At 39.1% G+C, this 72,089-nt stretch overlaps 1 pseudogene; it reads right to left on the bottom strand.

Annotated features, from left to right (window-relative positions):
- Positions 1 to 17,084: 17,084 nt before the first annotated feature.
- Zfp207-ps1 (zinc finger protein 207, pseudogene 1) lies at positions 17,085 to 60,125 on the bottom strand (annotated as a pseudogene).
- Positions 60,126 to 72,089: the final 11,964 nt, after the last annotated feature.

Raw genomic sequence — 72,089 nt, 5'->3', positions numbered from 1 at the left:
TCCAGATTGACCAAAAAAAAAAAACATACATAGTACCAAAATGCATTCTTTTTAGAGTTTATAGCAAGCAATCATTCTTACTCCTTCAGATATAAAAGGACTCTCTCCATGTTGGCAATTGATAACTCTTCTCGAGACACAGAAGAGACAGCACTCATGGAACTCCCATGGTGAAAACAGGCAGCTGTGAAATGGAAAGGCCAGGCTTCCTAAATCACGGCTTAAAAGCATCTATTCTCCTCTGAAAAGCATCATCTGTGTACTGAGTAGGCAAAATCATATCAGATGTGATATCTGTGTGGGAATTTGGTTTTTGTAACACCTATCATGACCTTCACCAGTCCTCCCCCAAATGGAAACATGACAGAAAATTCACTATATCCCTTTATTTTTAGAATTTCATACATGGATATAATAAAATATCATCATAGCTACTGTCATATTTTCCTCTCGAGCACCTACATAGTCCTCCATGAAAGCCCCACCCAACTTTACATTTTCCTCCTTTTTATATGTAACTTCACTAAATCTAGTTACTGCAACCTGTACAGGCATGGGAATGTGGCTATCCACTGGAGCCTATACCAGTTGCTATAAGAATGATTCTCCTCTAACAGGTATGTACTGTCAATAGCACTTCAGATCTGGAGATATGGACCTTAGTATGAATGTAAAAGTTTGTAAATCTTTCATCATTCACAGACATTGCTTGTGATGATACAACTTAATTAAACCAACCAGGGTGTGAAGGTTGAGGAAGACTGTAGAAATTTTATATTTGTACTAGTATGTCTTGTTTAAGAGTTTCAAATATTTTCACCCTGGGTTATTAAATTTCAATCAGTGCAAAAATACTATGTAGCTTTTCTCAGGATGAATTTCAGCACCTGGTCCATCGACTGCATCAAAGTACTATCCTTAGACTTGAGGGTTTAAATTCCAACTCTGTTGGGAAACTACAAATTGTCTTATATTTTATGGTGCTGTATATCAGGGAGCAAATTCTACCATATATCAACAAATATAAATGAGAAATAAGTTACTAAAATAACAGGAATCTTGTGCTTTAGGAAAATAGATAATGAAAAATTGATCTGGAGAATGAGCAGTAAAGGGAACTATATTATCACAAGGGTCTTCTTTTTTTTCCTTTTTTCTTTATTGGATATTTCTTTATTTTCATTTGAAGTGTTATTCCCATTCCCAGTTTCCTGTCCATAAGTCCCCTATACCTTTCCCCTCCCCTTCTTCTTAAGGGCATTCCCCTCCCCATCCAGCCCCCCATTATCACTCCTCCTGACAATCCCCTACACTGGGGAATCCAACCTTGGCAGGACCAAGGGCTTCTCCTTCCATTGGTGCCCAGCAAGGCCATCCTCTGCTACATATGCAGTTGGAGCCATGGGTCAGTCCATGTATAGTCTTTGGCTAGTGGTTTAGTGAGGGTCTTTCTTCTTAAATTCCAATGAGCTCATATGATAAACACACTCCTATACCTAGCCATGAGCAACTCCTTCCTACTCAGAGTTCTCTGGAACTGTATATATTTTCATGCTCACAACTCTGAAACAGATACTGTATCATTATTTACCATCAGCAAATAGACAAAAGCACAGTAAAACTAAGCTCCTCCCACAAAGTTCTATGACATTTATGTGATAGAATCTCAACCCAAAACTTCGTTTTTCTCCAAACCCACACATATAACTTCATACCCTCGGTATGCCTAGATGATTTTGAGAAATATTATCCAATGTGGTTTTTTTCTATTGCTTTCCATATTACCTTTCCTCTTTTGATCTAATTATATTTTAGTCACTTGATACAAGATAACCGTTGGACCTACTGTTAGAAAATCCATAAAACCAAACTGTTAAATTTATTTTTATTAGGAAAAAAAGAACAGCATTGAGCTAAATGTGAGGTCTGACAATACATAGAGTCTCTGCCTGTGGCCTTCTTACCTTTATTCTATTGCAGAGCAAGTACACAAGCCCTGGATTGGAAGCATGAGCACATGAGACATAATCAAGTTTAGCCAGTCCTCACATGTCCCCAAGATTCACGAGAATCATGAGGATTTCTCAAGTTCCTTATCATACTGCTAAGACTTGTACATAATATCAACAAGTGGGGGGAGGGGACTCTAAGGAATTCCATAAGGAATATCTAATTCCAAAATAAAATATGACACATACAGTGGGCACACAAAAAAAAAAAAGATGTAGAAACTTCAACAGAAACCATCACAGAGAGATATCAACTATTAACTGATCTTCCTTCTGTGTAATTCCTTCCATTGCCTCCATTTTTTAAAACAGTTCTGGGGAGGAAACCAAAAATGAAAAGCTTTGTTTCCTAAATTTCGCACAGATCTAACTTGAAAAATGAAAACATGGGTGACATTGCAATTTCTGTTATTCAGCAATATGAAAAAGTTTAAATAGCTTCCATCTTTAAATAGTTTTCATCTGCACCTGGAGCTGACCCTGTGCCACAGCTCTCAGTACCCAAATCCCACTAAGAGAGAGCTGGTCTTCCAGGAGTGTTGATTCACAGACTTACAGGAGGGTCAAGCCACTGCCAGAGACAGCAAGACAAGCTAATACCAGACATAACCAGATGACAAGACGCAAGTGCGAGAACCTAAAAAACAGAAACCAAGACTTCTTAGCATCTTCAGAACCCAGTTCTCCCACCACATACCCCAACACACTGGAAAAGCAAGATTCTAATTCTAAGGACATAAATAACTCCCTTAAAGAAATACAGGAAAACGCAGATAAACAGGTAGAAGCCCTTAAGGATGAAACACAAAAATCCCTTAAAGAATTAAAGGAAAACACAACCAAACACATGAAGGTATTGAATAAAACCATCCGGGATCTAAAAAATGGAAATAAAAACAATAAAGAAATCACGAAGGGAGACAATCTTGGAGATAGAAAACCTAAGAAAGAAATCAGGAGTCATGATGTGAGCATCACCAACAGAATACAAGAGATAGAAGAGAGAATCTCAGGGGCAGAAGATACCATAGAAAACATTGACATGCCCATCAAAGATAATGTAAAATGCAAAAGGCTCCTAGCCCAAAACATCCAGGAAATCCAGGACACAATGAGAAGATCAAACCTAAGGATAATAGGTATAAAAGAGAGCAAAGATTCCCAAATTAAAGAGCCAGTAAATGTCTTCAACAAAATTACAGAAGAAAATGTCCCTAACCTAAAGAAAGAGATGCCCATGAACACACAAGAAGGCTATGGAACTCCAAATAGATTGGACCAGAAAAGAAATTCCTCCCATCACATAATAGTCAAAACACCACATGCACTAAACAAAGAAAGAATATTAAGAATAGTAAGGGAAAAAGGTCAAGTAACATATAAAGGCAGACAAATCAGAGTTACACCAGATTTCTTACCAGAGACTATGAAAGCCAGAAGATCCTGGGCAGATGTCCTACAGATCCTAAGAGAACACAAATGCCAGCCCAGTCTACTATACCCAGCAAAACTCTCAATTAACATAGATGGAGAATCAAAGACATTCCATGACAAAACCGAATGTACACACTATCTTCTACAAATACAGCTATACAAAGAGCAATAAATGGAAAACTCCAACACAAGGAGGAAAACTACACCCTAGAAAAAGCAAGAAAGTAATCTTTTTCAACTAACCCAAAAGAAGATAGCCACACAACATAATTCCACCCCTAAAACCGAAAATAATAGGAAACAACAATCACTATTCCTTAATATCTCTCAACATCAATGGACTCAATTCCCCAATAAAAAGACATAGAAAGAACGGACTGGATATGTAAACAGGACCAAGCATTTTGATGAATACAGGAAACCACCTCAGTGAGAAAGACAGACACTTCCTCAAAGTAAAAGGCTGGGAAAGTTTTTCCAAGCAAATTTTTCACAAGAAACAAGCTGGAGTAGCCATTCTAATATTTAATAAAATCAATTTCCACCCAAAATATATAAGAAAAAGGTAACGCAAGACCCTTCATATTTGTCAAAGGAACATTCCACCAAGATTGAACTTTCAATCTAAATATCTATGCTCCAAATGCAAGGGCACACACAGTCATAAAAGAAACTTTACTAAAGCTCAAAGCATACATACCGCCTCACACAATAATAGTGGGAGACTTCAACACCCCACTCTCAGAAATGGACAGATCATGGAAACAGAAACTATACAGACACACAGTAAAACTAACAGAAGTTATGAAGCAAATGGATTAAACAGCTATCTGTAGAACATTTTATCCTAAAGAAAAGAATATAACTTCTTCTCAGCACCTCATGGTACCTTCTCCAAAATTGACCATATAATTGGTCACAAAAAAAGGCCTCAACAAACATAAGAAGATTGAAATAATCCCATGCATCCTATCAGATCACCATGGACTAAGACTTGTCTTCAATAACAAAAACGGCAGAAAGCCCACAAACACATGGAAGCTGAACAATGCTCTAATCGATAATAACTTGATCGAGAAAGAAATAAAGAAAGAAATTAAAGACATTTTAGAATTTTAAGAAAATGAAGGCACAACATACCCAAACTTATGGGACACAATGAAAGCAGTCCAAAGAGGAAAACCCATGTCTCTGAGTGCCTCCCAAAAGAAACTGGAGAGAGCATCCACTAGCAGCTTCACAGCACACCTGAAAGCTCTAGAACAAAAAGAAGCAAATTCACCCAAGAGGAGTAGACAGCAGGAAATAATCAAATGCAAGGCTGAAATCATCCAAGTAGAAACAGAAAGAACTATACAAAGAATTAACAAAACCAGCAGCTGGTTATTTGAGAAAATCAACAAGATAGATAAACCCTTAGCCAAACTAACCAGAGGGCACAGAGACAGTATCTAAATTAACAAAATCAGAGAGGAAATGGGAGACATAACAACAGAAACTGAGGAAATTCAAAAAATCATCAGATCCTACTACAAAAGCATATACTCAACAAATCTGGAAAATCTGGACGAAATGGGCAATTTTTCAGACAGATATCAAGTACCAAAGTTAAATCAGGATCAGATAAACCATGTAAATAGTCCATAACTCCTAAAGAAATAGAAGCAGTCGTTCAAAATCTCCCAACCATAAAAAAGCCCAGGACCAGATGGATTTAGTGCTGAATTCTATCAGACCTTCATAGAAGACTGAATATCAACACTCTCCAAATTATTACTTCATAGAGTTAGGAAGGGCAATTTGCAAATTCATTTGGAATAACAAAAAAACAGAATAGAGAAGACTACCTTCAACAATAAAAGAACTTCTAAGGAAATCACCATCCCTAATCCCCAGCTAAATTACAGAGCAATAGTGGTTAAAAACAAAAACAACAAAAAAAAAAAAAAAAACACTTCATGTTATTGGTACAGAGACAGGCAGATAAATCAATGGAATAGAATTGAAGACCCAGAAATGAACCTACACACCTATGGTCACTTGATCTTTGACAGAGGAGCTAAAACCATCCAGTGGAAAAAAGATAGCATTTTTAACAAATTGTTTTGGTTTAACTGGAGATAGCCTGTAGAAGAATGCAAATCGACCCATTCTTTATGCTTTGTACAAAGCTCAAGTACAAGTGGATCAAAGACCTCCACATGAAACCAGATACACTGAAACTAATAGAAGAGAAAGTGGGGAAGAACCTCGAACACATGGGCACTGGAGAAAATTTCCTGAACAGAACACCAATGGCTTATACTCTAAGATCAAGAATCGATAAATGGGACCTCATAAAGTTGCAAAGCTTCTGTAAGGCAAAGAACACTGTCAATAGGGAAAGTGGCAACCAACAGATGGGTGAAAGATCTTTACCAACCCTATATCAGATAGAGGGATAATATTCAATATGTACAAAGAAATCAATAAGTTAGACTACAGATAATCAAATAACCCTTTTTAAAAAATGGTGTACGGAGATAAACAAAGAATTCTCAACTGAGAAATATCGAATGGCTTAGAAGCACCTAAAGAAATGTTCAACATCCTTAGTCATCAGGGAAGTGCAAACTCAGGTAACAACAGATGCTGATGAGAATGCGGAGAAAGAGGAACACTCCTCTATTGTCAGTGGGATTGCAAGCTGGTGTAACCACTCTGGAAATCAGTCTGGTGTTTCCTCAGAAAATTGGACATAGTTCTACCTGAGAACCCAACTATACAACTCCTGGGCATATATCCAAAAGATCCTCCAACATATAACAAGGACATGTTCCACTATATTCATAGCAGCCTCATTTATAATAGCCAAAAGCTGGAAAGAATCCAGATGTCCTTTAACAGAGGAATGGATACAGAAAATGTGGTACATCTACACAATGGAATACTACTCACCTATTAAAAACAATGACTTCATGAAATTCATAGGCAAATGGAATGAACTAGAAAATATCATCCTGAGTGAGGTAACCCAATTACAAAAGAACACACATTGTAGGCACTCACTGATAAACATATTAGCCCTATGGCTCTGAATACCCAAGATACAATCCACAAGCCACATGATGCTTCAGTACTTCTTAGAAGGAAGAACAAAAATACTCACAGGAGGAAATAGGAGACAAAGTTTGGAGCAGAGACTGCCCCACCTATGAGATTCATCTCATATTCAAACACCAAATCCAGACAATAGTGCAGATGCCAAGAAGTGCATGCTTACAGGAGGCTGATGTAGATGTCTCCTGAGAGGATCTGCCATAGCCTAACAAATACATAGGCAGATGCTCACAGCCAGTCATTGAACTGAGAACGGGGTCCCCAATGGAGGAGTTAGAGAAAGAACTAAAGGAGCTGAAGGGTTTTGCAGCCCCATTAGAAGAACAACACTATCAACAAACCAGACCTGCTTCCCCCAGAGCTTCCAGGGACTAAACCAACAACCAAAGAGTACACATGGAAGGATCCATGGTTCCAGGTGCATATGTAGCAGAGAATGGCCTTGTAGGGCATCAGTGGGAGGAGAGGCCCTTGCTCCTGTCAAGGCTTAATGCCCCAGTATAGGAGAATGTCAGAGCAGGGAGGTGGGAGGGAGTGGGTAGGTAGGTGAGGGAGCACCCTCATAGAAGCAGTGAGAGGAGGGGATAGAATAGCAAGTTTCTGGAAGGGGGAAACTGGGAAAGGGGATAACATTTAAAATGTAAATTTAGAAAATCCAGTAAAAGAAATAATAGAAAAATAGTTTAAAATAGTCAAGTAGGGAATTAGGATGGAACTTACCTGCTATCCTAGAACTAGAGTAGGCGGGAGGAAAAATACGGTGCATTTAAGACCGAACTCATAACCAAATCTCATTTTAAAAAATGGAGATTAGATTGAGATAGGAAAAAATATAACCACAGATAGCAAGACTGTCCTGCTGAAGACACTACATAACTGGGTTACAAAACATTAAGAAATCAAGTTAGAACTAACCTGGAAGCTTCCTGCCTGCTGAAGAGCTCTGGAAGTGCCAGAAACTGTTATGGGTGCCGCTGTGGTGAGAAGAGGTGGGCGTGGTCATCCGCAATCTTACCCAGCTGTAAAACTTGAGTCACCTAGTACTGGTAAACCTGCTAGGCTACACGTCCCCACCAGAGTGATTGTAGCATAACTGCTAGGGGGCCAACCAACTGCTTTATAAATGTACTTGAAGCCCCTCCTACAGAAATAAATTCCTGCCTGATACTGTTAACCTGGTCCAAAGCCTGTGGCTGTGGAGGTCCTAGTTCCTACAGGGAAGAATGATATAGTTGTTTTCTAAATAACATAATAAAAAACTGTCTGCTAAATATTTATGTGGATGATCATATTGCTGATTTTGGTATTGGTCAGCAGCTTGTGTTTGTAATGGGTGGAGACCTATAGAGACTCAAATGATCAAAAAATTGAGAATGGGTGATTGTTGAGTTCTCAGACCTAAACAGGATGTTTATATTGTTCCCTCTATTTTGCAAAAAGAAAGATCTGAAAGAACATAAAAGCCAGAGGATGGGGAGGAATGCCAGGGAATTGTTGCCTTCTACACATGACCTAGTGGCTACACCCATGCACTTACTGCAGCTATGATTACCTGCAGAAGAGCTGCACAAGACTAAGGCCCTGAACTTTGCACCCTAGGAGTAGAATGTGTGCAAGGCCTTCACTTCTAGCTGAGGAGCAATTGGCAGTTAATGGTTTCTTAGGAAGGGAGGATCACTCTTCGATGTCGCAGCCACTGGTTAGTTGTCTGCGTTGTAGTGAGGATTTTTGTCTCTTTAAAATCCAGTTATATCATGTGACTCTGCTTTTGTTTTATTCCCAGGTGTGGAATGTGGGGGCTGCTTCAGATTGACCACAGCAGCTGACTATGATTTGTCTCATGCTCTGGCAGAGGCATGATTCTGCCAGCTAAAGTGAGTTTATGTTTGGAATTGTGGACTCTTGAGAGGGGATAAAAAGGCCAGAGCCCAGAGAGGCTGCAGTGGCTCCTGCTGCTGCCCCTGCTGCTTGTTCTGCTCTTTGCTGGTTGCTGCTTGTTCTGCTCTTTGCTGGTTGCTGGTTGCTGGTTGCTGGTTGCTGCTTGCTGCTTGCTGCTTGCTGCTTGCTGCTTGCTGCTTGTTCTGCTCTTTGCTGGTTGCTGGTTGCTGGTTGCTGCTTGTTCTGCTCTTTGCTGGTTGCTGGTTGCTGGTTGCTGCTTGTTCTGCTCTTTGCTGGTTGCTGGTTGCTGGTTGCTGGTTGCTGGTTGCTGAGGATATCCTGAGGGCAACTGTGGACTTGACCATAGGAACTTGACTTCCCTAATAAGCAGGTAGTCTAACCAGATCTAGGATACCTTTCCCCTCTAACTTTCTTTCTTGCCTACAGTGTTGGGGAGTTGGAAAGAATTGGGGTAGAGAAGAATGGTAGAGATATAAGAACCCAATAAAGTAGCCAGAAAGTATGATTACACCATGTTCCAGCAAGTGATACCCATCTAGGCTTATGGAATGCTAATTAAACTCAGTGAACCACACAAAAAAATAATAATGCAAGAAGTGGAGCTTTTGGGGGAGAAGGGGTTCAACATGATATATATATGGAGTTGGCAAAAATAAAAAAATACTAACAAGAAAAATATAATTATAATATTTACTTGTAAAACTATACAATTTTATGTACTTCTAGCACAGGAAACATCAACCAATCAAACTGCAGAGTTATGGAGTCCAGTTCCAGCAGACACATCTACAAAGCAATTACAGAACCTACCGTTAATCCCAAAGATGTGAGGAGAAAGACCGCTCACCCAAACCATCATGGCCAAATTAATTAAACAAGCAATTAATTAAAATAAACTTTTTTTAATTCATATATACAGGCTGCCTTGCCCTAAGGCAGGGTACAAAAGGTCAACTTTGGACATGGGAAGATATGGGTTTTGTTTGTTTGTTTTGTTTTGTTTTGTCTTGTTGGTTTTTGAGACAGGATTTTTCTGTGTAACCATCCTAGTGGCCCTAAAACTTAACTTTATAGATAAGGTTGACCTGCAACTCACAGAGCCTCTGCCTCCCAAGTGCTGGGATTAAAGTCGTGGGCCAACACAACAGACAAGATCAGGGATTTTAGAGCTCAGGGTCAGGAAGTTTACAATGTGGGTTTCAGCAGGGAAGTAGAGTTACTGCAAGATGGTCGCTCAATTCTTTAAAACAAAGACATGGTTGTTGTTTCCTACAACAGGCAGTACCGAACCATCTGTAGTTGACATTATGGGTAAGGCACAACCCACTCTTTGAGAATTTAATCATAAACAGGAGTAAACCTAGTTTGCTTTACGATAAGATGGCTCTTAAGCCCAAGATGGAGTCAGACTGTTTACAGAAGGAGAATAGAAACAGAAGATCCAAGAGTTCGCTGTGAAATTGTCTCCCATTAATGTCAGAAGCTGCACCCATGAATCCTCACCAACATGATTGCCATGAGCTGAGCAACAACAGTAATCGTCTTAGTAAAGTAGAAGGGGGAATTCCATGAGGCCTCAAGCCTACACAGAGAACTGCAGTTAACTCAGGAATGCTGAGAGTTAGAAAAAAGTCTTCCCAGGGGAAAAGCAGACTAATTGGTTGCCCAATACCAAATGGTCAGCCCTGAAACTATACCTGTCAATCATAATCCAGGCTGAGCAGGTTGTACGTATCTATTTAGAACTATGTATGTATGTGTATATGTATACGTTTATGTATGTAATGACAATTTTAAAGGATGCTGTAACAGTGAAAGAGAGAAAAGTGGTGCATATGGGAGAGTTTGGGAAGGAAAAAGGAAAAGGAGAAATGATTTAATGATTTAATTATATTGTATTATCATCTCGAAAAATGAAAGGAAAAAATTAAAGTTACTAAATTACTAAGTTTTATGGTGCAACCTTCCCAGCAGACAGATGATATATTAGAGGGAAGTTTGGATTATAGTCATATTGTCTCTCAAAAACAGAGGAAGGAAGGAGGAAAGGGGAAGGATTAGAAAGAAGGAGTCAACACACTTTCATCATACAACTAGGAGTAGGATAAATTCTCACAAAAAAATTATGGGTGGTGTAGAACATTTACAGAATATAGTATAGAAGGGAAAGAAAATGAGTAAAATGCTTAAGATGAAGTCAGTGCTTTAAAATAAAATTAAATAAGGAAACATCTTTTAAAATGAGGACTTCCTGAACTTAACCAAAGAGTGAACTAATATCCTCCTCACAAAGAAACCAAGAAATTATCTCACTTCAGTCAACTATTAATCACCCATTTAAGACTTTGCCTATATTCACAAATTCACAATTAGTTCTTTGAGACAATTACTCAGGGTGTACACATTACCAGCATATGACTGTACGCTGCTACACCTGTGTGCAGTTGGTAGTTCTATAAATCTACTTGAAAACAAAGGAACGTGGGTAGTTGGTGATAATCTAAGTGAAGAAAGGGCATGAAATTGACTTCTTTCCTAATAAAAAGTCAGATCCATGTTCCGTTACTTGAAAATGTGAGATTTAATCATGCTAATAAGAAGAACAAACATTTTTAGCCTTCTCAAAGCTTTACTTAATTGATTTAATTAAAACTGGTTATCAAACATCCATAAGTTCGTTTCAATCTTCTGTATACTTTATAGAGTTTATAACACCAAGAAGGTTTAGAAATCATTTTACTCTGTAATTGCTTTTCTATGTTATAATATTTATTTGTTAAAAATTTTCTGGGAATTTTTTCAGCTTTATAATAATAGCAACAAGAATAAATCTTTGTGGTTATTACCATATGAACCTTGATATAACCAGCCTGTCTACAGTAGAAAAATCAATATTATGCAAAATGGGTAAAGAAGCGGAAAGACACAAAATCAAAGAGGAAACTCAAAAGCTCCTGGACCAGCATTGTAAACTACAGATTATTGTTGCCAAAGGTGTTAAGCCAACTATTCAGAAATCCTGGGTGAATAAATTATAAGTGTAGTAATAAGGGAAATGGTGATGTTTCTGCTAATGAAATTAAAAAGTTCAATCTAAGCTCATTATAAACTTGAAGAACTGTCTTTTATTAAGTGGATTAACTGAATTAGTACTTTCGACTGCATTAATTCCCCTCATCTAAACCAACAAATGTTAACAAATGAAAGCAAACCTTGGTCTAGGTCAGTTTGTGTCTGTAGCAACAATAAGGTATTTTTAATGATTAAAGAGAAAGAGGACATTTGCTCATCTTATCACACCATGTGCCTGGAAATGCTTTTTGATATAACTTATTAGCCTGGTTTTGAGATACTGCTAAAGCTTAGATTGATGGCTAGACATATCATGTGGGTAAGAAAGTAGAATTTATACAGTTCGAAACCTCGAATGGATTCTCACAACCGACTGATTTACAGCATGACAAAACTTTTCATTTGTTTTCCTCCAAGGAAAATATTCGAGAAAACATGAATATGGTCTACCGTATCTTGAACATTGTTATGCTAAGAATTAAAATGAGGCAGAGGCAAATATTTTACATGTGTAAACTTAATAAAAAGTACATAAAAACACTGCTAATAAAAGTCATGAAAGATGACATTCATAGAATACAGAGAATAGAATCTAATTCCTTAACCTATTAAAATATACATCCTGTGCTGGCAAAACGATTTGGTGTGTGATAACCCGCTTGCTTGCACACGTCTGACACCCTGACTTCAATCTCCAGAAATAACAGTGAACAGGTGAGCTGCCTCATAAGCCTTGCCCTCTAACCTTCCCACTCAACTGTGCAACGCGTAACAAGCACTCATGTTTATTCAATAAGTTAAAAGATGGCCTACCAGGTGCAAAAAAGAAAATACTAGAATGCATAAGTATTATAAAATAGTAACATTGTTGTACATCATAACCTATTTTCTTTTTTAAAAAAAGGATAATTTACAGAAGAATTATTAGAATTTAGTAAGAAATTTATCAGCTATGTGATGAATTTCAACCCAACATACGCAAATGAAAGTCAAGTTTCTGTAAAGGAATGTTTATGTAACACTGATGTATTAATTATCTATTAGTCATAAAAAATAACCCTATGCTCATCTAAAGCAAAAAAAAATATTATCTCACAGATGCTAAGGTTCTGCCTCGGAATGTAGCTAATCTTCTGATCTTGGAAATATGGCAAAATCTGCAATCAGGATGCTGGCCAATTTGCAATTATCGAAGACTCGTGAGGAGATGGTCTTCCCCCAAGTTCAGTCAAGGGTTCACTGACAAGCTTGGATACATGTCATCCATTGGATACAAGCTCCACTGGTCCTTTGCCACATGAGCCTCAGAATAATGATACCCACACATGGCAGATCAACATGATGTGACAGCCATTTTCCCTAAAAATGAAAATCAGTAAACAAATGGAGGCATAGCTACAGAATTAATATATTGTTTTCTATCTCTTTAAGAACTAGAGATCTTCTAAAGCTATTTTTTTATTTTAAGAGATGTAAGTGTGTGATATATTTTCTCTTTCATAAGAAAAAAAAGGGACTGATAGAAAAACAAATCATTCCACCATCAGACAAAGTAACTGTGCTTATATTTGTACGCTGATGACTGAAGAATCTGTGGTAGAATGGACCAGGGCTCCTACATGAAAGGATTTCTTATATTCACATCAAGTTAGTAGTTACCCTCAAAGAACAGAACTTTAACTTTTAACTCCATTTGTTCAACTGGCATTTTACTTGGAAGAAAAATAAGAAAATACCTGTCCCTTACGCTCTTTATTAGACATAAGAACTGGAAATTAAACCCGGAGATATAGAGGATCTATCAGGTCACTTGGCTGCTAATAGAAAGTGTAACAACACAATGCACACGACATTTAAATATACGTGATGTTCCTATATTTATTGATAGAGGGATGACAATCTATCGATAAATGTTATTCTCTTTGCAACTTCTTTTCAGAGTCACAATGGGATTCAGGCAAGCCTGGAATTTACATTGTAGCCCAAGCTAGCTACAAAGTCTAGTAATCTGAGCCACCAAGTCTGGATTCCATGTAAACAATTTTTGGAAGATCTTTCGTGCTACAGATAAGTTTAGGTCAAACAAGTAAAGCTCATGAAAATTGCTGTGGTGAAGCCATCCATCTCCATTCTCTGTGACGGTGTTGGTTTGCCGGTCACACCCTTGTAAAGAGAATATTTAGTGCAAAAATGATTCGGAAGTATCAAAGGCAGACAGTGAATATCACTGGTCTCTTTGAAGCTGCTTGCTTCCAGAGAAGGATGAGGCTTCCTAAGTTCCATTCATTCTCCCAAAAGAAAATTCAAGTTATATCGTTCTCTGAGCATCTTATCCTGTGTGCATATTTTACGTGCATTATTTAACATCCGCCCTTTTCATACAACATTCCTGTAGAATAGTCATTACTATTTCATACATGAATATAAAAAGGCTCATAAAATTTTTGTAACCATGTGTTTACCTATTAAGCAGTAGAAAGAAGTTCCCAAGTTCTTTACATATTTTTATTTATAGACCCACTTATCTCTCGAGATTCAGTGCAAGATTAACTTCTAGAATTTCTATTATAGTTTTAGGATTTTTTCTTTACTAGATATTAGTTATATTTCTTCTGATAACATTGTGGAAGGTAAAAACTAAAACCGATATCTATACTGCATTCTGGAAATACAGAATTAGTATGTAACTTCCAAAATTGCTGAACTTGATGTCAAGTACAAAATAGAGGGATAGTAAACACAAGTACACACATGTGTGTGTTTCTGAATGTGTATGTGTATGTGTGTATATGGGCCAACACATGTGTGTGTGTGTGTGTGTGTGTGTGTGTGTGTGTGTGTGTGTGTGTGTGCGCGCGCGCGTTTTACCAATGCTAAGATAGACTTATGTATGAAGCAGCCCAAGAGGATATAAACATTAATTCTTACTGGCAAGTCAGTCTTCACTGAGGAAGCATATCTATTTATGTATTTGAATTTGAATTTGGAATAGTTTGGTGGGCTTGTGCATGGTCTCGGGTGTTTTCTAATGGTCAGAGTCAGTTAGGTCATTTAAAACATGTTAAATAGCACATCTATGCCTCTTTTCAATGTTCTTTCAAATGCTTAAGTAAAAAAATAACAATATAATTTTTGAAAATAAGATTATGCACCAATTTGAAGAGTAAATCCTGAAAGCTAAAAACGGGTTTTGCTAGAATGTGTGAATGGTCCAGAAATGAATTAAACTAAACCAGCACATGCCAAGTCAAGAAAGGGGAGTGAGCACAATTATTTGCTCCTGATCACCGAGCATCTTTGTTTTTGAGTGTCAGTGTCTTTTATGTTTTATTCAACAGCATTTGGATGCATACCAAAAATCAAATTTTAAACAATAACAGAAAAAGAGCAAAGAAAGCTCTTCTGAATTTTTTCCATTATTTTATTTATTTGCTTTACTTCCTGATCCCAGTCCCCCTTCCTCCCCTCCTCCCAGTCCCTCCCCTACAAATTTCTCCTCACATTAGCCCATTCCCTTCTCCTCAGAGAAAGGTGGGGACCTTGGGTATCTTAGTCCCAGCAAGACTAAACACGTGCTCTCCACTGAGGCCCAACAAGCAGTCCAGTTAGGGGAATGGGATCCAATGATAGTCAATAGAGTCAAAGAGCCTCTGTTCCACTTGTTAGGGGACCCACATGAAAACCAAGCTGCATCTCTGCTACAAATAATAGGGGGCCTAGGTCCAATGCTGCACGCTCTTTGGTTGCTGGTTTAGTCTCTGTGAGCCCCCATGGACCCAGGTTAGTTGACTCTGTAGGTCTTCTTGTGGTAGGCTTGACCCCTCCAGCTCGCTCAACTCTATCTGCCTCTCTTCCACCAGACTCCCTAAGCTCTGCCTGCTGTTTGACTGTGAGTTTTTGAGCCTCTCAGGAGTTCCTGTCTGCAAGCAAAGCAGATTATCATTATTAGTGTCAGGGTTTGGCTCTCTTATGTAGGATGTGTCTCAAGATGGGCTCTTCATTGGTTGGTTGCTTCCTCAATCTCTGCTCCTTCTTTAACAATGCACATCTTGTAAGCAGGAAAAGTTTTGGGTAGAAGGTTTTGTGATACCCCTCCCTCCACTGGAAGACCCCTACAGGAGGTAGCCACTTCAGTCTGCATATATCCCCTGCTGGTAACAGTCTCAGCTAGAGTCACCCCCATAAACTCCTGATGTAAACTCCTTCCCAGGTTTCCAGCAAGTCCAGAGATGCCCCTCATCAATTTCCATTCTCACTCCCAGACCTCCCCAGTGCAACACCTGATCCTTATCCCTGTTCCCATCCCCATTCCCACCTATTTCCCTCCTCCATCTACCTCCAGTGACTCTTCTGTTTCCCCTGAGTGAGATCCCAGCATCCCCACTTGGGCCTTACTTCTTGTTTAGTTTCTTAGGGTCTTTGGAGTGTATCATGGATATCCTGAACTTTATGGCTAATAACCACTTATCAGTGAGTATATACCATGCGTGTCTTTCTTGGTCTTGGTTATCTTACTCAGAATACTATTTTCTAGTTCCATTCATTTGCCTTTCATGATGTCTTTGTTTTTAATAGCTGAATAGTATTCCATTGTATAGATGTGCCATGTTTTCTTTATTAATTCTTCAGTTGAGGGACATCTAGTCTGTTTCTAGTTTCTGGTTATTATCAATAATGCTGCTATGAACATAGTTGAGCAAGTGTCCTTGTGGTATGATGGGACGTCTTCTGAATATATGCCCTGGAGTGTTATAGCTGGGTCTTGGGGTAGAACTATTCCCAATTTTTTTGAGAAAATTTACTTCCAAAATAGTTATACAAGTTTGCATTCCCACCAGCAATGGCGTAGAATTCCCCTTCCTCCACATCCTTGCTAGCATGTACTATACTTTGACTTTTTGATCTTAGCCGTTCTCATGGGTGTTAAGATAGGTACAAGATAGAATCTCAGAGTTGTTTTGATTTGTATTTCCTTGATGACTAAGGACATGGACCATTTCTTTAAGTGCGTCTCAGCCATTAGTGATTTCTCTGTTGAGAATTCCCTGTTTAACTCTGTACCCCATTTCTTCCATTGGTAACTGAGTTTTATTATGTGGACATCTACTGTGGCAAGCAACTGTACAAACCTTTCAGGCAGTGGTCCACAGCTTGGTTATGAATAAAAAGACATAAATTTTTGTCTCATTCTATTACAATGAAGTTTAACACTACAGAAAAGTCACATGACCATAATAATGGCCCAGTTTTCTTAAACCCTGCAACAGGAAGAACTCTGTAATTACATTAAATATTGTTACACATTCATACTTCCCATGTACATGTACTTGGAAACAGTTACAACCCTCACCAAGCTAGGTTGGGTACATAAAGTCCAACAACATTGGAAATGCTGTGAAAACATAACTTTACAAATAGCAATGTAATCTTACGGAACTTGCCTTTATTTAAGGTGGTAAGTTCATGTAATTCCAGTGCCTTCACAATTTAACAAACCAAATTTACTATACTTCCCTTCTAAAAGCCTAGATGAAACCTGGAAAAGAAGCCATACAGTATAAATGGCAACTTCAGGAAAAGTTCCTGTTTTTTTATTCCAAATAATTTCTCCCATGTCCAATAAATGTTCAATATTTCCTGGTATGTGGGAAGATTATGTTTCTTAAAGTCACAATGAAGCCTTATAGACAGAAGCACAAGTTGAGAAAATGTTTGATCTCCAAACCTATTAGACTTGATGAAGTAAGATCAGTAACAGCCACCTTGCGACATTTCAGGAGGTCTCATTCCCCTTGGAGGTCGAAGAGGCCCACCTTGGTAAGGGGGTACCATTGGTGGTCCCTGTCCATATGGTGGCATAGTGCCAGGAAGATAACCAGGCATTCCTTGATGGTGACCACCATACTGACCATGAGGTAGCATCAGAGACCTCATTCCTTGGTGCTATGGTATCTGGCTGTGGTAGCATCATACCCCTAATTGGTCCAACTGGTGGATTACCAACCAGGTTTGTCCTGGTCGAGGAAGCTATCACTGATATTTAGGGAACTGTGCCCTTCTTTCTTCCAGCAGTATATCCTCATCTGGATGGATGAACTTGCTGGTTGCACTGGTGGTTGTCAGTGTAGGAGGCTTACCTGTTATTGACGCTGCTGGTTTTGCTGCAGTGCTGTTTGTTGAACTAGTGGTTGAAGCTGTAGACTGTATAAGCAGGGAATGTAGGCCTTGGGGCTTCCGTAGTTGTTGTTGCAGTAGTACTATTTAAGGGCTTAAAATCTGTACCAACAGGTCCTTGGACAGCTGCCTGAGCCTGTCCAGCACTGGGGAAAAGAGGCTTAGTAAGTGGAGGCTGTGAGGCTGCTGCTATTGGCACAGGTGGCCTTAAGAAAAATAGCTGGTGCTGAGACAGCCTGTGCTTGAGTCATTAGAGGAATTCCAGGACATACAGGTGGGAGCATACTGCATACCTGGTGGCATACTCAGCATCAGAGGTGGTATTCCAGGTCCTGGTGGCATCATTCCACCCGTTGGCATCATTATGCTTTCACCGCAAAATGATTAGGTGTATTTTCTCTGATGATGCAATCCAGGTGGCGCTCCTGGCATAACTGGAGGCATATCTGGCATCAGGAGAGGACCACCTGACATCAATGGAGGTCTACCTGGAGGCAGTCCTGGTGCCCCTGGAACTGGATACAGTCCTGGCTGAGCGATTGGTGGGACGTAACCTTGCTGAGGTTGAACAGGCTGTGGTTGTCATCATCATATTCATCAGAATCGTCTTGTTTCTTTTTTTGGACTTGTGTTTCTTGTGTTTTCTGTTCAAGAAGTCGTCATCTTTCATCCATATCTTTTTCTGGAATACCTTCCATGCCATTTATTTCCAACTCTATGTCTGTTCTCCCAGGTATTGCATTTGGTACCGCATCTATGGTTTCTTTATGCACCTGCAAGCATGAATAGCTAAAGCAGGTCCTGTGTACAATTTCTTATGACATATGTGGCATTTAAAAAGCTTTGCTTTTTGGTGCTGTATGAGGATCTTCTCATCATCAAAATCTCTGTTACAATACCAGCACCACAGCCCCAGCTGCTTCTTCCTCTTATGACCATAACTGCGACCTACAGACTAGGCAGAATGGAGGTGAAAACAAAAATGGAAGAGAATCGCACAGTTCTCTGAACCAACCACCACCACTACATCTGGCAGGAATCATCTGTACCCCATTTTTAATTGGGTTGTTTAGTTCGTTGCTGTCTAGTGTATTGAGTTCTTTATATATCTTAGGTTTTAGTCCTCTGTCAGATGTAGGGTTGGTGAAGGATTTTTTCCCATTCTATAAGCTCCTATTTGTCCTATTGATGTTGTCCTTAGTCATGCAAAAGCTTTTCCACTTCATGAGGTCCCATTTATTTTTTTTTTGTCAATCAAAATTATTTTATTTCCAAAGATGAATGTTTCCATTGAAGCAATTCTATAATTCACATTTACTTTCTTATCCAAACATTAACCAAGCATCCTAGCTTGGTTTGTGGCTGTATCAAAAACTGAGCCATAGCAAATTAGGGAGAAAAGAGTTTCTTACAACCTTTACAGACCATCATAGGGGAAAATGCAGTCAGACACCTAAAACCAGGAAGCAGGACCTGAAGCAGAGATCATGGAGGAGTACTGCTTATTGGTTTTACCTCTCCAGATAGCTTGAACATTTTTTAATGCAGCCCAGATACACTTATCCCCTACTAAATCAATTAACAATTTAAAAAATACCTCAATGACATGGCCACATATCAATCTGATTGATGCAACTCTCTACTGAGGATCGCTCTTGTAAGGAGCCTCAAGTTGACAACTAAGCCATAATTCTAAGTATCTTACATTCATTATTCTTTCCAATTACTACAATCTGTTTGCTATACTATTTACTTATGATCTAGGACTGAATTGATTTCTTAGGAATAATACCATAAGTGCCTAAAGATATAGTCTTCTATATCCCTGTAAAAATTATACTTCAGAATAATTAATTAGCCATCCAAAAGACATATTGAAAAATTTGGTGACCATTATCTTCATTGTTGGTTTGTAGTTTGAGAAGAGGTCCCATTTATTAATTGTTCATTTTAGTAGCTGAGACATTGGTGTTCTATTCATGAATTTGCCTCCTATGCAAATATGTTCAAGGCAGTACCCCATTTTCTCTTCTATTAGATTTAGGGTGTCCAGTTTTATTTGATGTCTTTGAGTCACCAGGACTTGAGTTTTGTGCAGGGTGATATATATGGGTGTATTTGCATTCTTTTATATGCAGACATCCAGTTGGACCAGCACCATTTGTTGAAGATGCTCTCCCTTTTCCATTGTATGGCTTTGGCTTCTTTGTCAAAAATCAAGTGTTTGTAGGTGTGTAGCTTTATTCCTGGGTCATCGATTTGATTCCATTGATCAACCTGTCTGTTTTCTAACAATATCATGCAGTTTTTATTACTATTGCTCTGTAGTATAGCTTGAAGTCAAAACTTGTGGTACTTCTAGAAGTTCTTTTACTGTACAGGAAATATAAACAGACATCAAAAGTCTCCCAATCAAAAAAACCCCGGGGGCCAGATGGTCTTATCACAGAATGCTAGCAGACTTTCAGAGATGTTCTAATTACCACTAGTCCTCAAACTATTCCACAAAATAGAAACAAGAGCTTTTCCACACTGTTTCTATGAGGGAAAACTCACCCTGATACCTAGAACACACAAAAACTCAATAGAGAAAAAGAATTTCAGACCAGTTTCCCTTATGAACATTAATACAAAAATAATAAAATACTCATAAACTGAATCCAATAGCACAGGGGAAAATACCATCCACCTTGATGAAGTAGGCTTTATCCTAGGGCTGTAGCAATGGTTCAAAATATGAAAATCCATCAACTTAATCTACCATATAAACAAACTCAAAGGAAAAAAAAACTCATGATCATCTCATTGAATGCTGAAAAAGCCTTCGACAAAATCTAACGTCCCTTCATGTTAAAAGTCATGGACAGTCATAGACACGGTGGATATAAGATGCATACATAAACATAATTAAAGCAATATACTGCAAGCCAATAGCCAACATCAAATTAAATAGAGAGAAACTTCAAGCAATATCAGTAAAATCAGGTACAAAAGAAAGCTGTCCAACTCTATTCAACATAGTACTGTAATTTCTAGCTACAGCAATAAGACAACTAAAGGAGATAAAGAGTATACAAATTGGAAAGAAAGAAGTAAAATATCACTATTTACAGATGATATGATAGTATATATAAGGGACCTCCAAAATTCTTCCAAAGAACTACAGCTTATAAACACCTTCAGTAAAGTGACTAGATACAAAATCAACTCAAAAAATCAGTAGTTCTCCTTTATACAAATGATAAACAGGCTGAGGCAAGCAACACCATTTACAATAACCACAAACAATATAAAATATCTTTATGTAACTCTATTCAAGCAAGCAAAAGACCTTCAAGAACTTCAAGTTCCTGAAGAAAGAAATTGAGGAAGGTATCAGAAGATGGAAAGATCTCCCAGTCTCATGGATTGTTAGGATTAACATAATAAAAACAGCCATCTTAACCAAAAGCAATCTCCGGACGCAATGCAATTTTCATCAAAATTCCACACAATTGTTTACAGACCTTGAAAGAGCAATTCTTAAACTTAAATGGAAAAACAAATACCCAGGACACCAAGTATCTTTTACACTTATGAGAAAGAATGGACTCATGTCAGGTCCTGGCATCCAGTTTAATGTAAAATATTTCAACAGCAGCTCATGTATAAAGTTCTCAAGTAGAGTGACAGAAAGTCTTTTTGGGTTTTATTCTTTTGGGGTTTTTTTGGAGGATGGTGGCTGTAGTGGTGGCTGTTGTTGTTGTTGCTGTTGTTGTTGTTTCAGACAGGAATTCTCTCTATAATTTTGGCTGTCCTGGAACTAGCTCTGTAGATAGACCAGCTGGCCTTGAACTCACAAATATCCAGCTGATTCTGCTGTGATTAAAGGTGTAGGCCGCCACCATCCAGCTAAGTGACTGACCATCTTGAATAGGCCGGTTTTTGAAAATCTAGCTGATGCACAATACATTAGACCATCTAAAAACAGGTCTGAAACTCAGAAGAAAGGTATTACAATAGTCTGAGTCTTCCCCCAAACTAAACTTGAGCTGATGTTTCTGAAATATGGTCAAGGCTTATGGCTAACTTTGCCTCACTGACTGATTAATTAGCTTCTAGATCTGCCAGAAATGTAATCAGCTTGTCTTCCCCTCACTGACAGGTTTGGTCTGGTTGACTTGGACAAGATGCTATGTTCAATACAGCAAGCCTAAAATACACCTATGATTAATCTCCACTTTCCTATTAACTTTCAGGTCAGTTATTTGGTAACTTCTTGAATTTCAGTGAATCTGGTTGCAAAATGCAAATAGCAGAGTACAAGCACGACCAAGAAAAATAAAACTAATATAAACTTTTCTAAAGTGATTCATAAAAATAAAAATCTTATATAAATGCTAATCCAAATATATCCTCCCATTTTCTCACAATGTCAGTAATGGCATAGAAAGTAAGATGCTAAAAATTACAACCTACTCGGTTGCAAAGTGAGAGAAAAAAATGGGATAAAATACACAGCACTGCCTAATGAATTATTCACATACTGACACTTTTGACCAGGGTCTAAAATAATCATGAATTTCCATATGCTATCATGGAGTGACTGTGACATCATTATTACACACTCTATCTTGGGCACACTCATTGTCCTTCATGTGAAAAACCAGACACCTTATTCTGTGTGTCATTACGGATGTGATGTCATACTCAAGTCCAATGTGTGTCTTCAGAGCAGTTACTCCAAACGGCAGAACTCAGGGAGGTCCTGGGAAAGAGAACCGGTTTGAAAAGCAGTGTTTGTAGCCATTATGCTTACCAGCTGTCCACTTCTCTATGTTTTCTCCACTGCTTTCCTTCTGTCTTGTCCTAGGCCACCCTTGACAGGGTTCAAGAATGGAGAGCAATAGAGGGGCCACACCAGGAAGTCAGTGACAAGGGCCCTGGAAGAGATTTCTAGTGGCAGAGCAACTGTTTTAAGACAGAGATCATACACAGCCTTGACATTTTTTTAAAGATCAGGCTTTCTGGTTCTAGAAATATTTAAAACACCATTTTTTTTTCTCACGCGGGTGTACCTGCCCAAGGAGGGGTGCGCAGAGGCCAGGGGTTAACACAGACATCTTCCTTCACTTGTCTTTATTACTTTCCTCCTTGCTGTAACAAGATGCCTCACAGTAGCAAATAAAGAAGGAAAGGCCTTGTTTGGACTCATAGTTCCAGAAGCAGTCAATCGAGAAAGGAACATTTGGTTGCAGGAGTTTGAGGCAACGGATCACGTGATACTCACAGTCCAGAAGTGGGGAGAGGTGAATGCTGCGTTTAGCTAGCTTTCTCCTTTTTATGCAGTCTGGTACCCAAGCCAAGGAATGATGCCCTAGCCTTTAGAGGCTGCCTTTGCACTTCAATCAAGATAATGCCATACAGACTTTCCCAGAGGATGACCTAATCAAAGTAATTCCTCCCAGTTGTGCCTAGAGGTTTGCCTCTGAAGTAATTCCCAACCCTGTTAAATTGACAGTCAACACAAACCATTATGGCTCTCCATCTTACTTTTTGAGATAGGGTCCTTCACTGAACCTGGAGTTTGCTGATTCTGCTAGACTGCATGGCCATCAAAATTCCAGGGATCCTCCTATTTCTGCCTCCCCAGTGCTGGGATTAAAAGTGCCACCAGTCTCTGTATGTGTCCATCTGTGTGTGTGTGTGTGAGAGAGAAAGGGGGTGTAGAGGGGGGAGGGAGAGGGAGAAGAAGAGGGAGATATCTGTGTTGTATGTGAGGTTCAGCCATGCATACCCATGTGTGGATAAGCCAGAAGAAGATCGTGGGTGCTCTGCTCCCTCACATTTCACCTTATTCCCTGGAAATGGGATTTTTCACTGACCCAGGATTCAGGCTGGCAGCCAGCAAGCTCCAAGCTCCAATGCCCTTCCTTTCCCTGTGCCCTGCCCTACCTTCTCTCTCTCTCTCTCTCTCTCTCTCTCTCTCTCTCTCTCTCTCCCTCTCTCTCTCTCTCACTCTCTCTCTCTCTCTCTCTTTCTGCACTCTGTGTGTCCTTTTCTATCTTTGAACAAGAACTGCCAATGGTCATCCAAACTCAGTATGTTGTCATGATAGTCCTTGTGTTAATTGCGTCTCCAAAGGCCCTATTTATAAATAAGTTCACATTCTGAAGTTTAGGGAGAATTTGAACTTAGGAGGACATTATCCAATTCACTTGAGAAAAGATTTAAAAGCCAATATTCTTGCAATTTTGAGAATCACCAAAATAATAATAATAATAATAATAATAATAATTAATAATAATAATAATAATTCTCTAATAACAGCTAGTGTCTGCTGCTGACAAACTCTCATATTAAGTGCTTTAGGACAAAAGTGTTTTTTTTTTTAAATAGTATTGTGATCTTCCTGGTGATTCTTTTTCATTGGCTTGGGCAGGACTGGAAAACACAGCACATAGCCTCACTAGGAAACGTGTAACTTATCTCTCAGTATTACCTGGTGTTAACAGGCTGACTATGGAGCCAAAAAGCCATGGGACTTGGGGAGCCTGTCCAGAGAGTGTGAGATCGAGACGTGTCCAAACCCAAAAATTCTCATCCTAAGAACAGTAAGAATAGCACTGTTTCCTCCCTGCTCAGAACCGGCATGTCCCCGCACACATAAGCATTAAGACCCCCTTACTGCCCTTGAGGTAGTCAAGTTGCCTGGCAACCACATTTTATGTTAAACTTCCTCTTTCCTGATGAGGACATGTCCAGCAAGCACCTGGAATTCCTCTTCCTGCAAATGAAGCAAAATTTCCCAGCACCTCAGCCCCAGCCAATGATGTACACTCACCCCCAAAACCCCTACCCACTCCCCAAGGTTTATATAGCACTTCTTCATACACACACACCCAAAAAAGAGAGAGCTGTTTCACTGAGAACCACTTCTGTGAGAGGGGGTTTGTCCTGTATTCATCCAACTGAGATCCTGTCTAAGCTTCGCTCCTCCCTGGTCAGCCTGGTGAGCAACAGAGCCTGGATAGATACCCCAGGGGGAAGACCCGGGCAGCAGATGGTTCAGAAAATTTTTTACTCAGCAGTATCTTAGTAAGGATTTAATCATTGTGAAGAGACACTAGGAAAACTGCAGCTCTTAAAAATGGAAAACATTTAACTGGGGCTCACTTGCTGTTTTTGGAGGCTTAGTCCATTATTGTCATAACCAAAACCATGATGCTGATGAAGGAGCTTGCAAATTCTACATCCAGATGTGAAGAGAGCAGAAACAGAGTGACACTGGACCTGACGTGAGCGTGTGAAACCTCAAAGCCCACCCTGGTGACACACTTCCTCCAGCAAGTCCACGCCTACACCAACAAGGCCACATCTCTTAATAGTTCCACTCCTTGTAAATCCATGGGGGGCATTTTCATTCTACCAGGGTAACCCAGACTTTGTTGTTGCTGTTGCTGCTGTTGTTGCTGTTTTTCATTACCAAAATAATCTGTCCTCTGACTCTCAAAATCCCACAGAGGACCACTCATATCTGAGGATCTGTGGGAAGTCCCTTGCTTAAGCTACAAATAGATGATCCACCTCTGGGGCCCTAACACCACTACCACAAGCCAGTACCTTCTCACTGTACAGACAGTCTCCAATTGTGATCCTTCTGGGATCCCCAACACGACAATCTGAGGGCCATGCACCCACACCCCCTATTGGCAGTCCTCCATCTACTAATTTCTGCCACTCTAATTTCAACTGCTGAGGAACCACAGGAAAACCTGCTTGCTGTCCAGAGTGCCCGCTAATGATCCAGAGGCTGCACCCTTCCCACGTGGAGCTAGAATGACCTCTGCTACACTTATCATGAACCAGCACAGAGTAGGGACTCTGACACATTCTGACCTCCACGGGCAGCCATATGCACATATTCATATACAAGCACACGGGCGTGTAAATAGAAATAACACTTTTAAAATTCTCATAGAGAATTACTGAATTAAGTGAATGTTAAAATAATTTTAAAAAATACACTGAAAGATAATTGGCAAAGGGACTTTCCATAACCCATCTCATCAGATGTTCTACTGGCTGACAGACTGTCTGTGGATGGGGAAACTGAGGCAAAGGTATTTCAAGGTACCTCCAATTTTATGTTCATCTTTGCCATATTCACTTTTGTTAATAACAAGGCCATAATATTTCCTCCAGCTTTCTCTGGAGCTAAATAGCTTGCACAATTATGTAGAAGAAAGAACAGTGAGTTGAACCCAATATTCTAATCCAGATGGTCCCATCTATTAAACATATACAAGTAAGTCCCCTTTTAACAAAATGAAGATAAAAAGATTATTGTGTTTTGAAATAGATCTATTTCACTCTAAAATTTAGTTCAAAAGGGTCTATAAAGCATGTGAATTTGAATAAGATCTCCCCATAATATTGAACATTTGAATATTTAATCCCTAAATGGTAGTTGTTTGGGGAGAAGTAGGAGGTATAGTCTTGCTGAAGGAGGTTTTTCACAGAGGGTGGGGTTTGTAGTTTCAAAAGATTCATCTTTAAGTTAGCTCTCTGCTTCCCATTTATGGTCCAAGATGTGAACTCTCAACTATTGATCCAGCTCTTATATTACCTCTACCCTGCCATTACGGACTCTAACCTTCTGGAAACATAAATCCAAAATAAACTCTTTTTTAAAAAAAGAAAAGAAAACAGAACCTCTCTTTGAAGGTTAGAGCATGACTATCAGTAGTCTGAAACTAGCATAGGACACTATTAACTATTAACACCCCATCTCACCTATGGGGCAGGAGGTCTCATCTCAAATTGTTATGGGGTATTCATCAGAGAAGACTGCTTGGGCATGGGTTGAAGCCAATAAAAACTCTTTATTAGCCAACCATCAACTACACTGGGTGTTCAGGAGGCCAGTGTAGACCTGAGCCTTTCTCAGAGTGAGCTTTTAAGCACAAAAACCACGTTATGGGTTAACATAGTCAGTTAACAAGAACAGTTATCCAGAAGCAGAACTATAAAACCCAAAGAGCAAGGTTAATACATTTAGAGACTTTCCCATAACTATAGATTGTAAAGGGTTGGGTCTTTGTTTTATTTTTGGAAGGTGATGCTGTCACATTCTGGGTTTTACAGCCTGAATGATACTTCTGTCATGGAGTCAATTGTGCTAAGATCTGGAAGACTTCTAAGATCTGGGGTCCTGTTACAAAATCATGCTCTATGATCTTATGATAGGGAAAGATTAGAGATGCTTTTCTATATCTGTGGTTTCTACCCACTAAACCTTTTCCAGAAAAGGGAAGAGGGCATAGCGATATGTTGAATCTGGGGCTGATAATCCTGTGGAATGTTCTCAATTTTTCACTAGGGTTATGATGCAGGAAGAAAGCCCACTGTTAACACCATATCTCATGTACCCTTTCCCAACAAGGTCTACTAAACAGGTACAACGCTTTCAAATCACACCGCTCTCAACAGACTAAAAACAAACATAAAATATATTTGTCTTCTTGGGCGTTTTAATACTATTATTTGGAGGAGGCTTTTATTTAGCATGTATGTCTGAATAAATAGCTGGTATTAAAATTCTACTCTGCAGAACACCAGATGGCTGAAGCACAGAAATGACACCTGCAGAAGGAATTAAATAAAGAAGAAATGTTCCCCAAATTTTGCCTTCTTGTATCCGCCAGCTGTGTGAACAGGAACATGCAAAACAAGTACAATCTCCAGTGCCGGTTTTCTTAAAGGCATCGTGGGAAGTTGTTAGCAAAGTGTCCAGGGACTCAAAAACTTTTAAACTAGGAAGAGTAGGTGCAGTAGACAACATTTGGTCATGACTTGCAGAATTTTCAATGCTGAGAATTTAGAGTGGGAGTCTGCTGCTTGCGGGGTTGTTTGAAGTATAAGTGTGGTCATTGACCTATAATTATTCAACATTCATTTGAGATTGGAGAGGACAGGAATATATGGGCTAGATTTGTACAGAAAATCAAAAAAAAAACATGGATAAAATATGGAGCTAGCTGCTTGTGTGCGTCCAGGAATTGTGATGGCTCTCAATGGCCTTATTAAATGAAATGATTCAAGAAGATAGTAAGTGTTTTGTTTGATTGTGACTGTATGGTGCAAATCATCAGAATGCATGTGGGACCCCCATATTAATAAGATGACTTGTGAACTATTTACCTACATACTTCACATTAAACACAGTCACATTTCTTGCAAAGTTATGTAACTTGTATGTTTTCATATGTTATGTCAATATACTAGCATAGTCAGATATAACCTGAATTGGTTTGCCTAATTTCAAACATCTCATGGGGTAAAATATGAAACCCTAGTTAACTTTTATACTTGATCTTAAAGAAGGAAATGTTCACTGCATAAAAAGTAAAAAAAAAATATTAAGTAAACATATTCATTGACAGAAGCCACATTTGAGAGAAAAACTAGACCAAGACACAACCTACTAACCAGGCAGAGTTGAAATATTTTGATTCTTTTCCCTGCTCAAACACAGACTGAGCAACAACTCCTAAACAAATTGTCTGTGAAAGAAAGCATGGACTAGCTGGAGATCTGTGCCCCGTAAGAATGAAGTCGGACTCCATGGAGTCAGTGGGTGGATAAAGTACATGTGAAAGAAACCTGACCTTCCATAAACCCATGAGATCAGGGAGAGGTCCTGGGGCTTGAGGATCACCTAAGGGAGCAAAGAAGGTACCTAAAATGCCTATTTGACCTACTTTACAAGGACAGAAGGGGCTCCTAGAAGGAAGGGGCTCCCCAGTGAAATTATTTGTATTTCCACACTCAGAACTACGAGAAGTGCAGTCAAGCCATCTGAGGGAGAGGAGGTGCAGCAAATTGAGCTAATAGAGATTGTAAACATTGAAAAAGTTGAGTGAATGAATATATGCATTTATGCATGTGTGTTTCTGAATGCAGATATGTGTGTGTTGCAATCATAATAAATAAATTTGCACACCACAGTATTCTTAGACAGTATTGTTAGGACAGATTTAGGCAATTTCATTCATAGGAATGAAATTTTATTCCATTTTTATCCTATGCATCTGACTATCCTCTTCTTTATCTTTTCTTATTCTTATTCATTTTCATTTTAGTTTTTTTTTTTTTGCCTACTGTTACTTTACCATTATGATTACTGGTATCCAGCTGTATTTTACTCTCTTTTAATAGAATACCTTATATTAATCTCATCTCTGAAAAAAAAAAAAACCCGAGAGCACAACTGAAGTATAATTCCTAAATACATTCTGTGCATTTGTTTTTATACCAAGATAAGTGTAGCTCTTTCCCTTCATCAAGGAAACATCACTGTATAACAGATGGAAACTATACAATAAAATCATAACCAATCAAAATGCATATTTGTGGAGCCCAGTCACAGCACTAAAATCTTTCACCTAAGGCTCAGAGACCATTAAGTAAGAAGGGAAAGGAAAGATGGAGGGCACTGAAATGCACTGCCCTTCTTTGACAAACTTTCACTCTTTATGTTTACAAATGAGCTCTTTTTCAGCTGTACTCAGAGTCAAACCCTGGTCTATCCATGCGCAAACAAGCACACCACCACTAAACTACATCCAAAGCCCTAATGGACTCTCAGAGCAAGAATTTCTCTAAAGCCTAAGGGGACAATAGTGGCCTGCAAGCCTTTCCAGTAACCAACAGTTCTCTAATTGGGTTTAGGAGAAATTGTGACTTACAGTGCTAGAAACCTAGTCAATGCCCTAGGGCTATCGTAGTCATGAATCTTGGAAGAGAACATATAGCAACAGCTTTATTAAAGCAGCATAATTTCTAAATACATTCTACATATATTGTTTTATACCCAGATAAGTATACCTCTTACCCTGCATCAAGGAACATTGCTTTATAACAGATGTAGATGATACAATAAAACCACAACTAATTAAAATGCAGATTTGTGGAGCCTAGTCACAGCACTAAATCTACAAATTCTCTCTCACCTAAGACTTAGAAAACATTGAGTAAGAGGGGAAGAAAAGACTGTTAGAACCAGAAGTTTAGGGATTTTCCCATGAAACTGTGTCGTCTAGTAATGTCTGAATCTAGACTCATACATTCTCATCAACATGACAGCATGAACAGGAGCAGAACAATGGCAAAAAAGTAAATAGGCATTGTAAAGTGAGCAGGGGAAAAACTCATGGAGCCTCCACACTACATGAAGAACTACAAGCAACTGAGGAATGCTTAGAGCAAGAGAACTGTCTTACCTGGGGAAGAACATACCAATTTCATACCCAATATGAAATAATCAGCCCTGAAAATATATGTACAAGTAACATTATACATACTGAGCAAGTTATATTTAGGTATACACACACGCACACACACACACACACACACACACACACACACAGAGTTATGTATACATAGTGAACTTCTTACTTTCATCAAGGAAATGTCTCTTTATAACAGATAGAGACCATACAATAAAACCATATATACATATGTATGTATGTATGTATGTATGTATGTATGTATGTATATGTGTGTAGTGTGTGTGTGTGTGTGTGTGTGATGTCATAGGTGAGGCAGGTACAAGAGAGAATGAGACCTGTCATTGGATGAGAAGGAAGGATGGGCAGGAGAAAAATTTGAAGGAAGAAGAGGAAACGGGAATGAAAGAGGAGGGGAGAGTAGCCAGGGACAATATGGCAGCTGACGTTAAGATTCCACGCTGTACCTTTACAAGTTACATTATAAATGTTTTTAAGGGATGGAAGTGTATAGGGTTTTGTATGTTTAGGTGGGCAATTATATCTTATCAATTGGATCAAAGGTTATTGTGTTGTGTGGCTTTTCATATGGAGAATTGAATTTGGGAGAGTGTGTGGGACACTGTGGAGTTGGGATGTGTGCTTCTGGCAAGATATCCAGCAGATATCTTGGGGCACTTCGGTGTAGACCTAGTAGGGATAGAAGATGGAGTTTTTATTTTTTATAATTTTACAATAGATGGCGCCCAATGTGGGGCTCGAACTCATGACCGTGACATTAAGAGTCCCTGTTGGGCGAGAATCCACTAGTAATCCTAAGAGTTGAGAGAAAGTTTTATTTTCTAAGAGGAGGCCAGCACCATGTTGAGACATCACATGAACTTTAAACAAAAATACAGAAGCAGCCTGAGTTGGCAGGCTGTAGGTCCCCTGCTGTGTGATAAGTAACAGCAGATCAGAGAGTTAGAGAATAAAAACTGCTTTTTAAAGAAAGTTGTATAGAAAGTCTTTCAGGATACTCATATTCCTTTTAACGTGGGCTCCATGGGAATTTTGGGTTGAAATTCTAGTTAGACAAGCTATTGCTTAATGACAGGTATTAAAAGGTGATTAAGTTTGTTTTTAGAAAGAAGAGAGTAAAGAGATTACCTGAATCACGTGGGGATTTTCATCCATGGTTCGGAACTTAGGGAAAAATTAGTCCCTAACTCCAAGTAGAGTATTGTGGTATTTACACGTTATTAAGGTTAAATAAAAATCTGTTGCTCCAGGTAGAGAGCTTAACATATGGATATATATTTAGGATATTAAGGTTAAATAAAAATCTGTGGCTCCTGGTAGAGAGCTTAACAGATGGATATATCTTGGGCTAAAGTCCTGGTTTGATACATTGCTTATTGATATTAGAATTGATAGAAGGTATTTACAAGTTATTAAGGTTAGATAAAAATCTGTGGCTCCAGGTACAGAGCTTAACAGATGGATGTATTTTGGACTAAAGTCCTGGTTTGACATGTTGCTTATTGGTATTAAAATTGATGTGTTTAGTTTGTTTTATGCATTACCCCGCTAAAGGCCATATGGCTAGAGAGGGTTTGTGGTTACTTTTGATGTTTACCTCAACAGGAAGTTCAGATTCTCTTAATGTGGGCTCCACGGGAATTTTGTGTTAATTTCCTGATAGTACAGAGTACAAAAGCCTATCAGGCTCATTATTTAACATTAATGTTTAGCTTACTTCCTTTTTTAAAAAATTGTTTAATCTTCATAATGGGTGTGACTTTGAGCTTTATAGTTATATTATTACTCTGGGAGAGAGTGCAAGATAGAAGCTTTTCTGGTTACAGACTAAGGAACACAATATTTTGGGAGAAAGATTTTGTCTTTGTGTTTTTAAAAAGTGTGATTAGGCTCTGGAAACCTCACAGAGTCATACTGATCAGATTTGATAGAGGTAGACCGCCTGAAAAAAATTGATTCAGGAGAATCAAACAAAAAGATATCTCAATTCTAAACTTTTATCTTGAGAATTGTATTTTGCAGAGTGTGCCTGCATGGATTCCTGATCTCAAGGACTTTCAGCTGGGTCCAGTCAGGACTCATTGGCTACAGCATTTGCTTCATTCTTCCTACTCCCTACCCCCAAGGATATCTCAATGCCCATGTACAGCTTGAAGAAGTTATAGAGGAGTTATCGCCCCAATTCCCTGGACTTTTGGGAGGCTGAAAATGGTTATTCTAAAGTTGTTTTTATGAGGAATTTAAAATTGGTTGTAATTTAACAGGGAGGAATTAGCTAGATTGAGTTATACAGTCATAATCTCATTTGGTAGATAGGCTGGGATCATATCTTTGCTTTGCCATAGAATTTATTTGTCAAAAAAGTTTAGAAGTACAAGGTTTAGAGACAGTCCTTCTACTGATGCCGATACAAACTTCTGAGTTGATTACACATGTGAGTTAAGGGTCAAATAAGAAATTCATGGCTCCGAGTTTGTGAGAGTACTTTCAAGATAATATTTAGGATATGGAGACAACAGTCCAAATTACCTTATATAAATGGATGGTTTTCAAAAACATCAAAATTCCACAAAATATGAGATTTAAAGTTATTTATATTTTGTTGAGACATATCTGCTCCTAACAGTTCCCCTTTGGTGATTTAATGAAGAAATTGAACATCTCTACCTCCAGGTGAGGCAATACTTTGTGGCTAGGCAGCCACTGGACAAAACTGCCTGTTTCATCTACAGACTAATGCTGTCCAGAAAAAGGACAAATTATGCAGAATAGTTGACTGATAAGCCCTGCCAAGACAGAGTGATCGGCCCTTCAAAATCTGCATTTCAAGAGTCTGTCAGTTGATTTGGGGCCAGAAGGCTGAAGACTTGTGCTCACATGTTGCTAACAGGGGACTGTGCTAGTGGAGATTTGTCACTACAACCCATCAGTTCTGGAAGCCATGTTAGACTTCCTATGTGTATAGATATTTGGTCATTCTCAGATTTCTGACAGGGTTGAAGACTGATTATAGTTTCATAGCCTATCAGGCTATTTAATTCTGAAAATACATACTTTATTGGATATTTCTCAGATAGTATACAAGCTAGCCAAGATATAATATAGATTTTAGGCCTTTCTTAAGCTGGAATGGATAACTAAATGTTCTATTTAACTGATAAAATGTTGGACTGGGTGTTAGATATATTTTATGCTTTTAATTACAAAATGATAATAGTTGTGCTCAGGTTATATTTGACAGAAAAGTTTTTTTTTTTTAATTAGACAAAAAGAGTGAAATGTGAGATGATGTCACAGGCGAGACAGGTACAAGGGAGAATGAGGCCTGTCATTGGACGAGAAAAAAGGATGAGCAGGAGCAAAGTTTGAAGGAAGAGGAGGAGACGGGAATGGAAAAGGAGGGGAGAGAGAGTAGCCAGGGACAATATGACAGCTGATGTTAAGATCCCGCACTGTACCTTTACAGGTTGTTATGAATGTTTTTAAGGGATAGATGTGTACAGGGCTTTGTATGTTTAGGTGGGCAATTATATCTTATCAATTGGATCAGAGGTTATTGTGCTGTGTGGCTTTTCATATGGAGAATTGAATTTGGGAGAGTGTGTGGGACACTGTGGAGTTGGGATGTGTGCTTCTGGCAAGATATCCAGCAGATATCTTGGGGCACTTCAGTGTAGACCTAGTGGGGATAAAAGACAGTGTTCTCATTTTTTATAATTTACAACAGCATGTGTGTGTACACATACATATATATTTATGTAACAACAACTAATCAAAAATGATACCTCAAATTTAATAAAAAGCAAGAAGGGTTATATAAGAAAGCTTGGAGTGAGGACAAGGAAGGAGAAAATGATGTAATTATATTACAATCTTAAAAATAAGAGAAATTCTTTATTGCAAATTTTACCTTGAAAAAAATAAAAACATGCTGCCACCTGCTAAATGTTATGTGTAAATGGCTCTAAATATAATAAACATCCATGCATATTTTTTGAGTTTCTTCATCCATAAAAACTTTTAGTTAATGAAATTCATAACCAAACTCTTCCTTGAATAATTTAATGCTTGCAGCATAAGTGAAAAAGAAAGTGAAAAAGAATAGCACTTGCAGCTATGTCAGTATTTTTACAAATATTATATTTCTAAAAATTCTATGCACATTGTTGAAAACATGGATTTAGCTCAGTGGTAGAGCGCTTACCTAGGAAGCACAAGGCCCCGGGTTCGGTCCCCAGCTCCGAAAAAAAAAGAACCAAAAAAAAAAAAAGAACATAAAAATTCAAATCAGCAAAAAAGAGAGTGAAGCCCATACTCGTTTGTTTGTTTGCTTGTTTGTTTTGCATTATTTTGCTTAATTTTAAAGGTATTTTGTTTGCTTGCTTTTGAGATTATAATTTAATTATGTTTCTCTCTTTCCTTTCCTCCCTCCAAGCCTTCCCATAATCCTCTCCCCATTCTCCTTCCAATGCATGACCCCTTCTTTTCCTTAATGGTTGTTACATTCATATATACATATGCATATACACACATATTTTTCTGAATATGCGTATAAATTTTTAACTATAGAATGTTGAGACCATATAATGTTACTTCTATGTATGTTTTAGGACTGACTTTTGGGCACCAGACAACCAACAGGTGTTCTCTTCCCTTGGGAAGACTATCTCTCCTATTCCAAGGAAAATATAAGAGAATAAAGGAGAGAGGTAAAAATAACAATATGGATGTCTCAATGAGCCAAAGGAATCATAATATTATTTACAAAATATAGTTAATTGTGCAATTAGTTGTATAAATAAACAAATAGTCTTAATGAACCTTCCTTACCTTGGCTGATGATGCCTCCTCCGAGATCCAAAGATCACCTGACAAAACCCCAATACCAGACATGAGAAGCCTTCTTTTGAATTGTTATTTGGAGCCTTCTAAGAGACTTCCAAAATGTACAATCTATTATTGTTGTCCTTGGTTACTCCGAACCCCAGAACTGGGAGCTAAGTTCTTATAGGTGAAGACATCATGCATTTCAGACTCAGGACCCAGAGACCCTGGAGCTATAATTAATCTCAGTGGCCCCTCACTGAAGACGGGCATTCATGGTTTTAAAAGACACCCTTTAAGCTTCCAAAGAAGGGAAGCAACCAATAGATGCAGTAGTAGCATTCATATCTTTGCAGTAACCAACAGATCTCTAATTGGGCTTCAAACCTACCCAATAAAGAATGATACCATGCCTGGTACTGCAAACTTAGCTAGCTACTAATGAAATAATGATTATAAATATACATGGAAAATGTACCACTAATTTACTAAACCAGCCTAATCCTTAACAACAGTCTATAAAGATCTGTCCTTATACCAACAAATAGTATAGTCTTCACCCCTCATCAAGGAAACTTGTCTTTGCAACAGACAGATAATGCTACAGAAAACCCAACCAGTCAAAATGCAGGGTCGTAGAGCCCAGTCCCAGTGCATATATCTAAAAAACATTCCCATTTTTTCAATTTCGTTTTATTTTTAATTACATATGTGTACACATATGTATGAGTATGCCCTCAGAGATAAGAAGAGAGCATCAGGATCCCTCGAGCTAGAGTCACAAGTAGTCATAAGCCACCCAATGTGGGTGTTAGGGAAGCCATTCAAAATCAGTTCACTTTCTTAAGGGGTGAGCTATCATCTATCCATTGTCACATTTAAGTATTTCATTCTCTTGTATTGCCTATGCTAGCTTATACACAAACCTAATTACTCTTTTCACCACTTAAAAATGCCTTAGTATATTCAATTTGCAAATATGTTTTCAGAGAGTACAATATTTTAGTTCTCAAGCTGAGTGTGTAAACTAAAGGAGGTAATGGTATCTGACTTCTTAACCCATTCTAGTAAGAGAAAAATAGATCAGAATAACAGATGTTTTATAAATAAAGTGTCCAAGGATTGATGTTCAGAATTATTGATACATTTATAGTGATACATCAATATATTTGTGGAAGCCTGAAAAATCTATGTTGAGCTGAGAATACGAGGGTAGGAAAAATTTTTCTTTAGAAGTTCTGGTAGATGGATAAGACACAGGAACCAGCAACTTTCAACCACTACAGTTGTTTTTCTTTGACAATCTGGATAAGGTGGAATTTGAAGTTGTTCAGTCAAGCACAAATTTGCATATTGCTGAGCAAGTGCTTATAGAAATGATTAATAGTAATAGTCATTCGGCTTTATGTAAAAAACATTATCCACATAATTTGCTCCCATAATATTGATCCTATATTTTAAAAGTCTTAAGAACATAATTGATGCTTTCCAAAAGAACAAACTTTTGTAGAGCACAGCTGTAGAGATCTGTAAGTTCTAGCCTGCCCTTTCTGACAGCTGTATCACAGGCTCACGCTTGTCAAGCCAGCCTCATCATGTACACCAACACCTTGTAATAAATCTACTAGTACAGACAACTTTTGTTTCTGTACATCAGGGTAAACACTGACACACACAAAAGTTACTGAATATTTAAGTACACCAGCTCTGCTGTGGATGCCAGAAATATGCCATTCCTACTTCTACTATATTGATAAGAACACCAAGACATAGTCACATGCTTCCACAGCTACCCACCTCATCATAATAAGAATTCATTTGAGTAGAGGAAGGCTATGATTTCTTTGAATTAATTTTATATCCAGCCACTTTGCTGAAGTTATTTATAAGGTTTAGGAGTTCTCTGGTGGAATTTTTGGAATTTTCACTTAAGTATATTGTCATATCATCTACCAATAGTGACATTTTGACCTCTTCCTTTCCAATTTGTATCCCTTTGACCTCCTTTCGTTATCTGATTGCTCTGGCTAGGACTTCCAGTACTTTATTGAATGGGTAAGGAAAGAGTGGGCGGCCTTGTCTAGTCCCTGATTTTAGTGGGATTGCTTCAAGTTTCTTTCTATTTAGTTTGATGTTGGCTACTAGTTTGCTGTATATTGCTTTTATTATGTTTAGGTATGGGTCTTGAATTCCTGATCTTTCCAAGATTTTTAACATGAAGGGATGTTGAATTTTGTCAAATGCTTTCTCAGCATCAAATGAGAAAAGCATGTGATTTTTTTTCTTTGAGTTTGTTTACATAGTGGATTACGTTGATGGATTTCCATATATTGACCCATCCCTGTATCCCTGGAATGAAGCCTACTTGATAATGAAGGATGATCAATTTGATGTGTTCTTGGATTCAGTTTGCGAGAATTTTATTGAGTATTTTTGTGTTGATATTTATAAGGGAAATTGACCCGAAGTTTTCTTTCTTTGTTGGGTCTTTGTGTGGTTTAGGTATAAGCGTAATTGTAGCTTCATAGAAGGAATTGAGTAGTGTTCCTTTTTTTTTTCTATTCTGTGGAATATTTTGAAGAGTATTGGTATTAGGTCTTCTATGAAGGTCTAATAGAAGTCTGCACTAAACTCAAATAAATCAATAGCTTTCCTATACTCAAAGGATAAAAACTGAGAAAGAAATTAGGGAAACGACACCCTTCACAATAGTCCCAAATAATATAAAATACCTCAATGTGACTCTAACCAAGCAAGTGAATGATCTGTATGACAAGAACTTCAAATCTCTGAAGAAAGAAATTGAAGAAGATCTCAGAAGATGGAAAGATCTTCCATGCTCATGGTTTGGCAGTATTAATATTGTAAAAATGGCCATCTTGCCAAAAGCAATTTACAGATTCAGTGCAGTCCCCATCGAAATTCCAACTCAATAATTCATAGAGTTAGAAAAAGCAATTTGCAAATTTATTTAGAGTAACAAAAAACCCAGAATAGTAAGAACTATCCTCAACAATAAAAGACCTTCTGGGAGAATCACCATCCATGACCTCCAGCTATATTACGGAGCAATAGTGATTTAGAAAAAAAAAACTGTATGGTATTGGTACAGACACAGGAAGATAGCTCAATGGAATAGAATTGAAGGTCCAGAAATGAATCCACACACCTATGGTCACTTGATCTTTGACAAAGGGGCTAAAACCATCCAGTGGGGAAAAAAGTAGCATTTTCAACAAATGGTGCTGGTTCAACTGGCGGTCAACACGTGGAAGAATGCAAACTGATCCATTCTTATTGCCCTGTACAAGGCCTTAGTCCAAGTGGATGAAGGACTTCTACACCAAACCAGATACACTCAAACTAATAGAAGTAAAAGTGGGGAAGAGCCTCAAACACATGGGCACTGGGAAATTTTCCTGAACAGAACACTTCAGAGCTTATGCTCTAAGATCAAGAATCGATAAAAGAAACCTCATAAAATTGCAAAGCTTCTATAAGGCAAAGGACACTGTTAATAGGACAAAATGGCAGCCAACAGATTGGAAAAAGATCTTCACCAATCCTACATCTGATAGAGGAGGGCTAATATCCAAAATATACAAAGAACCCAAGAAGTTAGACTCCAGAGAATCAAATAACCTTTTTTTTAATGGGGTACAGAGCTAAACAAAAAATTCTCAGCTGAGGAATGTCAAATGGCTGAGAAGTACCTAAAGAAATGCTCAACATCCTTAGTCATCAGGGAAATGCAAATCAAAACAACCCTGAGATTCCACCTCACAGCAGTCAGAATGGCTGAGATAAAAAAAAAAAAACTCAACTGACAACAGCTGCTGGAGAGGATGTGGAGAAAGAGGAACACTCCTCCATTGGTGGTGGGATTGCAAGCTGGTACAACCACTCTGGAAATCAGTCTGGAGGTTCCTCAGAAAACTGGATATAGTCCTGAGGACCCAGTTATACCACTCCTGGGCATATACCCAAATGATGCTCCAACATATAACAAGGACACATGCTCCACTATGTTCATAACAGCAGAAAAGAACCCAGATGTCCCTCAACAGAGGAATAGATACAGAAAATGTGGTACATCTACACAATGGAGTACTACTCAGCTATTAAAAACAATGACTTCATGAAATTCTTAGGCAAATGGATGGAACTAGAAAATATCATCTGAGTGAGGTAACCTAATCACAAAAAAAAAAAAAACAACAACACATGGTATGCACTCACTAATAAATGGGTATTAGCCCAAGCTTGGATTGACCCTTTGAAGAGATGACTGATAATATGGTGGCATATGTAAAATAAGAAATCCTTTTAACATTTGACATAATCTCAGGTGTCTCTGGAATTTACAAGTTAAGATACACAGTGTGGCATGACACTAGCTTGGTATGGAGAAACACATTTGGGATGTCTAATAAAGCACATGATACATCTATGCAAGTGATATCTTTGAAAAGGTAATGCAGCTAGTTGAGATGCTGTATGCCTTTAATACCAGCATTCAGGAGACAGAGGCAAGTGGATATCCATGAATTTGAGGCCAGTCTGGTGTATATAGCTAGTTGCAGGGCAGCCACGGATACACAGTGAGACCTTATCTTGACGGGGGTGGGGTGGCGGGGAGAAAGACAGAGGGAGAGAGGGAGAAGGAAGGGAGAGGGAGAGGGAGTGGGGGAGGGAGAGGGGAGAGAGAGAGAGAGAGAGAGAGAGAGAGAGAGAGAGAGAGAACAGGCAGACAGGGAGGGACAGAGGGATAGAGGAAAGGAGGAAAGGAGGAGGGAAAGGAAGAAGGAAGAAAGAAAGGGAGGGAGGACTTTTTCTTACTTGCTTTCCTCCTTTGGAAGTTTGTATAACTCTTTCTGGTACCATAAAATTTAAGTTCTCAGGGAGGAAACTTTCGGGTCCCCTCCAGCTCTGGTCCTCTGGACTCCATTTCTGAAGTAGATGTGGTTCCCAGCAACAGGGACCTAACTTTGCAATTCTGAGGGCAGCAAAGGACAATAGCAGTAGCCTATGATGTTTGGAGTCTCTTGGGAAATTCTAATAACCCAAAAGAAAGTTTTTCATTCCTGGCATTAGGATTTTTTGTTAGACCCTTGATGAATCAATGTTTTATTTACACATTCATATGTATATATATATGTATATATGTGTATATATGTATATATGTGTGTATATATATGTATATGTATGTATATGTGTATATATATACACATATATATAAAATACCGAGCACCTCCATATTTCAGTTTCTGTGCTATCTGTTTTATTTGTGCTCTTCCTATTTTTTTCTACTGTCTCTTTCAAACCACTTTTCTCTGCTGAGTTGAAATATATGCTCCCTCCTATAATTCTGATCATTTAAAACATTTCACCTTTACTCTATACACAATATTCATATTTGATCAGTTATAAGGTCTGTGTGTGAATTAGAAAAGATGATTATATACTTTCTTCAGTAATGTAAACATCAGAATAGTAGAGTGAAAATATGGTTAAATTCAACTTTACTAGTGGTGAAATTAAGTACTGAAACAATGAAGTTTTTTTTACTTACTAAATAAGCAATTATAAAATATTATTACTGGGCTAAGTATAGACACGCTGATACACTCACACTCTGGAGAATGAGAAACCTGTGAACAGCTACCTCGACAAAAAGAATGATACTCCATTCCAGAGTAGCCATTACTTGCCAACAAGTCTTCAGTAAAATGTAGGGCCTCAGATTTACCTGCTCTTTTTTTTTCCATTGGATATTTTATGTATTTACATTTCAAATGTTACCCCTTTCCCAGTTCCCCCCTCTCCCATTCCCCATCTCCTGCTTCTATGAGGGTGCTTCCCCTTACATCCATCCACTCCTACCTCACCGCCCTGACATTCCCTTACACTGGTGCATCAGCCTTCACTGGACCAAGGGTTTCTCCTCCTACGGATGCCAAACAATGCCATCCTCAGCCTCAGCTACATATGTGGCTGGAGACATGGGTCCCTCCATGTGTACTCTTTGGTTGGTGGTTTAGTCCCTGGAAGCTCTGAGGGGTCTGGTTGGTTGATATTGTCATTCTTCCTGTGGGGTTGCAGCTCCTTCAGTCCTTTCTCATCCATTGGGGTCCCCACGCCCAGTCTAATGGTTGGCTGTGAGCATCCACCTCTGTATTTGTCAGGCTCTGGCAGAGCCTCTCAGGAGACATCCATATCAGGCTCCTGTCAGCAAGCACTTCTTGGCATCAGTAATAGTGGCTGGGTTTGGTGGCTTTATATGGTAAGGATCCCCAGGTGGGGAAGTCTCTGGACGGCCTTTCCTTCAGTCTCTGCTCTAAACTTTGTCCCTGTATTTTATTTTGACAGGAGCAATTCTGGGTTAAAATTTGGAGATGAGTGGGTGGCACCATCCCCCAAGGTGGCACCATCCCCGATCTGGGACCTCACCTAATCTCTAGATATGGTCTGTACAGGTTCTCCCTCCCCTTTGTTGTGTATTTCAGCTAATCTCATCCCTGTTGGGTTCTGGTAGCCTCTTGCTTTCCTAGCATCTGGGACTTGCTGGTGGCTACCCCCAGGTCCCCATCTCCCACTGCTACACACCTCAGTTCAAATTCCTGTCTGTCTGTATTTCATCCCTATCTCCACTCATACCTGCTCTTTTTTTACTCTCTAACCAAAGCACAGGGATCTTTACAGCCATATGCTTTCCCACGGTTGTCTTATTGTATCAGAGCTTGAGCATTTAGTGTCCCAGGCTTTTCTAGACAAACACATTTTCTTTCTCTATTGCTAGCAATGTTTCAACAACCATATGCTGTTGAAAATTAAAAAATGTGGCAAACGACAGGACCGGAAAGACAATCTTCAATTAATATCAAACATTATCTCAAAGTAGACACATTCAAGGAACATTGGCTTCTGTTCATCAAAATTTGGGGCATACTCATATACCTCTATCAGCATACAGTGTCTAAACTGTTACCATCAGAAATATTTAAAATGTACACAAGCAATTGAAGAATGCTCGTGACAGTATCATTTGTAATTGTAAGAGGTTGTAAACATAATTACAGTACAGATTTGTTACATAATCATTGTGTATCTGTTCAATAAAGCGCCTAGAAACTACTAAAATGAGGCTTTCGAAAGTACACAATCACAAGGGACTATTTGTACAAGTGGTTTCTTGTAAGCATTAAAACATGCTATAGTTTGAAAAATAACTCATGTATATGCACATTTTATTATTGTTCATATTCAAATAATAGTATTATCATTACTTTTTATTTTCTTCTTATATCAGCTTCTCACATGTTATTGAAGCAACATTCCATTTTATACACACTTTAATGAAAATATATTTACATTGCTTTCCCCATTTCCTCCCCCCCCCCCCGATCCTCCCAACTCCCTTCCCTACAACGCATTCCATCTTCCTCCTTTACTTTCGCACATATATTTGGATATATGAATGCATGAATGTGTAACTACAGCGTACGAGTCTGTCTTTGTTCTCTGTATGTATGTGGTTTCATGGCTGGCATCTTCTCGCTGGATAACCAATTAGGAGGCTCACCCTAGGAGAGGCAAATTCTCCTTTTTATAGTCACTAACTCCTTGTCTAGGGAGTTGGATCTAAAAATCAAATGTCACTTGAATAACACTTAAAAAGTAGGAATTTTTAGGGATTGGATTGAATCTGTACATTGCTTTTTGTAAGAAATCCAATTTCATAATGTTAATTTTTCCCAATGGATGAGTGTGGTAGATCTTCAGTCTTCTAACATTTTCTTTGTTTTTTCCCCTTGGGTGTTTTAAAGTTCTCATTGTAGAGGCCTCTCTTTTTAGCTTGGTTAGACACATCCCAAATTACCTTTTTTAAGTATATGAGGAATATTGTGAAAAGGATTGTTTATTTCTTAGTACATTTGTCATTGGCCTGTAGAAAGGATACTGTTCTTTTATGTTATCTTTGTATCCTACCAATTGGACAAACGCATTTATTAGAGCTGAGAGTTTTCTTGTGCTGATTGGTCAAAGCGCAGACAACAAGTGATTTGGGTGCTCAGCCCCAGCTGGTTCAACTACAGCACAGTACCTGTAGCTAACTAAGGCTCTGACAATGTCTCAGAAGATGGCACAAAAAGAATTGTGAGAGCTAAGGACCAGGAAAGTTGCCATAACATTCTATCTCCTATAGGGGGAGCTTCATCCATGAAACCTCAACAACTTAACACCTATGAAAAAAAGCAGTAATTAAAACTCTAAAGACAACTGTCCACTGACAGGTGTGTTCGTCTCAAAATTCTAGCAGACTGTTAAAGAAAAACTAATTCCAATAATATTTAAATTACTCCACAAAACAGAAGCTGGAGGAATATTTCCTAATTCTTTTTTATGAAGCTACTACAAACCTGATACAAAACACACACACACACACACCCCCACACACACACCACATACACACACACACCACACATACACACACACCACCCACACACACATACACACACACCACACACACACACACCACACACACACACATACACACCACACATACACACACACCACACATACACACACACCACACACACACACCACACATACACACACACCACACACACACATACCACACACCACACACACCACACACACCACACACACACCACACACCACACACACATACACACACATATACACACACACATACACACGCATACACATACACACACCACACACACACCTCATACACACACACACACATACCTCATACACACACACAGAGAGATATACACAGACACACACACACAGACACATACACACACACATACACATACATACACACACATACCACACACACACCACACACCACACACACACACACACACAAAGACTCAATAAAATAAAATTATAAACCAATGTACTTTTAAAAAAATTCCAATTTGCAAGCTAAATCCAAAAACACATGAAAAATACTCTCCACTATGATCAAGTTGGCTTTATCCCAGAGATGCAGAAATGATTGAACATTTATAAATCAATAATTGTAACTCATCACTGACTAAAAGGCAAAAACCACACAATCAATACAATAGATGCATAAAGGACGTTTGGCAAAACTCCTAAGGAGACTAGGGGAAAAGGGACAAACCTCAACGTAATAAAGGCAAGTCCACAGCCAACATATTCATAAATGGACAGATACTCAAAAGCATTTTCACTAAAATCTGAAAATAATTCAAAGATGTCTACTCTCTACCTATTCAATATACTCAATAGAGGTTTTCAAAGTGTTAGCTAGAGGATTAAAACAGCTGAGGAGACTAAGGGCATAAAAATAAGAAAGGAAGAATCCAAAGCATCCTTATTTGTAGGTGGCATAATGTCATACCATAAAAGACTTGAAAGTCTCCACCAGGAAACACTATCAGCAAATCAGTGGGACACGAAACTACCATGCAAAATTCAGCAGCCATCCAGAGAGGAAGTGCAAACTTGTATAGCCACAATGGAAATCAGTGTGGTGGCTCCTCAGGAAACTGGGAATAGATCTACCTTAAAGCCTAGCTATACTACTCCTGGACATAAAACCAACATCCATGTTCTTTGCTTCTCTGCTTACAATAGGGATGAGCTGGAAAGACCCTAGATGTCTGTTGACTAATGGATGGGTAGGGAAAGTGTAGTACATTTACACAATGGAACATTACCCAGCTGTTAAGAAGCATAAGTTTATAAAATGCACAAGTAAATAGAAGCAAATCATCCTGAATGAGGAAACCTGGACACAAAAATAAATGCATTGTCTGTTTTACTTCTATGTACACATTAGCTTTTAAGCTTCGGATACGTTTGTTTCATATCCATAGAGGCTAGGCAACCTGTAAGTTACTGGGGAAAGGGAGGAATCTTCCAAGGAATGGAAATAGAATATAGGATTATAAATAAATAAAGTGGAAACTATAACTGAAGGTTAACTTGGAACAATGGGAAGTGACAACAAACCATAATGGCCTTTGGAAAAGTCACATGGAAACCTATTACTGTATCAGCTTCCTAAAAGGTATGCATATATGAAAGAAAACTAAACCCTGTCACCATGCACATAGGAGATGGGCAGTGCCCTAATTAAACTACAGTTATCTGTAGGTATGTGGAATTATGTCTGGGTCTTCAGTTCTATTCTATTGATCAATGCATAATATTTATTACTACAGCTCTGCAATGCAACTTGAAATCTTGGATGGTGATAACCTATAGCAGTTCTTTAATTATTTAGAATTGTTTTAGTTATCCTGAGTTTTTATGTTTCCATTAGGAGTTGAAGATCATTTGGTTTTCTCTATTATTTATTTATTCACTTTATATCCCAATCACTGTCCCACTCCTTGTTCCCCCTCACACAGTCATTCCCCCTATCCTCACTCCCCTTCTCCTCTGAAAGAGTGGAGCTCCCCCCTCCCCAGGTATCCTCCAACCCTGGCACATCAAGTCTCTGTAGGGATAGGCACATTCTCAGTTTATGTGAAGAATCACGTTGGAATTTTGATGGGCATTATATGCTGGGATTGTTGTATTCATTCTTTCTGAGTGTAGTTAACATCCTCTTCAGACTGCTCAAAAGTGTTTCTTCTACTGCCTTCTGTAGCGCAGGATTAGAGGACAGAAAATCATTCTTATTATGATGTTTTTCTTTCATTAATTAGGACTGGTACTTTTGCAGGTTATGGTAGTCTGGCTGCTGTCTGTGAGCTCTCAGAACTTGTAGAGCATCTAACCAGGTCCTTCTGGATTTTAAAGTCCACATTAAAAAAAACCAGGCGTTGTTATTTTAATGGGCCTGTTGTTATTTATGACTTGGCCCTTTTTCCTTGAAGATTTTAATATCCTTTCTCTATTCTGCACATTAAGTGTTTTGATTTTCTGACATGGAAAATTTATGTGCTAGTCTTTTTACTTTGTGTTCTCTATGACTCATATTCTCTTCTCCTCCTCCTCTTCTTCTTCTTCTTCTTCTTCTTCTTCTTCCTCTTCTTCTTCTCTCTCTCTCTCTCTCTCTCTCTCTCTCTCTCTCTCTCTCTCTCTCTCTCTCTCTCTCTCAGGTTAGGATATTTTTCTTCTATGCCTTTGGATAAAAAAAAACTGGGGGTGGGGTTGGGGATTTAGCTCAGCGGTAGAGCGCTTGCCTAGCAAGCACAAGGCCCTGGGTTCGGTCCCCAGCTCCGAAAAAAAGAAAAAAAAAAGAACTGGGGTTATGAGTAATTGACTTCTTCATAATGTCCCAGGTTTTGGGGATGCTTTGTGCCTGGATCATTTTAGAACTAACATTTTCTTTGATGATATTTCCATTTTCCTACCTTATCGTCAATACCTGAAGTTCTCTTTCTCATGTCTGTTAGTCTATTCTTGAGGTTTACCTCTGACATTTCTGTTTGACATCCTGAGTTTTTAATTAATTTTATTTGTTTTTATTTTCTTTTTTATTAAATTTATTTATTTCCTTTACAACCCAATATCAGCCCTTCCTCTCCTCCAAGTATGCCCTCATGTAAGTTCTCCCTAGATTCCCCATTTCCTTTCTCTTTTGAGAAGGGAAAGCTCCCCTCTGGGTATCAAACACATACACACACCAAGTTGCTGTTGGATTAAGTACCTCCTCTTCCACTGAGGCTAGACAAGGTGGTCCATTTAGGGGTACAGGATCCACAGGGAGGCAAGGAGGCAACAGGCTCATCAATAGCCTCTCCTTCCATTGTTTGGAGGACCCACATGAAGACCAATCTAATACAGGTGTGAAGGGGTCCTAGGTCCAGCCTGTGCTTGATTCTTGGTTGGTGATTCAGTCTCTGGGAGACCCCAAGTGTCTAGGTTAGTTGACTCTGTTGGTATTCTGTGGAGACCCTATCCTCTTCAGGTCCCTCAATCTTTCTCCAAACTCTTCGATAAGACTTGCCAAGCTCCATCTAATGTTTGCATCTCTTCCCATTGGCTGCTGTGTGGAGACTCCTGTGTGCAAGTGTAACAGAGTATCATTAATAGTGTCAGGGATGGGTTATTGCCCATGGGATCGGTGTCAATTTTTGGCAATCATTGGTTGTACCAGTTTGCAATCCCACCAGCAGTGGAGAAATGTTCCTCTTTCTCCACATCTAGGCCAGTATCTGCTGTCGCCTGAGTTTTTTATCTTAGCCACTCTGATGGGTATAAGGTAGAAACTCAGCCCTCTGTTAGATGTAGGGTTAGTGAAGACCTTTTCCTAATCTGTAAGCTATTGTTTGGTCCTGATGATTAATTTTCACACACTGAACCCCTGCCTCCTTGGAATGAAGCATGGTCACGGTGGATTATGTCATTGATGTGCTCTTGAATTTGGTTTGTGAATATGTTATTGAGTAATTTTGCATCAATGTTCATAAAGGAAATTAGTGGGAAATTCTCTCTGTGTTGAGTCTTTGTGTACTTTAGATACCAGGATGACTGTGGCCTCTGAGAATGAGTTTAGCAGAGTTCCTTCTGTTTTTATTTATGGATTTTCTTTAATGATTCTACTTCTTTGTTAAGTTCTACTTTACAATCTTGTTCTTGCGATAGTCTTTTCAATATCATCAAAATGCATTAGAAAGCTATTTTCTCATACCTGTTGCCCTGTGCCCTTCAACATATAACTCCTAAAGTCTGTTGCCTCCAAATCCAGAGTCCTTTATTTGGTTCATACAATATTTGAAAAGGTACATAGCATAAACTATGACCTATCCATACCCCTCTTTGGTGTTTACCAAAAACGAATACCAGGTCAACACTTGACAAAAATACTTACACATCAATGGCTATGCAACACTCTTCATAATAACCGAGTTATAAAACGAACCTAGAAATTTAACAACTAAAGAATAAATAAAATGTGGTATGTACATAAAAAAAGAACTTATGCAGCCATAAAGAATGAAGTTGCATCATTTTGGAGAAAAACAGATGCAACTAAGATAATTATACTGTGACTAAAGCCAGTCTGAATGAGACGTATGTTTTATCTCGTCTGTCCATCTTCTAGAGTTTATACAGTTACTTAACATGGATAAATTAGGTGAAAATAGAATTAAATATTTACATAAGGAAAAAAGGAATTAATGGAAATGAGAAGAGTATATAAAAAAAGTGTTTGTGGGGAAGGGAGTGGGTGTATATGTCCAACATACAATATATACCCAAAGATTTTTTTATTTTAAAAAGAATTTCCTGCAAATGGTGCATAATATCAAGGTTTTGGGTATGAGAGAGTTAATAAAGTATTTTATTGTCAGTTAATTGTTATACTTTTGTGATCTCAGGGTTAATGTAACATTTCACGAATACTTTCAGTCTTCAAGATTATACACATAGTGCATAGAGAAGTCTTTCACAGTCATTATTATTTCACAAATAAGAAAACTGGATCCCTGAGAAGGAATTTGACATGTTTTCTATCCCTCAAAATGTATGTCCTGAAATATACTGCCACTAAGTACAGGTTCTTTATTTGGTTTGTACAATATTTGAAAAGGCATATGGCACACACTGATCGTTATGTTTGTATATTTCTAGAAAGGTAACAAAAAAACATTTTAGCTCAAGAAACTATAAGTACAGTAAACAGATGCTGACATTGCTTTTAGAAAGTGTTTATAATAAAAAATATTTGTGAACGATCCCAAAGCAAAAGGTAGGTAAGGGAAAGGGAAGAAAAAGGAAGCCTGTGTTCAGCCTTACAGACATGTGAATTACCTTCTCTATTGTCAAGCAGCCTTTGAGTTTGTATTCTAATGTTTGCATCATTATAGACATATATATCACAGAACAAAAGCTTAAAAGGAAATAATCCACCCAAACAACAAGAATGGAGTCTGTCTTTAATCAGAAACTAAAGTCAAGGCTCTTCATATGCTTATGTGCACATAAGAGTCCATGACCTCTTAGTGACAAGCACTGAGTAATGTGCCCAAACACTCTATGGCATATCTAAGGCAGACTCAGCATCAGGGAAACTCCTTCATCACTAAGACTCCAAACACAGGAGCCAATCTTGAGTGAGGAGAATGAAAAGCTTTGGCACATGCAAAAGCATGATATTATCCATTTTGATTCTGACTCGCAAAGATCAGGCACAATAGGAAAAGGGGGAAATTGTGTGATTACATAGATAGACCTATGATGACTTTATGTAAAGCTGCCTTTAGGAGTATGTGTTATATGAAGAAAGGATATGTGTAACTTACTTTCTCAAATCCTTCTAATGATGGTTCTTAAACACTTTAACCTCCCTTTCCACCAGAGGTAGTGGGAAAGAAAGGATATGGGGGAAGTGGACCAGTTTAGAAGTGGTTCTTTGGAGCAATTCCCATCTGTACTGTCTGGAAATTGGCAGTCCAGTTCACAGGTCAACAGCAGCAGCTCCCTCCACTTGCAGACATTTTACAGATATATCAGTGGTCTTGTTCAGTAGAGTCAGGACAGCAAACATGAATCAGCACCAGTGGCGCTACCTAGCAGAGACAGCCAGGCCTCGGCCTCAGCATGAGTCAGCAGGAGGGACCCAAAGGGACACCAGGAGAAGTTCTCCTCTGTATCTGTCTCAGTGAAACAAAGATCAGCGAAGAGTTAAGACTAACAAAAACTTAGCTATATAAGTAAGCCAAGTGCCCAGCCTATTCCACTGTCTGTGGAGTTCTATTTATACTCGATCCAAACATCACGTGTCCTCCACGGGTCTTGTCTGAGCATTCATCTTGCCTCAGAATGTGTATCTGCCTCAGCTGACATCACTCTGCCAATCAGACTGAGTTCTTGGAAGTGGCAAGAAGCTGAGGCAGACCACCAGATGGGTTTTGGTACCTTTCTGTATGGAGTCCAGAAAATTAGAGCTCAACTACACAATGTAAGGCAGACCAATACCTGTGTGTCATTAGTGAAAAAGCCTTCATCACATGTGTTTTCATGTGCTTGCTTTAGCAGAACATCCTTTCTCCTGTGTCTGCTTCAGCCAAATATTCCTTCATGAGTCTGCCTTAAGAGTTCACCTGTGTCCACTCCAGGAAAACACTCCTTCACGTCTTTGGCCCCAGCAAAACACCATCCAACACAACTGACTTTCTAAAGGACCTTTAAGTTTCCACTTCAGATATGTTTCTCCTTTTGCCTCTGCACATCTGAGCATTTATGTAAGTAAGGACATAATGTTACTGTCCCAACAAAGTCACAAATTATGTCCTTCATCTGCATCAGTTTGATTGTTCTGACTTCTGGCTTCCCTCAAGGTAAGATCTATAAATCTGATAGAAAATAAACTTATAATACAAATTGATATTTTGTTTTTTAAAAGATTTATCTTTCTTTGAAATATCACTTTTAAAAGAAAGGGAGCTAACATTTTAATACATTAGAATAATATAATTGATATATCACTATGTTATTTCATTTATTCTTTCATTCAAAAAAGTTATAGAAGTCCCTGCTGTGCATAGCATTGGGTACAGTGGAGATTCACAGCCTCTGTAACCTTCGATCTCGTGATAGTTTCATCAAGTCAGAATGCTTCTTCTGCATGAGAAAGGAATTTCTCCATCCCACTCTGAGCAATAATTTTAATCATAGTTCTTTGTGTTGCTATGCAACTCGCCACCACAATTTGAACAGAAAGCCATGTCAAAATGGAGACTGTCTCCTCTCGTGCTCTACGCAGAAATAAATTCACTGCATGCCTGCAATGTTTCACACCTACAGTTCTCATTTGAAAAGAAACACATGAAAGTCTGGGGACTTCACTCCTAGGGAAATCTAGCAGGAAAAAAACTGGTGAAATCAAGGGCATGTGCATAGCAGAGGACAAAATCCAGCTTCCCCAGTGTCTCCAGAGACTGTTAATCAGAGTCCTGCTCTGAAAATGCCCAGGCACCCGGGAATACTGCAATTACGTCATTCTTCAGTGTTTCATCTTCTTATCTTCCACCAGCCTGAATATCTATTCTAACGCCGTGGGACTGCATTTGTCAGAAAGATAAGCAACACTGTCATTCAGAGGGAGAATATGAGATATCGTTTTTAAAAATAATAAAGTAATAAATTTAAGAAAGCTGTTTTCCTCCTTCCAAAGACAGTATTATCCAAACATTGTTAAAACACACACATGCATTGCCAGAAGCAAAAGGAAGCTAAGTAAATTAGCCTTCTGACGATCTAGTAGACATTTCTAACTCAATGCGTTAGAGCTCTTTCTTCATTCGTGCACACAACAGCAAGTGTGTAAAATGTGTTTTACGTGGTAAAGTCTGCCTTCTCCAAACTTGAGAGGCAGATATTTTCTTCACTACTTAGGTAAAAAAAAAAAAAAAATCACCAAAAAACCAGAGCCTATGTATGAAAGCAAAGGATCAGTTTAAACTAATTAACATAAAATAGAGCAAAGACATTTTTGTTTGTTTTCAAAGACTTGTCTACACAAAAGTTACACCTTCTCAGGAACAAATATTCAAAATTCTTGCACTGAAAATTTAAGCCAACACTCTGGTTTCTACCAGTGACTGCCTGTATACCAAACCCCAACCCTGGTTTTTCAAATAAATATTTCCTTAAGCTCGTTGTCTGGAAATAGATTTAACCATATCCTTAACTAGAAGCCCCAGTGAGAAATAAAACACGCGAAGCCATGCATCGCTTCAATTCTACCTTAAGGTTCTAAGAAAAGGGGACTCGTTTGCACAGATTGATCTAAATTCTTCCCCTGATGCATAAAGCAAGTTAGAAATGTTCAGGAATAATGACTTAGCACAGTCAGTTTGCTGAGCCTTCTAAAATGTTAGTAAATTATCCGTCTACAATTTTAAATTTTATTCATAAACCTCGTTGCTAATTTTTAAGGTGGGTTTTCTTAATTACTTTTCCTATAGCTATCTAGCTTACTGCCCAAATCCCTTCTACTATAGTAGAATTTCTACAAGATCCTTTGAGGAAACATTTTTCCAGGTGCATTAAGCTAAATTTAAATAACGAAAGTGCATCATATGGTAAAGAAATAGCTTAATTTCATTGTGTCTGTATTTTCAAATAAATCATGAGAATTATGATGGCCAACTAGAAAATATTGCCAATAATAGAGAGTACAGAATACAGTACAGTACAATACAGTACAGTATAGACATCCCTGGATAATTCCCAGGCTCGGTGTTATACAATACAGTCATCCTTCCTCTGATATAACTGAGAATCCAAAAGTAGCTGGTTGAAATTTCACTTCATTTTATGCCTTCTCCTTAGTCATCAGGAAAATGCAAATCAAAGCAACCCTGAGATCCCACCTCACACCACTCAGAATGGCTAAGATCAAAAACTCAGGTAACAACAGATGCTGGCGAGGATGTGGAGAAAGAGAAACACTCCTTCATTGGTGGTGGGATTGCAAGCTAGTACAACCACTCTGGAAATCAGTCTGGAGGTTCCTCAGAAAATTGGATATTGCACTACCTGAGGACCCAGCTATACAATTCCTGGGCATATACCCAAAAGATTCTCCAACATATAACAAGGACACATGCTCCACTATGTTCATAGCAGCCTTATTTATAATAGCCAGAAGCTGGAAAGAACCCAGATGTCCCTCAACAGAGGAAAGGATACAGAAAATGTGGTACATCTACACAATGGAGTACTACTCAGCTATCAAAAACAATGACTTCATGAAATTCATAGGCAAATGGATAGAACTAGAAAATATCATCCTGAGTGAGGTAACCCAATCACAGAAAAAAAAAAAAACACACATGGTATGTACTCATCGATATTAGCCCAAAAGCTCAGATTACCCAAAATACAATCCACAGACCACATGAAGCTCAAGAAGAAGAAAGACAAAAGTGTGGATGCTTCAGTCCTTCTTACAAGGGGGATCAAAATGCTCACAGGAGTAAATACAGAGACAAAGTGTGGAGCAGAGACTGAAGGAAAGGCCATCCAAAGACTGCCTCACATGGAGATCCATCCCACACACAGTCACCAAACCCAGACACTATTGTGAATGCCAAGAAGTTCAAGCTGACAGGAGCCTGATATAGCTGTCTCCTGAGAGGCTCTGCCAGAGCCTGACAAATACAGATGCTTGCAGCTAACCATTGGACTGAGGACGGGTCCCCAGTAGAGGAGTTAGAGAAAAGACTAAAGGAGCTGAAGGAGTTTGTATCACTATAGGAAGAACAATATCAACCAACCAGGCACCCCAGAGCTCCCAGGGACTAAACCACCAACCAAAGAGTACACAGAGGATGGGCCTTGTCGGGCATCAATGGGAGGAGAGGCCCTTGGTGCTGTGAAGGCTCAATGCCCCAGTGTAGGGGAATGCCAGGATGGGGAGGCAGGAGGGAGGGGGTGGGTTCGGGAGCACCCTCATGGAGGCAGGGGGTAGGAGATGGGATGGGGGGTTTCCGGAGGGGAACCGGGAAGGGGGATAATATTTGAAATGTAGATAAAGAAAATATCCAATAAAAAGTGGAAAAAATTAAAACTAGGATAGTCATATAAGAGAAAACACATGCCATTTGTTTCTCTGAACCTTGTTTACTTTATCTAATATAGTGAATTCTAATTGCACCCATTTTTCTGTTATTTATTATAACCTTATTCTCTTGTATGACTGAATAAAATTCCTCTGTGTATGTTTGTCACAAAAAATATTGGTAAAAAAATGTACGTATAAATATGGACCAAAGAACATGAAACTTGTGAATTCATACATGCTTGCCACTAATAAAAAGTTCAATCATACATATGCTTGTTACAAGGATATTCAAGGATAACTCGTTTTCTACTATCCTAGGTCCTGTATAAACTTGAATAAAATATTTTAATTAAAAAAATGAGCTCAGGGTTGGGCCACGGCCATCGTTTAAGTGGTGTTTTTGAATTAGAAGTTGAATCCATGTAAGCTAAGAGAAAGCAGAGCAGAAGGAATTTAACCCACTCACTAGGGACTCTGCAGGCAGTAAGAGCAAAAAAATTACAGGTCAAACCAAAGAAGGGTGTGACATGATTCGATTATGAGACAGTCAGCAACTTTGTACAGATAGCCTACAATGTCAGTTTAGGTCCTTCGGATAGAGGACATCACTGTCTGTTGTTGGACAAAAAAGGGGCAAAAGATAATTAGAATCTTATCTTTTAAGCATGCTCCAGTGGAAGGCCACAAATCCATGAATAGATGGGTAGCACAAATTGAACTTGGTGAGCAGAAAGAGAGAGCGAGAACACAAGTTTGGGTGATTAGGAGAAGAGGGTAGATCTCTGGGAAGTTGTAGGAAGGAATAATTATGGTCAAAACCACTGGACAAAGTTCTTTAAGAACTAAATAAAATTTATAATAGCACGTATTATGTGATTTAAGTGCTAATTTGCACTTCATAACTCGTTTAAATACTTAAATACTTAAATACTTTCCATCAGTAGCATCTTCTATGAAATCAGACAGAGGAGGAGAAAACTTGTTAGGCTTCTTTGGTTTTGTTTGTTTTTGTTTTCTTAACACTTTGGAACTGGTGATACATAAAAATATAATTAATCTACAAATCTATTCTTATCTCATTTGGCAAAACAAAATGAAAATGCATACAAACAAGCAATTTCTTCATGTAAAATCATGGAGCCTTTAGTTATAGTACATCTAAGAATCTAGAAGTTCTGACCTTATAATTTATGTAATAAAGCATGAACTAACATTTGTGTGGAAGCAGAGAATTGACCAGGATAAAGGTAGCTTTTTCTCAACTTCTTCTGGGCTTAGAATATTCTCTAGTACATGAAAATAATTTTCATAAGGTTGAGTTGTTCCTGAGTGAATTCTAACCTCTGGAAACAACTCAACGGAGAAAATAATTTCAGATTTGGCTCCAGGGGATATGGTTTTTATTTTAAGTCTCTGCTTCTTAAACTGCAGTATGGCCTTGGATAAATTACCTTAATTTCCAGAGCTTAAATTTTCTCATCTGTAAAATGAAGAAAAAATAAATGTTCCTCTGGTCAGTTACTGCGAGAATTAGTAAGGCGCTCTGCTGTGCTCTTGCATGGTAGGATGTAATGGCGATGTATCGAAAAAGTTTTCATGTTTTCAGTATAAAAGAATGATGAGTGAGGATACAGACATGTTTAGCCTAACTTAAACATAATGGATATGTGTACAAAAATACTATATTATATCCCAATAAGCCTTTAATATTTGTTTCTATGTTTGAGTTAAAGAATTTAAATTTTAAGAAAAGAATTAAAGGAAGGTTACAAGTGAGTAATAATTATGTCCATTGCAATTTAGCAGATTAATGTTGCAATTGATCTAATTGGGGCTCTTAAAATTAATGACGAAACGTGGAAACGTGTAAGGATTGTATGTGTCCAGTTTTTTATGTTAAGTTAGAGAATCGGTCATAATGGCGAGTATTATAGACTGATTTTATGAATCAATTGTAAGTCTTTTAAATAAAGTTGAGTATTTTTGTTGTTAGAATGTTAGGGTTCCAGAAAATACTTAGTTGCCGGTTTTGGTAACGCAGCCTGCTCCATGAAACACGTCTTCACATTAGAACAACAAAAGCATTCCTTCTTTAAACATAAAAGGGAAAGAAGGATAGAAGGAAGAGAAGAAGATAGGGAGGAGGGAGGGTGCAAGGGAGGGAGGGAAGGAGAGAGGGAGGGAGGAAATTGAAACATTCATCATCACCAACACGTTGATCAGATATTGATACAGCAGTGATCAATCCAGTTAGAAACCGTGTTCTATAAAAGAAATTGCCGGACCTGATGGTATGTAGACTTGTGAAGACAAAAAAGGATGATCCAAACTTCCACAGTTCAAGGCTAGGCTTAGCAGAATAAGACCATGGAGAGGGGGCGGGGGGGGAGAGAGAGAGAGAGAGAGAGAGAGAGAGAGAGAGAGAGAGAGAGAGAGAGAGAGAACAAATAAGAGAAAGCTAAATTCAGGAGTTATTGTGAAATACGATCTGGGAAGATTGCAGGAGTCAGAACAGGAAGTTTGCTGTAAGGTTGTGTCTCCTAAAACTTTCAGAGAACCTATATCCATGAAGTCCATCAATATGACTGCCTAAGCATGACCTGAAGAAAAGTGATGTTTCTTTTATCCCTAGAAAAGTACTACAGGAAGCCAAGGGATGAAAAGCAGATCAAGAACTCTACTTTCTACATTGCAGCAGCAGTCAAAACCAAGCATGGCCCAGCTAAAGGGTGGGCAAACACTTCAACCACCAACTTTTAAGAAAAATAAATACATCTTTATTTTTTTGTTGTGTTGAATCTTGCTTTCTTAAATGATACCATAAAACCTTAATGTTGTAATTGTTCCAGAGTTACCATCTCCCATTAGTACATCAGTACAATGTCCTCTCTGACCTTGTGTGTGCTTACGTTCCTGTGCATTAAATAAATGTCATGAGATGAGTCATAGACCTCTTTCACTAAATCAATGTACTGTTAGCATAATACAGGCTTTGTCTCTTCACGATATCCATTACTGTAATCTTCTTTCTCCTGTTTCATTATTAAGAATTTTTTTAAAGGCAATGAACTTTGTACACCCACAGTGTTGGAAGCCAGGAAAAAAAAAAAAAAAAGAACCTTCTGATGAACAGAATCATCAGCAGATGAAACACTGAAGCTTTTTCTAAGCTAGTCAAGTCTTGTTTTCCTGATTTGAAAACACTTCACTAGTCTAGAGGGATGTTTGACCTTTATTTCTTCCAGAAGAAAAAAAACGCAAGGCTAATAATGTCCGGGAAAGCAATTGTCAGACACTTGACAAAGGAAAGAAACAAGCAGGAGGATGTGATGTCAGGGATCTGTCTGTGCTTATTTGAAAAATATTCCAGTGGCAACCGTAATTGTAGCACGGTTCCTTACAGCCAGAGACACCTAACCTATGGCAGGGAGAGGCAGCAGGTGTCTGCAGAGGCTCGGTTCAAGGTTGAAGGTCGGTTCAAGTATCTGTTACATTTACCAACTTGAAACACCCTGTAATAAGAATATTTTTTCCTCCATTTTTGTCCCTGCAGTTCCTTCAGACAGGAACAATTATGGGTCAGAGTTTTTGACTGGGGGACAGCAACCCTATCCCTCCACTTGATGCCCTGTCTTTCTATGAGTTTCCTCTCCCCACTGTAGGGCATTTCATCTAAGGTCCCTCCCTTTGAGTCCTGAGAGTCTCTCACCTCCCAGGTCTCTGGTACATTCTGGAGGGTCCCCCCACCTATTACCTTCCGAGGTTGCCTCTTTCCATTCTTTCTGCTGGCCCCCAGGGCTTCAGTCCTTTTAAATTTTCAGCGAAGAGGCTATTTTTAAAAGAATTTAAAAGGGGCAGAAGACACCCAGAGTCCCACTTGCTGCCTGGCCCATCACAGCAGGAGCCACTGCTATGTGCAGGTGGGTGGTACAGAGGTGGGAGAGAAGGAAGCAGAATGATTTGAGCACTGTGGAAAGACATGGAACTGGAGATGTAAGGGTGAGGAAAAACAGCCCGATGTGAGTGCCCTGAACTGCTACTATCTGGAGCTATGGTGAGGTCCCAGCCTGTGCAGTCACAGAGGACCATGTGTGGGTCTACACGGCCATGCAACAGCAGGGGGTCTATGTCATGTTAACACCAAAGGCCATGTGGATGTCCCTGGTCCGGGCTGCCACCTAAGACCCTGTTGATGTCTAAGGGCTGTGAAAAGCTGCCCCTGCCCCTTACTGACTGCAGCACTCAGGAGAGCAGACCCTGCACCTCATTGTGACATCACAGAAGAGCTGCCACATTCAGTTATGGATAAGGTAATGTAATCCCTGTCTCTCTACATCTATATCATAACTCAAGGAAGCAGATAGGAAAGAGAGGTAGCCAAAAATTCTATTTATGTAGAGTTAAGATCAGAAGAAATAATCAAAAACAGTAACACACAAGAAATACCCATTATGTCCGAAGACTTACATTCTGCCAACAGGGATTACTCTGTCAGGCACAGAGCATTTTCCGTGAGATCCAGCGGCCTCTCCTCTTCTTCCCTTTGCGGCTCTAACAGGATGCATTTACCATCCGGCACTAACAAATTATTAGAATTGAAAGTTACATTTTTCACCTTACTATGAATGACTAACTTGGATTTGCATAACCCATTTTCCTACTTCTTCAAATCCCTCTAAAAGCGAAAATGTGTTATTGAAAAGAGTCTTTCGTCATGATAATTCCAAGAAGAAACTTGGAATTAAATAAATAAAATAAAAACCAAAGAGGCGATAGATACTAGGACAGAACAACAGTTTCAGACACAGAGCATATTCCCCTTGTAGGCAAAGAAAGGAGAGAGAGAGAGAGAGAGAGGAAGAAGGGAGGAAGGGAGAGAAGGAGGGAGGAAGGAAGGAAGGAAGGAAGGAAGGAAGGAGGTTTGGTTTCTTAAATTACACTATGCGATGTATTTTGCTACAACTTTAAATTTTTCATTGTACAACTTCATTGTATATGTTATTGAGTTATACTTAAGACATTTTCATCTAAGCACGGAATGAATGGCGAAAGTATCCTCTGTGAACATATTCCCTTCTCACCCCCCCTTCTCCTTAGTCACCTTTCTCCCTCCAGACCATCATGCTGCTTCCATTCTCATGCTGTGTGTGCGTGTGTGTGTGTGTGTGTGTGTGTGTGTGTGTGTGTGTGTAGGCTCACATGTGAAAGAAAGTGTACAAACTTCATCTTCCTAAAACAGGCTCAGCTCACAAAATGTGATTATTCACAGTTACACCCATTTTCCTGCAAGGTTGAAAGTTCTTGACATGCCTTTTGGGATGCTTTATTGTTTGTTTAACCCTGACAGGGGATATATATAATTTTACTGCTTCACACCCTCTAAAAGAGAAGTTTCTCCTTTTCCCATTATGGCATCGAAGGCAATTTCCACCAGTTTTTAGAACCTACATGTCAAAGATGTCAAAGGCTAGCTTTGACACCACAGGGTAAACCAAAGCAGGCAGCGAGGTGGGGCAGCTGTGGTCTGGATCAGTGCTGATAGCAGCTGCTGAGGGTCAGCACTAGAAGGGCTGAGGGGAGTTGGTGCTGATACAGAGGCCAGCACTCAGAGGAATCACTCAGCAGACTTTTCTCTGAGGGAGCAGAGCTTGATTCATTGGGACGGGCACTCTCTGTCCCCAGTGAGAAACTTTGGACTCTTCTAACTCTTTAGGGGACAGCAAGAAAGAAGAGCGAGTAAATATTCTCTCTCTCTCTCTCTCTCTCTCTCTCTCTCTCTCTCTCTCTCTGTAGATAAAGCAAAGCAGGCTCCAATAACTTTATACATACAAAGACAGACAGGCAGGCAGACAGATATATATACATTCACACATTGAATGGTAGAGGAAAGCTCCAATAAGAAGGCTTCATGCATTTCACATGCACATACACACACACACACACACACACACACACACACACACATGTATATGTGTGTGGATATATATATGCATGTATACACATATACATATAAATATATACATATACATAAATATACAGATACACATATACACACATACCTGGTGGATGGATGGAACAAAGTACCAATAAGTAGGTTCCAAGCATTTTACACATACATACATACACACATATACACATACTTAGTGTAAGGAGCAGGCTCCAACACAGGACTATATTTTCCATAGTTTATATGTCCCAGCAAAATCTTTCAAACAATACAGAATTACAATGTGCTTGCGTTCTATTTTCCTTTTAGTGAATGACTATGAGAAAAGTGTTTCCCAATACCTGTACATGGAAGAACTTTATACAGTACAGGTAATGAAAATAAATTATTCTCAAGAACCCATGTACATTCATAACTAAGCAATTTGTTATAGATTAATAAAGCATGAGCAAGCAAGGTAGTGTTCTCAGCCAGTCCCTCTGACAGCAATTTGTGTTTACAAAGAAAGAATTGATTACTTTATTATCTTAAAAAGTAATCTTATTATAAGAATCTTAAGGGTTGGGGATTTAGCTCAGCGGTAGAGCGCTTGCCTAGCGAGCACAAGGCCCTGGGTTCAGTCCCCAGCTCCGAAAAAAAAAGAAAAAAAATAAGAATCTTAAAAGAATCACTAATCTAAACTTTTATATAAAAACCAATCAGACATATCTATTTTAAATACTCAGAATGCACATCTGCTCATCAGCAGTTTTTATGAAATCATCTAAGAAAGCTGAGGGCAAAAATGGGCACAGGAAATCAATCCTCACCAGTGCAGCCTCAGCCAGAGTCATGTCAGCCGGTGCTGCCATGGTTCTTGTTCCCTGACCTTAAAAAATTTCCTAGCTTAAGAGTGTGCCTTTCTGAACTTGAAACTGTTCTCTCGGATTTTCTGCAACAGAACCAGTAGCAAAAGCATCTTAACCTAGCTTCACTAACAATTTTATTTTTTCAAATTCTTTCTAATTTCTAATTTTCTAATTTTCAATTTCTAATTTCTAATTTTCTAATTTTCAATTTCATTTCTAAGTTCTTTCCTAGGGTGGTGATTGAATCATTAATCTGCAGTAGTAATGCCTGAAAGAGATGGAGCGTTATTATTGTGAGGGCCCAGTGAGGGGCTGGAAGCCCCCTCAGGGTTGTCATAGATTAAGAGGGATGTGAGGGCAGCAAGTAAACACCATGAAGTCCTCAGGGCAAGAAGTCTTTGGGCCATGCCTGTCCAAGGCACACCCTTTGTGGCTGTGCTAACCACTAGGCAACATTCCATGAGTCTAAAGCCCTTTGTTGTTCCTCCTGCACGGCACTCGGCACCTACAAAAATCTCACCCCTGTTAAAAGACTTACTTGGTATTTTGTCTTACATGCCCAAATCAGCAAATGGATAATCACCTGGTGAGATTTTGAGGCATTGTCTGCTCTAGTGGGAAAGACTTCTATTAGGTAGAACAAGGCTTCTATTAGCAGAATTGTCAAGTTAACATTCAGGACAATAATCAGCCCTGTTAATACAGTCTAAAAACACTTGGTAACATTCATTTTCAACAAGTTCAGTGTGGTAAAACCAGTGCCCTGGTTCTGAACTAAGGAACCACAAGATCTTGAAGAACTGCACTAAGGCACAAGCCAGGTTCAACACTCCAGTGTTGTTGAGCTAACAAGCTGCTAAAGGAAACTGTAACTGGACTGACTGTTGCTTATTGCTGTTCCTCTGTCACTGTTTCTTTTGATTGTTACATTGCTTTGTTTTGTCTTTCTAAGCTCAGATGTTCTCACTTTGTGGGTTATTTCTTCCACTCTCCTCTACTCCATTCCTCCAACCTTTCAAGCCCCAACACTAGATAAGAGAGAGAAAAAGAGGAAAGGAGATTCCTGAAAATGTCAGGAGTCAGAAAGGAGACAATGTTATCATTAGACTACTTCCTGCTGATTAGGGGCTTCAAGTTCCTTGGGGCAAGTTTGATCTTTGCCCTCGGGATAACTAATTCTTGTTGTTTTTTTCTTTGCTCACAACTAGTTAACAAACTTAACCAACAATAAGCAACAGCCAGCCAAACAACCTATAAACTCTGTCAGGGTCCTAGCATTTATATAACCTCTGAAAAGTTCCCAGAATTCCACATGTCACACAATCACGGAAACTATCTGCAGCTGGCAAAACCGCACCCCTGCTAGATCACAGTCAGCTGCTGTAGACAGTCTGAAGGAGCCCATATCCCACACCTGGGATTGAAGTGCAAGCACACTCTTATAATATGTCTGTGTTTTTTAAAGAAACCAAAATACTCACTAGAGGCCAGTGTTAACAAGGTGAGTATGTGAAACTATTTCAAACTTGCCCATCAAATACATGCCTGTTGTTTTGTTTGGCTTTGCTTTTCATCAAATAATGCATGACAGATAATCCTAAAAGTTAGTGAAGGATGTTGGCATACATTTTTCTCATCTTCCTTTAATAAGCATTCAACCTCTACTCTAGCCCACGACCAACCAGAAACAGTGGAAGAGAAAAGTTATGAGGATGCGGGGGCAGTAGACCTGTTTAGAATTAGACCATTGGGGGTGAATCCAATCACTGTTGTCAGGACATCAGTCCATTGCAAACACCACACATGAACCAGCAGCTGAGGTTTAATCCTGAAAAAAAAAATGCAAGGCTCACCAACCAGTCTGAGGTTGTGGAAGCAGCACAAAGCTGCAGCGACCTCTCAAGCAGTTCTTTGGAAGTTTCTCTCTATGGCATCACCAATAGTGGAGTTCAGCAATGCAATGTAAGGCAAATCAATACGTGTGTGTTATTAGCAGAGCAAACCAATACTCCAGCTACCACTGTCTGTGGGGTCATATATATCCCTTCATCACAAGTCCTTTCATGTGTCTGCTCCAGCAAAACATCCTTTCACCTATGTCTGTTTCAGGAAACCATTCTTTCACGTGTCTGCTTTAACAAGACATCCTTTCACCTGTGTGCCCCAGCAAAATGTCATTTGACATAACTGACTTTTCGAAGAAACCAGAAGTTTCCACTTTCAGAGGGAACACAGAAAAATATATGTGTCTTATAATTCTGAAGGCTTATTGAGCCTTGTTGAATGATCTTGTCTTAGAGGCTCTCATGCTTTAATAGAGTTTTAAACAATGCAAGGGGTGGAGTGATCTCTAGACTCCATCAAACTATTGTGCCAGAGAGTGGATGGGGCTGCTACGGCTGCTGCAGACGCTGAAGCCCACCCAAGCATCTCTGTATAAAAGAGAACAAAGCAACATTGAAAGCAGGTTGTTATGTCCTCTCTACCTTTCTGTTTCCATGCAATATGAACTCTCAATTTAGTCGAGCTTTTGCAGTATTTGTATTGACTTCTCAAGGATATTGACATGCAAGGATACAAAATAAACCACACAGCTTCTTATGCCCTAACACTAGAAGTCACATACTTTCTCCTTTGTTTTTTTCCTTTTGTTTTCACAGAAATAATCTACATTCTTTTATCACTATTTTCTTTTAATTGGCGGGACAAAATTTGCAGAAATTAAGTCACAAATGAGACTATACAATTTAATGGTGTTTAGTGTGTTTATAATTATGAAATATCATTATTTCATTTTAGAGCACCTTTAAAGTTTCTTATTATCACATTTTGTTTTGTTCAAATTCTCAACGTATTTAAATAGCAACTGGGATTCATTGTGATAAACATTTTTACACATGGATAATTCACACATTAATCACATCCATTACAATACTAATAACTTAAAATAATTCCCTGCCAGAACAAGAATACCCTTGGGAGGGAATAGGGAGGCAACGTTTAGAACAGACACAGAAGGAACACCCATTCAGAGCCTGCCCCACATGTGACCCATACATATGCAGCCACCAAACTAGATAAGATGGATGAAGCAAAGAAGTGCAGGCCGACAGGAACTGGATGTAGATCTCTCCTGAGAGACACAGCCAGAATACAGCAAATACAGAGGCGAATGCCATCATTAAACCACTGGACTGAGAACAGGACCCCCGTTGAAGGAATCAGAAAAAGGACTGAAAGAGCTTGAAGGGGCTCGAGACCCCTTATGAACAACAATGCCAAGCAAACAGAGTTTCCAGGGACTAAGCCACTACCCATGGACTATACATGGACTGACCCTGGGCTCCAACCTCATAGGCAGCAATGAATAGCCTAGTAAGAGCACCAGTGGAAGGGGAAGCCCTTGGTCCTGCCAAGACTGAACCCCCAGTGAACGTGATTGTTGGGGGGAGGGCGGTAATGGGGGGAGGATGGGGAGGGGAACACCCTTATAGAAGGGGAGGGGAAGGGGTTAGGGAGATGTTGGCCTGGGAATAACAATCAAAATGTAAATAAGAAATACTCAAGTTAATAAAGATGCAAAAAACAAATAAATAAAAATAATTCCCTGCCAACATACCAAGTCCACAGAACCACTAAAATATTTTATTTGTATCAATTCACTAGTTGTAGTCATATCATGTAGATGATACACACAATGGTTCTTTAAAATCTTAAACTTCTTTCACTTAACATTTTTTCACATTTTTATTGGTTATTTTGTTTATTCACATTTCAAATGTTTTCCCTCCTCCAGGTTCCCCTCCAAAAAAATCCCCACTCCAACCACCCTCCCCCTATCTCCACAAGGATGCTCCCCAACCACCCACTCCTGCCCCACCAATAAGTTTAAGCGGAATAAGACATAAGTCTACAAACACCCAAGTTCAGTCCATTAAGAAGTTGTATATGGAAATTAATTACCAATGTCAGAAAATATTATTTAAATCCACAGCCAGAAAACAACATTTTTTAATCTCTGAGTGCCAAATAGATTACTGAGTCTTGAGTAGGACTGGCATCTACACAAGGAAACAGATACACCCTGGCACCCAGTAGGCTCCGTGCACACATCCAGCCTTCACACCCTTCACAGAATGTTAGGATCATATTTACGTAAACAAATACCTATCCCCATGGTTTTGGCAGAATTACTTGTAAAGATCACAAATTTTCAAACAACCTACTTGCTAAAATGGCAGCTTTAATAAACTGCGGAGTATCCGTGTAATAGAATATGCCCCTGCAAAAGCATTGCTTGGAATAATGACACAGCAGAAATGTTTATGATACAATAGCAGTAGATGGTATTGGTGTCATATGGTTCTTAATCTATAAACATGTAGTTATGTGTGTGGGTGTATGCACATACAAACAAGTACATGCAAATGTATGTGCTAACAGAATCAGAATAGACCGTCTCCAAGTGTTTATTGTATCTGGATGACAGTGTGTACCCAGTTTTTAAATTTTTCACACTTGTGCTTTTCCATATTCTCTAAGCACTTTTATAAATGTGTGAGTTATCATGCAAAGTGATGTGTTTCATTATGGCAAAGTTAGACATATTTGCCAGTGTACATTGCTATTCATCTCCCTCTCCCAATGCTCTTTCCAAAACTCCTCCCTCTTGTTGATCCCTTCTCTCAATAAATGGTCCTCACTTCTGCTTTCATGTAATATGTATTTCACTAACTCCCCTGTGATGGTTTGTATATGCTCACACCGGGGAGTAGCATATTAGAAGGTGTGGCCCTGTTGGAGTAGGTGTGGCCCTGTTGGAATAGGTGTGTCACTGTGGGTGTGGGCTTAAGACTCTCATCCTACCTGCCTGGAAGCCAATATTCTGCTAGCAGCCTTCAGATGAAGATTTTAGAACTTTCAGCTCCTCCAGCACCGTGCCTGCCTGGATGCTGTCATGCTTCCTGCCTTGATGATAATGGACTGAACCTCTGAACCTGTAAGCCAGCCCCAATTAAATGTTGTCCTTACAAGAGTTGCCTTGGTCATGGTGTCTCTTCACAGCAGTAAAACCCTAAGACGCCCCCTTATCCCTACCTTATGATTTATTAAAATAATACTTTCTCATTCTTCAAATGATCCCTATATGGGTCTGAGCTAGGTCCTCTGCACCTGTGTTATGGTTGTGTAGCTTGGTCTTCTTGTGGAACTCCTAAGAGTGGGAGCAGGGGTGTCTCTGACTCTTGCTTGCTTGTGGAACCCTTTTCTTCCTACTGGGTTGCCTTTATCCCGCATTGATATGAGGGCATATGCTTAGTTTTATTGTAACTTGTTGAGCAAAGTTTGGTTGATGTCCCCGAGATGTAATATGTGAGAATTTTTTAACTATACAATATATTTTGATCATGGTTTCTTTTCCTGCATCCTCCCCACCTCTCTACTTACCAAATTCCATGCTCTTTCTCAAAATAAAATACAAAAATAAGGTGAAACACCTCCTGAGCCCCTGCAAGAAAAAAACAGTTCATTTTGTGTTGGCCAGATACTTCTGGACATGAAGTCTTCTGGAGAAAATGATTGATCTATCCAATGATCCTCCATTGGAGAAAACTTATTTTCACTTTCTCAGAAGTTATCAATTGCAAATATCAATAGCTTCTTGATTAGGCATGAGGATTTGATTCCATTTTCCATCGGGCTAATATTTGATCTGACTTGACCTTGTGCAAGTCTTGTACATGCAGCTACATGCTTTGTGTGTTCATATGTTCCTCATTCCTGTAATGTTTGGAAGACACTGTTTCCTTGTGGTCATCCACCACCTCTGTCTCTTACAATCTTTCCACCTCTCTTTCTGTATAGATTCCTGAGCCCTGAAAGGGGAATTTGATGAAGGCATCCATTCGGGACAAAGGGCTCCGAAGTCATTCGCTCTCTGCACATTGTCCAGTTGTGGATCTTTGTGTTAATTACCAAAAAGAAGGATGAGGCTTTTCTGTTGATGACTGAGCTATGCACTGAATTCTGGGTATAACGATGCATCATTGTTTGTCGTTCTGTTATGATGTTCTTTAGCAGAGTCCTATGCTTTCCATAGGACCACGACCTGCCTAATCTTGAGTTCTTGGCCACAGTAGCATTGTCAGGCATATGATTCATATCATGAAATGGGTCATAAATACAACCAAAAGCTGTTAGTGACTCCTATAACATTTGTGCCATTTTGCATCAGGATACCTTGCAGTCAGAGCACTGTTGTAGATACAAGGTGATACTGCTGATGACCTTTCTCCTCTGGTAGCATTTGGTGAGACAGGATCTTGCTGTGTAGCCCACATTAGCTCCTGCCTCAGCATTCTGGGTACTGTGATTACAGGTGTGTACCACCATGTCCCCTGTATGTGTATCCATCATGCCACTGAGAATGACAAACGATCGTTATGCTAAGCCTTTGTCTATACACATGAAGTTGCGAAAATATGACCTTAACCCTGTAAGGTAACAGAAAATGTGTAGAGTTGATTATACATAGCATTAAAATCAGGCAAATGATGAGTTTGTGACCTTCTAGACATAACGATTCATTGAACTTAAACCAAATGTGACACCAGTGTCACATTTCACTTTAACCTGATTGTAGGCTAACAATCTGGTCAAGCGCTGTATGTGAACACCACTAGGGATCTGGGAAAGATTTATAAGTTGGATCCTTCATATACGCCTGTGCCCAAGTACAGCCTAAGTCCAGCAATCGTGAATTCATCTAGTAATCAATCCGCGCTCGTCTTCATTTCTCTATGTTTTAGTAACAATCCCTGGTCAGATAACCCACTCAGCATGGCTGGCGATCTACAGAAGCTCTGAAATTCTTTCGTCGGTCATGAACCTCCAGACTTCTGACCACATGTCTTTGTTAAACAGACCCTTTGGCGTGTGCTAATGCTTGCTCTTTATAGCCCTTGATTGCTGCAATATCACGTTCTCCAATGTTCACTAAAACCGCTTATGTTCCTCGGTGCGGAAGGAAGTGGTAGCATGTAGGATATTTGCTGCTCTTCAATTTACATTACGATCATTTGTGTTGTGTCAAATTAGACATTATAGATGGAGGGATTTGGACAACCGTAGTCTGGTCATGGTTGCATTGCTGTCGTTCTAGTGAGCTTTGAGACATCTGCTAGCACACATGTGGAGAAGCAAAAAGATAGATGATGGTATCATTTAGTGACACTTGGGAAGACTTTAGCTCCCTTATCGCGGTGACATGTGTTTTCATGGTTTTTACTGTAAACTCGGTAGCTAAAACAAAGACAAAATTGTTACCTTCATGTTTAGATCTGAAATGTCTTCCGTGGGTTCCTGTGCTTGCACACATAGTCTGCAGCTGGCGGCGGCACTGTGTGGCACGCCGCAGAACCTTTGACACATATGGCCTACATAGAAAAATGGATGCTGATGGTCAGTAACTGCTTCTGATTCTGGATCAAGTTCTCAGCTTGCCGCTCGGCACAACGTGAACATTTTCAGCTTGGGTTTGCTCACTCCAGTCATCCTGCCTTCTATACCATCATGGACTGTGCCCTCTGAAACTTTGTACAAAAGAGATCTCTCTTTTAAGTCACTTCTGCTGCATAGCGTGCCACAGGGACTTAACTAATACATGCTATAATCTTCTGCATTCTGCGCTGTGCTGTCCAGGAATGGGAAAGTGCAACTTTCGCTGAGTCTCTGAATAATGCCCCTCAGGGTCCAACTAACCCTTAAAAACATAAAAGGATTATTCTTCTCAGTTATGAGAAGAATAAAATGCATGAGTTACCCAAATTCAGTAATTAACGCAATAATTGAGGTATATAAATTTAAGAAATACTTTTTCTAATATTCAAATTAATGTGTCAGATGTTGAACAATAGCCTAAAATATCCTTACAGGAAAAGGCTCAGAAAAATGGTGAACAAGTCTTAAACTTGAAAAAAAGAAGACAAATCTTTTAAAATTACCTTCACTTGTGCGAGGGATGTAGCTCAGTTGGTAGCTTGCCTATCACGGATAAAGATGTTCACATTTCCAGCGCCACATACACTAGTCACCGTGGTGCATACCTGTAATCTCAGCAAGAAGTGGAAGCAGTAGGATCAAAATGACACCCTTACCTATGTATTCAGTTGAAGGCCAGTTTGAATTCCATGAGACTCTATTACAGAAGTACAAAATTAAAAATAATGTCTGAATACTAAAAATATGTCTGAAAGAACATCTGAGGATTTCTAGGTCTGCAAAGATGATTTTAGGATGGTAATACAAATTAAAACAGAAAATGATTTAGATAGAGAATTGTAAACTCATTGAGATAGAATAGATGATAAAACACCTTATCTAAATTGCCAACTATAAACAGACTTGGCTTTTTGAATGTAACTCATACCTAATAATTTTTCCTAATTATTTCATAATTGTTCCTACTGTATGTTGTTTATTATTATGAGAGAAAGAGCCTATTTAACTAGACAAAAAAGAGGAATTATTGAGGTTTGATCTTTTGCTTGTATTGTAAAGTGAAATATGCCCCCAAGGCCTGGTTGCTCCTAGGAATCAGCATATGCTATGTAACTTGCTCCTTAATTTAAAACTATTGGTTAAATAAAGATGCCTACAGCCTATAGCTGGGCAAAATTGAGATAGTTAGGACTTGGGCTTTCTAGGTTTGGGATCAGAGGAGAACCACAAAAGGAGAGGGTGAAGAGAGGAGAAGACACCATGGGGTAGGAATCTTAAAATCATAGCCAGGAAGGATTGGTGATTGGAATTAAGAGCAGCCCAACAAAACAGGGCAAATCATATAGTGGGGTTATTGGCAAGGAAATAGATTCTAATAGCATAAGGGATAGATGTCTGCCCATCTCGAGTGCTGCTTAAGGCATATTATAAATATAAAAGTTGTGTGTCTTTTATCTGGGAACTAAATGATCAAAGACTAGGTAGAAGCCACTGGTTGAGATTAAATATTTTCTATAACAGTTATACACTTACCCCATCAGAATATCTATGAGCTAAGTTATAACTGGGAACAAGCTTTACATGTGCAGATACCATACAAAATATTGGACTGCTTATAGGCATGTCAGTGGCCTTAAGCATTGTCTAGCCTCTATATTTCCCTGCTAGGTAGACTTTATGTGAACCCAGTATGAAAACTGCAAGAGTACCCGGATGTAGATAGACCTTATTGTAGTAAGAGTATCTGCTTCTTAGTTCCCAGAGAGAGAAAATGGGTTACTGGATGCCACATGGAAAAATACTAGGGTCTCTGACTTCTGCTGTAAGCTATCATATTTTTTTCTCTCCACATCTATTGTTCTCACAAAAGCCAACGCAGCACCTACCAGTTGTCTTTTTCCTACTGGCCTATCCCCATGGGCTAGCCTCTGAATGCAGCCCAAATGTCAGCACAGATTGTCAAAGGCTAAGTCTCATGGGTACTATTCTCCATATTGGTCTTAACTCCACCCACTGGCACTATTTTCTTCCTCCAGCCATATGGACTGTGTTCCATTGTGTCACTACAGTGATCTGTCTGTTTGGTGCCTCTCCTTATAATATCTATGTGTCTATGAAACATCTACAAGGGTAGATGCTGTCCCTTCCAGCATTTTATTGGCTCCGTTTCTGTTTCAGTTGATGGATGAGATTTCCTGGCTTAAAAGGCAGTGTTCTCAGAACAGCCTTGTGACATTAGTGACAAGGTTTGCTGGCACCGCACGTTTCTCTGAATAGGCACACACGTTTCTTCACCTGGGTAGAATTGATTCTGTACTACCCCTGAAAAAGCCCAGGCCAAAGGTGTCTAACCCAGTCCTTTATCGGACAGGCTGTTCTCATGGTTAACGATATTGGAGTCCATCAGTTGCAACGCTGTATAAGCAGTTACTGTCCTGACACACTGAGCTTCTTACCATTGCCATGACTCAGACCAAAGCCACACTGAAGCTGTTTAATCAGATGATTCTCGTCACAGTCCCCAACTATAGTCCCATGAACTCCTAGTCACTTTAATAAGACATTGGGATACCGAAGCACACAGCTATCCAGTGAGGATCTTAGCCTGATCAAAATCCAATCATTAAGTCTACATCGATGGTTATAATGGCACCCATTTTTACCAAATGATACAAAGAGCAAGCAAATTGGCAAAGTGGGTATGAAAATTCTCTCAAGACCTAGAAACCAAAAGGAGAAAACCTACCTCTTTTAAACTTCCAAGTGTAGGCTGTTGTGGGATTTTCTCAATAAACTTTTCAAATATTGTATTCATCACATGCAACCATAATACTTCCAGAAAATTTATGGTTACACCTGGCCCTTGCACCTTGTCAGAAATGATTTTCCATCCTTATCCCTTTAAGTGGACTTGTATGTCTAAATCTTTTTTAGATTTTTTTTTCTAAATCAGTGAAACAGGTTAGCATTATATCATCTATGTAATCAACCTACGTTACAGACGTAGGCAGGCTAACAAAGCAAGGCCCAAGGCCATTATCCTGTGACAAATAGCTCAAGGTGTGAAGGTAACTTTGAAGGTGTACTCTATGGGTCCACTGCTGGAAGTTCCAGGGAATAAAAATTGCTTTCGGATATAGTAGCTAAGGGCTTACCCTAAAGAAAAGATGCTAACGGGGTAAAATGCATCATGTAAAGAGCCCATCATAGCCAGGCAGTGGCAATGTGTGCCTTTAACCCCAGCACTCAGGAGGCAGACAGGCAGATCTCTGTGAGTTCAAGGCCAACCGGGTCTACAAAGTGAATGCCAGGACAGCCAGGGCTACACACAGAGAAACCCTGTCTCAAAGAAAACAAACAACAGAAAAGGGCTCGTTACTTGAACAGCTAATTTTCCAAAACAGCATTGTTAGGTACAGAGATGTGGATAAGGCACACTTTATTCTGGCTTCCTCATAGACCATGCCAGATCATTGAAAGGGCTTTAGCCTGGGTAAATAATCTTTCTAATCTTTTGGTTTCTATATGATCAGCACTGTTTATATTTATGTCTCTACTCAGAGTATGCAACCTTAAAACCTCTTAACTCACCCACCCACAAGATGCTTACTTTATAGTTTACACTTCCAGCCAAAACTTTCCACTGATGGCTTTCAGGGTGTGTCCTAACAGTACCTTTGACACCAGCATGGTCTCTTCCAGGGCAGAAATGGACCAGAATAAACTCAAAGCCATATACATACATACATACATACATATATACATACATACATACATACATACATACATACATACACACATATATGGGATATAGATAGACAGACAGACAGACAGACAGATAGATATACATATCCCAGATTTTACATCCCTATATCTGTCTTCTGCTGCCCATCGCCCCCAGTGTTTAGAGGAGTTACAGCATGAAGTAAGATACATTCACCTCTAGAATCCTCTGAAGCCTCAGTGTTTTACACATTAGGAAGGCAACAACCAATGTATAATTCTACATGGTGCCTCTTGTCAGAACAAGGTCAAAAGAGCAATGCCTTCAGGAACTGTGAGGGAGACCTGGAGACAAAATCTAAGGGCCTTTTACCTCAGGTGCATTTTGTTCCCTGGATTGTTCTTGGACATGATTTCATGACTCCTGTGACAAACATTTACATCCAGTTTTTATTTTTGTTGGCTGTGGGAACACAGCTGTGGTATGCTGGTCAATGTACCCTGAATTGGGATATGGCTGTCTGCCTTGTTTTTATGCTTTCCCTGATGTAAAATATAGTATGTGCCAGGCAATTCTGTTTTAATTGTCCTGCCCTGAGAAAGTTCTGGGAAAAGGCTGCTCTTAACATTGAGTATGTGCTTCCTGGCATTTATTTACACGTTTTTCTGTGCTCAAACAACCTTGCTTGAATCACTGCTCTCTTTGTTAAATTCATGTGTACACTGAAACAGAAGTCAGGTTGTCTA

The sequence above is a fragment of the Rattus norvegicus genome, chromosome 9 (assembly GCF_036323735.1).
Source record: "Rattus norvegicus strain BN/NHsdMcwi chromosome 9, GRCr8, whole genome shotgun sequence".
Taxonomy (NCBI): Eukaryota; Metazoa; Chordata; class Mammalia; order Rodentia; family Muridae; genus Rattus; species Rattus norvegicus.
Note: the sequence above shows the minus strand (reverse complement) of the source record. Positions and strands in the feature narration are given on the sequence as shown.